Genomic DNA, 72,089 nt, shown 5'->3' on the forward strand with positions numbered 1-72,089 from the left:
TGAGAGGTGTCATACAATAACAAATATGTGCTTTAAAATCACATTCCTAAGTTAAAAATATACATAAAAATAGATATATGGATCATTACACAAATCACTACTCAAAGGAAATATGTTAAATAACTGCTTCAATATTAATTAACAATAACGTTTGGCCAAGGCAGTCCTTGTAAATAGACATATAAATAGACAAATAAAATCATGACATATATGCCATAGAGCCTGAGATAGAGAAAAATAATAAGGAATTCTGCTTTTACTACCATCTCAGAAATATTGCCAGAATTGGAGGTTTTGTCTCAAGACAGGACTTAGAGAAACTTGTTCATGCTTTCATCACCAGCAGGGCCGATTATTGCAATGGACAATGGATTAAAAAAGTACTGTTACTTGTTTAAAAACCACTTCATGGCTACAGGCCGAAATACATGACAGATATGCTAATCGAATATGAAACCGATTACTCGGAGCAATAGGATCAGGTCATTTAGAAAAAACAGGGGTTCACTCAAAACAAGGTGCATCAGCATTTAGTTATTATCAGCTTTCAGAAGAGATCAGATGTGCTTCAACAGTAGACACTTTTAAATCTAGATTAAAAACACATCAGTTTAACTTTGCATTTACTGAATGATTTAAAACAGTACGAATAAAACAGTACAAAAGAATAAAACAGTATGAACCTTACCTGTTATAAAGGGAATGAAGCTTACGGTATGGTGCTTACCTGCAGAAATAAATAAAGTACAATAAGAACACACAGAACTTCAATTTTCAAAATTATTTTAACAATAAATGATGATTATTTTACTGGTTTACCTGTTTGCGATTACCACAGAATCCCGTCACCTGGCTGCGGTCTTCATTTGGTGAACGGTTCTTCACTCATAATTGACCTATACAAGAAATAGAGAAGAATAATAAGCAATTCTGCTTTTACATGTAGATGTGTGCCCCAAGAACACAGACACACCGGCTCCAAAAAGTTTAAAAAGTACACATTTCTGTTATTTTAATGTGGCAAATGTGTCAGCTTTAAAAGAAGCATACATTACCTTTTAAAGAGGATGCGCACTGCGTGAAATACCTTTACTCCCAGCATAAGCAAGCAATTTTCAAAATGCTTTTAAAAGTAATGGTGATTATCTTACTTGTTTAACTGTTTGTGATTACCATGGAATCATGTCACCATCATTTTTAAGCTTGTAAAGCAAATAATGAAACATTGACTTAGTAGGAAAAAATATTTTGGAAGTATCGTGATAAATGATGAAGAAAATATTTTGCAAAGTGATGGTTAGCACACGGTTGATGGTACCTAATAAATTCCATCATATTTTTTTTATTCCTACTATGGAAGTCAATGGTGACTATCTGCTGTGGGTTTACCATCATTCCTCAAAATACCTTCTTTTGTGTTACTCAGAAAAAAAACTAATCCTCGTGTTGTTGTAAGCCTGTATGCATGAGTAAATGATGACAGAATTATCATCATAAATTGAAATATCCCTTTAAACTCTATTCCCCCCCCCTTAAACCTAAACTTATTTTCTTACGGCAAGTCATTTAGGTAATCAAGAAAATACTTTACCCGTTGTCTTTGTGAGTTAAACAAATACAGCTACGCTTCCAGGTCTGTCGACGTTGCTGTGGTTTTTCGACAGCTGTATTATGAAGGGTAGCGAATGAATGAATACATTGCAAAAAATCATTTCTTACTTGTTATTTCGAACTGTTTTCACTGTACAAATATCTAGAAAGTCTTAAAATAAGATGCATTTTTTGATGAGCAAAATGCCCTAAGAAAATAAGCCTAGCCTTTAGGGAGAAAAAAACTCAAAATTTAAGCGAATTTGGGCTTAAAACAAGCAAATAAATCTGCCAAAGGGGTAAGAAACAAATCTAGATATAAACACTTAATTCAAGAAAAATTGTCGTAGCCCATTGGCAGATTTGTTGGCTTGTTTAATGTACATGCATGTACAATATTTCAATTTGTCTTGTATTTATTAGCATTTTGTATTGCCCAACGCTGTCTATGTTGTTTAACTGTTGTCATTTTCTTATAAAAGCCTTTATAATTTATTAGTTTGGATGATTGCCATTCCCGAGAACCTCTTATATTGGAAATAAAAGAATCATCTAAGCATTATTTTGTTGACTGTCTCTTAGACATGTAGCCGTTTGATTGTGGTTCTATTTAATGGCTAGTCTATTCTTTTGGAATGGTCAAACGTCTATTAGATTTTCACTGACAGCCCAAATTAAGCCTTGTTTTAGCCTAGACACATATTCGCTGTCTATTAGAAATTATGTAGTCGTTGAATAGCCGCTTTTTTGATGACTAATGTATTCTTGGGCCGTGGTTAGACGTCTCTTGGATTTTACGTAAAACGACAAAAGAATCTATTTTTAACACATAGGTCAGGGGAGAGCGCGAACGCAGTCCCCCACTATCAGAAATTTTGCAGTCGAGATTCCCACATTTGGGGAATTCGCAAAGGGTCAGCACAACCGGAGTGCAATGGCTGAGCCTCGCCCTGGGTGAACCACCTTCATGATCATGGTGTCTCCCCTGCCAGGTAAGTATGAGCGACACCCTTTGAGGCCAGACGGCCGCATCTTCCTGTGACCGATCACATCAACGGCGCCCCCGAAGGCCGTCCGACTAACATTTCATTACTGTGTGTGACCAGGTGGAAAGCGCACGAAGCCACGTCTGAGACCAAACATTCTTCGAGATCTACCCTATTTTTATTCCGTTTCCAGCCCGGTTGAACCGTGTAGAGTGAACTATGTGAAACAATTTAAATCAAATGGATTTAAATTGCGCATTCAAATATATGGTTTCGTTATTACAAAGTAACTTTACGTGGAATAGAAACAAAGAAATGTACAGAGCAATCAAGAAACAACGAAAGCATAGCAATTTTAGAACGTGGATAAATAAAAACACAGGGCTCAATGACTTACCCGTTGTCGTTGTGAGTTAAACAAGTACAGCTATGCTTCCAGGTCTGTCGACGTTGCTGTGGATTTTCGACAGCTGTAGTATGAAGGGTAGTGAAAAAAGTTTTCAGGTGTTTTTAACATTCCAATCGGCCTCTTTCGCTTTTGTTGCACCTTCAGCTGTGTCGAGGATGTTTAATTCGTCCTCGGATCACCACCACAAACTTGTAAAGAAAATAATTAAATACATTACAAAAACATTTCTTTATCAGCGTGTTCATTTCCACGCAAGCTTTTCGTTAAACCAATAAAGCCAACGAAAACACAGCAATTTAAAGAAACACACGTATTAGAAAAAACACCGTCATTCACGCACAAAAGAAGCAAATTCTTTTTTTGTATTTGACTTATTTGTCCCCGAGAAGGGGAGCGCACCATTCATGGAAACACTGCAATACCATGTTGATGCATGGAGTGGAAGGAGCAAGCTCCGCTTCCATTTCCGAAGGTCAAAAATCCATTTAACATATAGTCTCCGGATAGGAGACGTATCAGACATTAAACTGATAAGAACAGATACTACACTTGATCTTAGCCAAAAGGCCGAGAAGCGATACCGGAATAGACGCAGCCAAAGGGGGAGCCGGCGAAGGCGCTGGCTTTTGGGGTGGAGGCTAGCGGGCATTTAACTCTATACGTTACAGAGGTAGAACGTTGAGCTAGCAGATCAGAAGTTCATGTTTTCTAAACCCATGCAGAAAACACACACAAACTGTTGGGAACCCGTTCTCACCAAGATGCGTACAAATGACACGCAGTGTGATTATCGTGCAATAGATACGCCAAATTCCGATTTTGCGTGCATATGATACGCCAGTCCTTCCCATTCACTTATATGGCGAATCGTTTCGTGACGTTTTATTTATTGTTTTCTCATTTGTTTTCTGTTTCTTAAACCATTTTCGCTTGGGTTTAGGGTTAGATTTCACATTTGTTTAAGCAGGTTATTTAATATACAGGTTTCTCTAAGTTTTTATCTATATTTAAGCCATGGTCGCTTGGAGTTGGGGTTAGAGTTGGGGTTTGGGGAAGGATGTCATTTTTATATAACAAAAAGTTGTTCTAACCCTAAACCCAAGCGAAAATGGTAAAAAAAACAGAAAACAAATGAGAAAACAATAAATAAAACGTCACGAAACGATTCGCCATATAAGTGAATGGGAAGGACTGGCGTATCATATGCACGCAAAATCGGAATTTGGAGTATCTATTGCACGATAATCACACTGCGTGTCATTTGTACGCTTTTGGTGAGAATGGGTTGCCAGTCATCGCTTAACCAAACAGAAACATGAAGTAAAGCTTCAGTTAATTTGCTTGCAGCTTGCAGATCCAATACGTCGATCGTAAAGGTAATGCCGGTAGATCGCACATACCTTAACTGTGTATGCTGCTCCACGCCTCCACGAGCTTCGGGAAACAGAGCGCAAAATTGTCATTATGGTCTTGGATTAACTGTGAAACATGCTTTGCCTTTCTTCTCAAATGTGTTTTCATAAATCTTACGCTGTCCGCTGCAGCTCAGTCGTCTAACTTCTGAAATTTACCAGGATGCGCATTTTTTCCTTGATGCAGGAACTGATCCACGCTCATGAGAGAGAGAGAGAGAATTTAGAATTTTCAAAAAACCTTTATTACAAATTAAAACATTTTCATAACCTCAAATCAGAAAAAACAAAGGGGAAAAAAAAATATATATATATATAGTAACGGAAATAACAAAAAATAAGCCAACATAGGAGCAAAGACGAAATCATCTTCAATAACCAGACACAGAGCTCCTCCATAATACCAAATCAATTCAAAAGAAAGAAGATCATTCATTGCTTTTAAGTATCTAAAACCAATAAGGATTCTAGATTTAACTTATTTTAAAAACTGCTAATATATCATGGCTTCCAGGTCTGTCAACGTTGCTGTGGTTTTTCGACAGCTGTAATATGAAGGGTAGAGTGAAAAAAAATGTTTAAGTGTTTTGAACATCCCAATCTGTTCGTTTACTTAGTATTTTATTCATGTTTTCGAGTTAAAAAATAATTCTTAAATCAAGATACATTTACTTAATAAGCAAAGTGGCTTAGAATTTAAGTCTTGTTTACTGAAATAAATTCTAAAATGTAATAGGTTAAGGCTTAAAACAAGTAAAAATATCTGCCAGTGGGGTAAGAAAAATAAACCTAAATTGAGTTTATTATTGAATTAAGTTGAAACTAGAATTACGTTTATTTTTCTTACCCCGCTGGCAGATATTTTTTACTTGTTTTAAATATAAACCTGTTGATTTTTATAATTTATTTCAATTATTACAAAGTATACGATCTGATTTTTTAATCGCGGTGTTTGTTTTATTCCTCGTTTCTTTTCCGTGCATTTGCTTTATTTATTTATTTTTGCTTGTTGCATTTAAATGCACGTTTGATTTGTTGCCACATTATTCTGTGTTAATGTATTTTTTAACATGTTTATAAACAAAAAGTGCGTTATTATAATTAATTATATGGCTGTGAATTCCCAGCAAACACAAAACGCTTTTATAACAATTTTCTATTACAATACATAATATCTTAAGCCACTTTGCTCACCAAGTAAATGTATCTCCATTTAAGAATTGTCAGATATTCACAAGAAAACAAGACAAAAACAGTAAGTAAGATATTCATTTACTTTTTTCTTTCAAACATGAATTTACAGACGGCTGGAAATTTTAAATAAAATAACTAGACATACCTATTCGGGTCTGCTCCCGTTTGCTGTGATGACGGGGACCTAGTCCAAAGCACATTTTGAGGAATACTTACACATTTTACTTCTTATTTCTTTGGAATTAATTATTATTTATTTTCAATTACAAAGTATGCGATCTGATTTTTTTAATCGCGGTGTTTGTTTTATTCCTCGTTTCTTTTCCATGCATTTGCTTTATTTATTTATTTTCTGCTTGTTGCATTTAAATGCACATTTGATTTGTTGCCACATTATTCTGTGTTAATGTATTTTTTAACATGTTTATCAACAAAAAGTGCGTTATTATAATTAATTATATAGCTGTGAAATATATACAAGAATTCCCAGCAAAAACAAAACGTTTTTATAACAATTTTCTATTACAATACATAATATCTTAAGCCACTTTGCTTACCAAGTAAATGTATCTCCATTTAAGAATTGTCAGATATTCACTAGAAAACAAGACAAAAACAGTAAGTAAGATATTCATTTACTTTTTTCTTTCAAACATGAATTTACAGACGGCTGGGAATTTTTAATAAAATAACTAGACATACCTATTCGGGTCTGCTCCCGTTTGCTGTGATGACGGGAGACTTAGTCCAAAGCACATTTTGAGGAATACTTACACATTTTACTTCTTATTTCTTTGAAATTAATTATTATTTATTTTCAATTACAAAGTATGAGATCTGATTTTTTTAATCGCGGTGTGTGTTTTATTCCTCGTTTCTTTAGCTCACACAACATTCTACCAAAAAACAGCAGATCATTTTCTACTAGATAACTCCATACACTATGGATTAAAAATGTCCCGACTGCGAACCTGATAAAACCCAGGTAAAAAGCAAATACAAATAAACCATTTTGATTTAGCAAAAGTTTACAAATAAATGCACTCCCTGCACACAACAAGCACGTCTAGTTACCATTCATTTTTTGCGTGATTTAAGTTTCGTCGCATACATTTTGGAAGGCACACGATAAAAACAAAATAAGGCTTTTAATGTATGCAGACTTCATTCTCCGTTGAGGGCTTATCAATCATAATAAACGCTGTTAACTCTTCTCATTGAATGGTCTAAATCCAATGCTGGTAAAGAAATCAAATGTGCATTTCAACGCAACAAGCAAGCCGTAAAGCAATGGATGCAGGCAAACAAACGAGGAATAGCACATACACCACGATTAGATCATCGGGTCTCATACTTTGGAATTAATAAGAAATAATTATTCAGTCTAAAGAAATAAGAAGTAAAATGTCTAAGTATTTCTCCAATTGTGCAGACTCATTACAATAAACGGGAGCAGACACGAATAGTTATGTATGTCTCGTTATTTTATTTAAAATTGACAGCTGTCTAACATATGATATATTTTGATAATACGAAATGCTAAAAAAATAATATAACACCAATCGACAATATATGTTATTGTTATTTTTACAAGTAAATTCATGTGTAGGAGAAAACAAAGCAGCTGTCAGTCCATACTATATTGAGTGGCCATCGTAGTGGTGCAACCTGAACGATGTTTTCCCTACTTCCGGTCAAAGGCGCCATTTTGTGAAATAGGCATATAGGTGACGCTGGAGCACGCGGCCATTGTCTCTGTTCAACAAAACAAGTGTATATATACACATACGCATATTTTTCCTCAATCAATCACCGAATACAAGGTGCAATTCGATGCCAACTGGCCCTTCTCTCTGGTTTCATGTTTGTAAGGAAAATTAAGGGGGAAATTACGATAGCATTTCAGCCAAACATTCATTCGTGCCACGCTGCTTTTCTTTGAACGAAAAAAAAAACCCTCTGCTCCCCCTACACAATTTCTTCTCCTGTTATTTTATGCTTAAAACAAGCAAATAAATCTGCCTACAGGGTAAGAAAAAATTCGTTAACTTTTCCCATAAACACTTAATTCAAGAAAAATTGTCCCACCCCACTGGCCATTTTTTATCCACAATACACATTCGATGTCTGCACGCACCATTGTCTTTGTTCAACGCAAACAATTCTGTTGCGTTTTTCTTTGAACGAAGTGCTCCGCCTAGATAATTTGACCCATATTCACATGGGTTTGTTTCTCGTTTTTTCTTTGAGAACAATCTATATAGCGCTTTCCACAATCGTTTTGGTGTTAGCTTTACGTAAAATAGAAACACAGAAAAGTACTGAGCGATGGAGAAACCACGAAGCGGAACATATTATGACCACGGATTGGCAAACAAACTGGCAACCACGCACAAAAGAAGCAAACTCTGGTTTTAAACTCACCTTATTTGTCCCCGGAAAGCGCCAGAGTCGATGCACGGAGTGGACGGAGCAAGCCTCGCTTCCATAGCCGAAGGTCAAAAATCCATTCAAACGTGTAGTCCCCGGTGTCCACTCGATTTTACCCAAAAAGCCGAGGAGCGATACCGCAATGGCATCCGGAGAAGGCGCTGGCTGTCGGGATGGAGGTTAGCGGGTCAGAGATCCGGCACTGAAGGTCTGCGTTCATTACTCACCGTGTGCATTTCACTCTATACTTGTAAAAAAACCATACAAATACATACAGAAACAGTTATCACTCATACAAAAAGAAACACGAAGGTAAAGCTTCAGTTAATTTGCTCGCTGAATGCTTTTTGCATGCACATACAAAACTGAACAAAACTGATATACTGAACAAAATAGGCCCCAAAATTGAGGAACACCAGTTGTTTAGTTAAACTGATTGAATAGCACTTTGCTTTCTATTTGTTAAATATGAAATGAGACAATAAATTACAAATTACATTTCAATGCCTGCAGCGTGTTCATGTCCACACCACAAATAAAACCGTGTGACCCTTTTTTTTGGTTTAAAGATTGAAAGTTTCGAACCTACGCAACACTCTAAAGACAAATGCTCCTAAATAGTACCAAATAAGGGTTCTTCAGCTTGTAACCATAGCAGAACCCGTTTTTTGGTACTATATAGAACCTTTTTATACGGTTCTATAAAGAATCTTGCCTTGAAAAATGCTCACCTCAGTGGTGCTATAAAGAACGATTAATTCATCAGCTGTCAGGAGTGACATTTTTGTTATTTATCCACTTTCTAATGTATAGCACTTGATAAGGATTAACAGTTTAAAAACAGAAATGCAAGACATCAGAAAATACATTTATTTTTTACTTTCATAACATGAGAGGTGTCATACAATAACAAATATGTGCTTTAAAATCACATTCCTAAGTTAAAAATATACATAAAAATAGATATATGGATCATTACACAAATCACTACTCAAAGGAAATATGTTAAATAACTGCTTCAATATTAATTAACAATAACGTTTGGCCAAGGCAGTCCTTGTAAATAGACATATAAATAGACAAATAAAATCATGACATATATGCCATAGAGCCTGAGATAGAGAAAAATAATAAGGAATTCTGCTTTTACTACCATCTCAGAAATATTGCCAGAATTGGAGGTTTTGTCTCAAGACAGGACTTAGAGAAACTTGTTCATGCTTTCATCACCAGCAGGGCCGATTATTGCAATGGACAATGGATTAAAAAAGTACTGTTACTTGTTTAAAAACCACTTCATGGCTACAGGCCGAAATACATGACAGATATGCTAATCGAATATGAAACCGATTACTCGGAGCAATAGGATCAGGTCATTTAGAAAAAACAGGGGTTCACTCAAAACAAGGTGCATCAGCATTTAGTTATTATCAGCTTTCAGAAGAGATCAGATGTGCTTCAACAGTAGACACTTTTAAATCTAGATTAAAAACACATCAGTTTAACTTTGCATTTACTGAATGATTTAAAACAGTACGAATAAAACAGTACAAAAGAATAAAACAGTATGAACCTTACCTGTTATAAAGGGAATGAAGCTTACGGTATGGTGCTTACCTGCAGAAATAAATAAAGTACAATAAGAACACACAGAACTTCAATTTTCAAAATTATTTTAACAATAAATGATGATTATTTTACTGGTTTACCTGTTTGCGATTACCACAGAATCCCGTCACCTGGCTGCGGTCTTCATTTGGTGAACGGTTCTTCACTCATAATTGACCTATACAAGAAATAGAGAAGAATAATAAGCAATTCTGCTTTTACATGTAGATGTGTGCCCCAAGAACACAGACACACCGGCTCCAAAAAGTTTAAAAAGTACACATTTCTGTTATTTTAATGTGGCAAATGTGTCAGCTTTAAAAGAAGCATACATTACCTTTTAAAGAGGATGCGCACTGCGTGAAATACCTTTACTCCCAGCATAAGCAAGCAATTTTCAAAATGCTTTTAAAAGTAATGGTGATTATCTTACTTGTTTAACTGTTTGTGATTACCATGGAATCATGTCACCATCATTTTTAAGCTTGTAAAGCAAATAATGAAACATTGACTTAGTAGGAAAAAATATTTTGGAAGTATCGTGATAAATGATGAAGAAAATATTTTGCAAAGTGATGGTTAGCACACGGTTGATGGTACCTAATAAATTCCATCATATTTTTTTTATTCCTACTATGGAAGTCAATGGTGACTATCTGCTGTGGGTTTACCATCATTCCTCAAAATACCTTCTTTTGTGTTACTCAGAAAAAAAACTAATCCTCGTGTTGTTGTAAGCCTGTATGCATGAGTAAATGATGACAGAATTATCATCATAAATTGAAATATCCCTTTAAACTCTATTCCCCCCCCTTAAACCTAAACTTATTTTCTTACGGCAAGTCATTTAGGTAATCAAGAAAATACTTTACCCGTTGTCTTTGTGAGTTAAACAAATACAGCTACGCTTCCAGGTCTGTCGACGTTGCTGTGGTTTTTCGACAGCTGTATTATGAAGGGTAGCGAATGAATGAATACATTGCAAAAAATCATTTCTTACTTGTTATTTCGAACTGTTTTCACTGTACAAATATCTAGAAAGTCTTAAAATAAGATGCATTTTTTGATGAGCAAAATGCCCTAAGAAAATAAGCCTAGCCTTTAGGGAGAAAAAAACTCAAAATTTAAGCGAATTTGGGCTTAAAACAAGCAAATAAATCTGCCAAAGGGGTAAGAAACAAATCTAGATATAAACACTTAATTCAAGAAAAATTGTCGTAGCCCATTGGCAGATTTGTTGGCTTGTTTAATGTACATGCATGTACAATATTTCAATTTGTCTTGTATTTATTAGCATTTTGTATTGCCCAACGCTGTCTATGTTGTTTAACTGTTGTCATTTTCTTATAAAAGCCTTTATAATTTATTAGTTTGGATGATTGCCATTCCCGAGAACCTCTTATATTGGAAATAAAAGAATCATCTAAGCATTATTTTGTTGACTGTCTCTTAGACATGTAGCCGTTTGATTGTGGTTCTATTTAATGGCTAGTCTATTCTTTTGGAATGGTCAAACGTCTATTAGATTTTCACTGACAGCCCAAATTAAGCCTTGTTTTAGCCTAGACACATATTCGCTGTCTATTAGAAATTATGTAGTCGTTGAATAGCCGCTTTTTTGATGACTAATGTATTCTTGGGCCGTGGTTAGACGTCTCTTGGATTTTACGTAAAACGACAAAAGAATCTATTTTTAACACATAGGTCAGGGGAGAGCGCGAACGCAGTCCCCCACTATCAGAAATTTTGCAGTCGAGATTCCCACATTTGGGGAATTCGCAAAGGGTCAGCACAACCGGAGTGCAATGGCTGAGCCTCGCCCTGGGTGAACCACCTTCATGATCATGGTGTCTCCCCTGCCAGGTAAGTATGAGCGACACCCTTTGAGGCCAGACGGCCGCATCTTCCTGTGACCGATCACATCAACGGCGCCCCCGAAGGCCGTCCGACTAACATTTCATTACTGTGTGTGACCAGGTGGAAAGCGCACGAAGCCACGTCTGAGACCAAACATTCTTCGAGATCTACCCTATTTTTATTCCGTTTCCAGCCCGGTTGAACCGTGTAGAGTGAAATATGTGAAACAATTTAAATCAAATGGATTTAAATTGCGCATTCAAATATATGGTTTCGTTATTACAAAGTAACTTTACGTGGAATAGAAACAAAGAAATGTACAGAGCAATCAAGAAACAACGAAAGCATAGCAATTTTAGAACGTGGATAAATAAAAACACAGGGCTCAATGACTTACCCGTTGTCGTTGTGAGTTAAACAAGTACAGCTATGCTTCCAGGTCTGTCGACGTTGCTGTGGATTTTCGACAGCTGTAGTATGAAGGGTAGTGAAAAAAGTTTTCAGGTGTTTTTAACATTCCAATCGGCCTCTTTCGCTTTTGTTGCACCTTCAGCTGTGTCGAGGATGTTTAATTCGTCCTCGGATCACCACCACAAACTTGTAAAGAAAATAATTAAATACATTACAAAAACATTTCTTTATCAGCGTGTTCATTTCCACGCAAGCTTTTCGTTAAACCAATAAAGCCAACGAAAACACAGCAATTTAAAGAAACACACGTATTAGAAAAAACACCGTCATTCACGCACAAAAGAAGCAAATTCTTTTTTTGTATTTGACTTATTTGTCCCCGAGAAGGGGAGCGCACCATTCATGGAAACACTGCAATACCATGTTGATGCATGGAGTGGAAGGAGCAAGCTCCGCTTCCATTTCCGAAGGTCAAAAATCCATTTAACATATAGTCTCCGGATAGGAGACGTATCAGAGATTAAACTGATAAGAACAGATACTACACTTGATCTTAGCCAAAAGGCCGAGAAGCGATACCGGAATAGACGCAGCCAAAGGGGGAGCCGGCGAAGGCGCTGGCTTTTGGGGTGGAGGCTAGCGGGCATTTAACTCTATACGTTACAGAGGTAGAACGTTGAGCTAGCAGATCAGAAGTTCATGTTTTCTAAACCCATGCAGAAAACACACACAAACTGTTGGGAAAAAGCAGTCATCGCTTAACCAAACAGAAACATGAAGTAAAGCTTCAGTTAATTTGCTTGCAGCTTGCAGATCCAATACGTCGATCGTAAAGGTAATGCCGGTAGATCGCACATACCTTAACTGTGTATGCTGCTCCACGCCTCCACGAGCTTCGGGAAACAGAGCGCAAAATTGTCATTATGGTCTTGGATTAACTGTGAAACATGCTTTGCCTTTCTTCTCAAATGTGTTTTCATAAATCTTACGCTGTCCGCTGCAGCTCAGTCGTCTAACTTCTGAAATTTACCAGGATGCGCATTTTTTCCTTGATGCAGGAACTGATCCACGCTCATGAGAGAGAGAGAGAGAATTTAGAATTTTCAAAAAAACTTTATTACAAATTAAAACATTTTCATAACCTCAAATCAGAAAAAACAAAGGGGAAAAAAAAAATATATATATATATAGTAACGGAAATAACAAAAAATAAGCCAACATAGGAGCAAAGACGAAATCATCTTCAATAACCAGACACAGAGCTCCTCCATAATACCAAATCAATTCAAAAGAAAGAAGATCATTCATTGCTTTTAAGTATCTAAAACCAATAAGGATTCTAGATTTAACTTATTTTAAAAACTGCTAATATATCATGGCTTCCAGGTCTGTCAACGTTGCTGTGGTTTTTCGACAGCTGTAATATGAAGGGTAGAGTGAAAAAAAATGTTTAAGTGTTTTGAACATCCCAATCTGTTCGTTTACTTAGTATTTTATTCATGTTTTCGAGTTAAAAAATAATTCTTAAATCAAGATACATTTACTTAATAAGCAAAGTGGCTTAGAATTTAAGTCTTGTTTACTGAAATAAATTCTAAAATGTAATAGGTTAAGGCTTAAAACAAGTAAAAATATCTGCCAGTGGGGTAAGAAAAATAAACCTAAATTGAGTTTATTATTGAATTAAGTTGAAACTAGAATTACGTTTATTTTTCTTACCCCGCTGGCAGATATTTTTTACTTGTTTTAAATATAAACCTGTTGATTTTTATAATTTATTTCAATTATTACAAAGTATACGATCTGATTTTTTAATCGCGGTGTTTGTTTTATTCCTCGTTTCTTTTCCGTGCATTTGCTTTATTTATTTATTTTTGCTTGTTGCATTTAAATGCACGTTTGATTTGTTGCCACATTATTCTGTGTTAATGTATTTTTTAACATGTTTATAAACAAAAAGTGCGTTATTATAATTAATTATATGGCTGTGAATTCCCAGCAAACACAAAACGCTTTTATAACAATTTTCTATTACAATACATAATATCTTAAGCCACTTTGCTCACCAAGTAAATGTATCTCCATTTAAGAATTGTCAGATATTCACAAGAAAACAAGACAAAAACAGTAAGTAAGATATTCATTTACTTTTTTCTTTCAAACATGAATTTACAGACGGCTGGAAATTTTAAATAAAATAACTAGACATACCTATTCGGGTCTGCTCCCGTTTGCTGTGATGACGGGGACCTAGTCCAAAGCACATTTTGAGGAATACTTACACATTTTACTTCTTATTTCTTTGGAATTAATTATTATTTATTTTCAATTACAAAGTATGCGATCTGATTTTTTTAATCGCGGTGTTTGTTTTATTCCTCGTTTCTTTTCCATGCATTTGCTTTATTTATTTATTTTCTGCTTGTTGCATTTAAATGCACATTTGATTTGTTGCCACATTATTCTGTGTTAATGTATTTTTTAACATGTTTATCAACAAAAAGTGCGTTATTATAATTAATTATATAGCTGTGAAATATATACAAGAATTCCCAGCAAAAACAAAACGTTTTTATAACAATTTTCTATTACAATACATAATATCTTAAGCCACTTTGCTTACCAAGTAAATGTATCTCCATTTAAGAATTGTCAGATATTCACTAGAAAACAAGACAAAAACAGTAAGTAAGATATTCATTTACTTTTTTCTTTCAAACATGAATTTACAGACGGCTGGGAATTTTTAATAAAATAACTAGACATACCTATTCGGGTCTGCTCCCGTTTGCTGTGATGACGGGAGACTTAGTCCAAAGCACATTTTGAGGAATACTTACACATTTTACTTCTTATTTCTTTGAAATTAATTATTATTTATTTTCAATTACAAAGTATGAGATCTGATTTTTTTAATCGCGGTGTGTGTTTTATTCCTCGTTTCTTTAGCTCACACAACATTCTACCAAAAAACAGCAGATCATTTTCTACTAGATAACTCCATACACTATGGATTAAAAATGTCCCGACTGCGAACCTGATAAAACCCAGGTAAAAAGCAAATACAAATAAACCATTTTGATTTAGCAAAAGTTTACAAATAAATGCACTCCCTGCACACAACAAGCACGTCTAGTTACCATTCATATTTTGCGTGATTTAAGTTTCGTCGCATACATTTTGGAAGGCACACGATAAAAACAAAATAAGGCTTTTAATGTATGCAGACTTCATTCTCCGTTGAGGGCTTATCAATCATAATAAACGCTGTTAACTCTTCTCATTGAATGGTCTAAATCCAATGCTGGTAAAGAAATCAAATGTGCATTTCAACGCAACAAGCAAGCCGTAAAGCAATGGATGCAGGCAAACAAACGAGGAATAGCACATACACCACGATTAGATCATCGGGTCTCATACTTTGGAATTAATAAGAAATAATTATTCAGTCTAAAGAAATAAGAAGTAAAATGTCTAAGTATTTCTCCAAATGTGCAGACTCATTACAATAAACGGGAGCAGACACGAATAGTTATGTATGTCTCGTTATTTTATTTAAAATTGACAGCTGTCTAACATATGATATATTTTGATAATACGAAATGCTAAAAAAATAATATAACACCAATCGACAATATCTGTTATTGTTATTTTTACAAGTAAATTCATGTGTAGGAGAAAACAAAGCAGCTGTCAGTCCATACTATATTGAGTGGCCATCGTAGTGGTGCAACCTGAACGATGTTTTCCTTACTTCCGGTCAAAGGCGCCATTTTGTGAAATAGGCATATAGGTGACGCTGGAGCACGCGGCCATTGTCTCTGTTCAACAAAACAAGTGTATATATACACATACGCATATTTTTCCTCAATCAATCACCGAATACAAGGTGCAATTCGATGCCAACTGGCCCTTCTCTCTGGTTTCATGTTTGTAAGGAAAATTAAGGGGGAAATTACGATAGCATTTCAGCCAAACATTCATTCGTGCCACGCTGCTTTTCTTTGAACGAAAAAAAAAACCCTCTGCTCCCCCTACACAATTTCTTCTCCTGTTATTTTATGCTTAAAACAAGCAAATAAATCTGCCTACAGGGTAAGAAAAAATTCGTTAACTTTTCCCATAAACACTTAATTCAAGAAAAATTGTCCCACCCCACTGGCCATTTTTTATCCACAATACACATTCGATGTCTGCACGCACCATTGTCTTTGTTCAACGCAAACAATTCTGTTGCGTTTTTCTTTGAACGAAGTGCTCCGCCTAGATAATTTGACCCATATTCACATGGGTTTGTTTCTCGTTTTTTCTTTGAGAACAATCTATATAGCGCTTTCCACAATCGTTTTGGTGTTAGCTTTACGTAAAATAGAAACACAGAAAAGTACTGAGCGATGGAGAAACCACGAAGCGGAACATATTATGACCACGGATTGGCAAACAAACTGGCAACCACGCACAAAAGAAGCAAACTCTGGTTTTAAACTCACCTTATTTGTCCCCGGAAAGCGCCAGAGTCGATGCACGGAGTGGACGGAGCAAGCCTCGCTTCCATAGCCGAAGGTCAAAAATCCATTCAAACGTGTAGTCCCCGGTGTCCACTCGATTTTACCCAAAAAGCCGAGGAGCGATACCGCAATGGCATCCGGAGAAGGCGCTGGCTGTCGGGATGGAGGTTAGCGGGTCAGAGATCCGGCACTGAAGGTCTGCGTTCATTACTCACCGTGTGCATTTCACTCTATACTTGTAAAAAAACCATACAAATACATACAGAAACAGTTATCACTCATACAAAAAGAAACACGAAGGTAAAGCTTCAGTTAATTTGCTCGCTGAATGCTTTTTGCATGCACATACAAAACTGAACAAAACTGATATACTGAACAAAATAGGCCCCAAAATTGAGGAACACCAGTTGTTTAGTTAAACTGATTGAATAGCACTTTGCTTTCTATTTGTTAAATATGAAATGAGACAATAAATTACAAATTACATTTCAATGCCTGCAGCGTGTTCATGTCCACACCACAAATAAAACCGTGTGACCCTTTTTTTTGGTTTAAAGATTGAAAGTTTCGAACCTACGCAACACTCTAAAGACAAATGCTCCTAAATAGTACCAAATAAGGGTTCTTCAGCTTGTAACCATAGCAGAACCCGTTTTTTTTGGTACTATATAGAACCTTTTTATACGGTTCTATAAAGAATCTTGCCTTGAAAAATGCTCACCTCAGTGGTGCTATAAAGAACGATTAATTTATCAGCTGTCAGGAGTGACATTTTTGTTATTTATCCACTTTCTAATGTATAGCACTTGATAAGGATTAACAGTTTAAAAACAGAAATGCAAGACATCAGAAAATACATTTATTTTTTACTTTCATAACATGAGAGGTGTCATACAATAACAAATATGTGCTTTAAAATCACATTCCTAAGTTAAAAATATACATAAAAATAGATATATGGATCATTACACAAATCACTACTCAAAGGAAATATGTTAAATAACTGCTTCAATATTAATTAACAATAACGTTTGGCCAAGGCAGTCCTTGTAAATAGACATATAAATAGACAAATAAAATCATGACATATATGCCATAGAGCCTGAGATAGAGAAAAATAATAAGGAATTCTGCTTTTACTACCATCTCAGAAATATTGCCAGAATTGGAGGTTTTGTCTCAAGACAGGACTTAGAGAAACTTGTTCATGCTTTCATCACCAGCAGGGCCGATTATTGCAATGGACAATGGATTAAAAAAGTACTGTTACTTGTTTAAAAACCACTTCATGGCTACAGGCCGAAATACATGACAGATATGCTAATCGAATATGAAACCGATTACTCGGAGCAATAGGATCAGGTCATTTAGAAAAAACAGGGGTTCACTCAAAACAAGGTGCATCAGCATTTAGTTATTATCAGCTTTCAGAAGAGATCAGATGTGCTTCAACAGTAGACACTTTTAAATCTAGATTAAAAACACATCAGTTTAACTTTGCATTTACTGAATGATTTAAAACAGTACGAATAAAACAGTACAAAAGAATAAAACAGTATGAACCTTACCTGTTATAAAGGGAATGAAGCTTACGGTATGGTGCTTACCTGCAGAAATAAATAAAGTACAATAAGAACACACAGAACTTCAATTTTCAAAATTATTTTAACAATAAATGATGATTATTTTACTGGTTTACCTGTTTGCGATTACCACAGAATCCCGTCACCTGGCTGCGGTCTTCATTTGGTGAACGGTTCTTCACTCATAATTGACCTATACAAGAAATAGAGAAGAATAATAAGCAATTCTGCTTTTACATGTAGATGTGTGCCCCAAGAACACAGACACACCGGCTCCAAAAAGTTTAAAAAGTACACATTTCTGTTATTTTAATGTGGCAAATGTGTCAGCTTTAAAAGAAGCATACATTACCTTTTAAAGAGGATGCGCACTGCGTGAAATACCTTTACTCCCAGCATAAGCAAGCAATTTTCAAAATGCTTTTAAAAGTAATGGTGATTATCTTACTTGTTTAACTGTTTGTGATTACCATGGAATCATGTCACCATCATTTTTAAGCTTGTAAAGCAAATAATGAAACATTGACTTAGTAGGAAAAAATATTTTGGAAGTATCGTGATAAATGATGAAGAAAATATTTTGCAAAGTGATGGTTAGCACACGGTTGATGGTACCTAATAAATTCCATCATATTTTTTTTATTCCTACTATGGAAGTCAATGGTGACTATCTGCTGTGGGTTTACCATCATTCCTCAAAATACCTTCTTTTGTGTTACTCAGAAAAAAAACTAATCCTCGTGTTGTTGTAAGCCTGTATGCATGAGTAAATGATGACAGAATTATCATCATAAATTGAAATATCCCTTTAAACTCTATTCCCCCCCCTTAAACCTAAACTTATTTTCTTACGGCAAGTCATTTAGGTAATCAAGAAAATACTTTACCCGTTGTCTTTGTGAGTTAAACAAATACAGCTACGCTTCCAGGTCTGTCGACGTTGCTGTGGTTTTTCGACAGCTGTATTATGAAGGGTAGCGAATGAATGAATACATTGCAAAAAATCATTTCTTACTTGTTATTTCGAACTGTTTTCACTGTACAAATATCTAGAAAGTCTTAAAATAAGATGCATTTTTTGATGAGCAAAATGCCCTAAGAAAATAAGCCTAGCCTTTAGGGAGAAAAAAACTCAAAATTTAAGCGAATTTGGGCTTAAAACAAGCAAATAAATCTGCCAAAGGGGTAAGAAACAAATCTAGATATAAACACTTAATTCAAGAAAAATTGTCGTAGCCCATTGGCAGATTTGTTGGCTTGTTTAATGTACATGCATGTACAATATTTCAATTTGTCTTGTATTTATTAGCATTTTGTATTGCCCAACGCTGTCTATGTTGTTTAACTGTTGTCATTTTCTTATAAAAGCCTTTATAATTTATTAGTTTGGATGATTGCCATTCCCGAGAACCTCTTATATTGGAAATAAAAGAATCATCTAAGCATTATTTTGTTGACTGTCTCTTAGACATGTAGCCGTTTGATTGTGGTTCTATTTAATGGCTAGTCTATTCTTTTGGAATGGTCAAACGTCTATTAGATTTTCACTGACAGCCCAAATTAAGCCTTGTTTTAGCCTAGACACATATTCGCTGTCTATTAGAAATTATGTAGTCGTTGAATAGCCGCTTTTTTGATGACTAATGTATTCTTGGGCCGTGGTTAGACGTCTCTTGGATTTTACGTAAAACGACAAAAGAATCTATTTTTAACACATAGGTCAGGGGAGAGCGCGAACGCAGTCCCCCACTATCAGAAATTTTGCAGTCGAGATTCCCACATTTGGGGAATTCGCAAAGGGTCAGCACAACCGGAGTGCAATGGCTGAGCCTCGCCCTGGGTGAACCACCTTCATGATCATGGTGTCTCCCCTGCCAGGTAAGTATGAGCGACACCCTTTGAGGCCAGACGGCCGCATCTTCCTGTGACCGATCACATCAACGGCGCCCCCGAAGGCCGTCCGACTAACATTTCATTACTGTGTGTGACCAGGTGGAAAGCGCACGAAGCCACGTCTGAGACCAAACATTCTTCGAGATCTACCCTATTTTTATTCCGTTTCCAGCCCGGTTGAACCGTGTAGAGTGAACTATGTGAAACAATTTAAATCAAATGGATTTAAATTGCGCATTCAAATATATGGTTTCGTTATTACAAAGTAACTTTACGTGGAATAGAAACAAAGAAATGTACAGAGCAATCAAGAAACAACGAAAGCATAGCAATTTTAGAACGTGGATAAATAAAAACACAGGGCTCAATGACTTACCCGTTGTCGTTGTGAGTTAAACAAGTACAGCTATGCTTCCAGGTCTGTCGACGTTGCTGTGGATTTTCGACAGCTGTAGTATGAAGGGTAGTGAAAAAAGTTTTCAGGTGTTTTTAACATTCCAATCGGCCTCTTTCGCTTTTGTTGCACCTTCAGCTGTGTCGAGGATGTTTAATTCGTCCTCGGATCACCACCACAAACTTGTAAAGAAAATAATTAAATACATTACAAAAACATTTCTTTATCAGCGTGTTCATTTCCACGCAAGCTTTTCGTTAAACCAATAAAGCCAACGAAAACACAGCAATTTAAAGAAACACACGTATTAGAAAAAACACCGTCATTCACGCACAAAAGAAGCAAATTCTTTTTTTGTATTTGACTTATTTGTCCCCGAGAAGGGGAGCGCACCATTCATGGAAACACTGCAATACCATGTTGATGCATGGAGTGGAAGGAGCAAGCTCCGCTTCCATTTCCGAAGGTCAAAAATCCATTTAACATATAGTCTCCGGATAGGAGACGTATCAGACATTAAACTGATAAGAACAGATACTACACTTGATCTTAGCCAAAAGGCCGAGAAGCGATACCGGAATAGACGCAGCCAAAGGGGGAGCCGGCGAAGGCGCTGGCTTTTGGGGTGGAGGCTAGCGGGCATTTAACTCTATACGTTACAGAGGTAGAACGTTGAGCTAGCAGATCAGAAGTTCATGTTTTCTAAACCCATGCAGAAAACACACACAAACTGTTTGGAACCCGTTCTCACCAAGATGCGTACAAATGACACGCAGTGTGATTATCGTGCAATAGATACGCCAAATTCCGATTTTGCGTGCATATGATACGCCAGTCCTTCCCATTCACTTATATGGCGAATCGTTTCGTGACGTTTTATTTATTGTTTTCTCATTTGTTTTCTGTTTCTTAAACCATTTTCGCTTGGGTTTAGGGTTAGATTTCACATTTGTTTAAGCAGGTTATTTAATATACAGGTTTCTCTAAGTTTTTATCTATATTTAAGCCATGGTCGCTTGGAGTTGGGGTTAGAGTTGGGGTTTGGGGAAGGATGTCATTTTTATATAACAAAAAGTTGTTCTAACCCTAAACCCAAGCGAAAATGGTAAAAAAAACAGAAAACAAATGAGAAAACAATAAATAAAACGTCACGAAACGATTCGCCATATAAGTGAATGGGAAGGACTGGCGTATCATATGCACGCAAAATCGGAATTTGGAGTATCTATTGCACGATAATCACACTGCGTGTCATTTGTACGCTTTTGGTGAGAATGGGTTGCCAGTCATCGCTTAACCAAACAGAAACATGAAGTAAAGCTTCAGTTAATTTGCTTGCAGCTTGCAGATCCAATACGTCGATCGTAAAGGTAATGCCGGTAGATCGCACATACCTTAACTGTGTATGCTGCTCCACGCCTCCACGAGCTTCGGGAAACAGAGCGCAAAATTGTCATTATGGTCTTGGATTAACTGTGAAACATGCTTTGCCTTTCTTCTCAAATGTGTTTTCATAAATCTTACGCTGTCCGCTGCAGCTCAGTCGTCTAACTTCTGAAATTTACCAGGATGCGCATTTTTTCCTTGATGCAGGAACTGATCCACGCTCATGAGAGAGAGAGAGAGAATTTAGAATTTTCAAAAAACCTTTATTACAAATTAAAACATTTTCATAACCTCAAATCAGAAAAAACAAAGGGGAAAAAAATATATATATATATATATAGTAACGGAAATAACAAAAAATAAGCCAACATAGGAGCAAAGACGAAATCATCTTCAATAACCAGACACAGAGCTCCTCCATAATACCAAATCAATTCAAAAGAAAGAAGATCATTCATTGCTTTTAAGTATCTAAAACCAATAAGGATTCTAGATTTAACTTATTTTAAAAACTGCTAATATATCATGGCTTCCAGGTCTGTCAACGTTGCTGTGGTTTTTCGACAGCTGTAATATGAAGGGTAGAGTGAAAAAAAATGTTTAAGTGTTTTGAACATCCCAATCTGTTCGTTTACTTAGTATTTTATTCATGTTTTCGAGTTAAAAAATAATTCTTAAATCAAGATACATTTACTTAATAAGCAAAGTGGCTTAGAATTTAAGTCTTGTTTACTGAAATAAATTCTAAAATGTAATAGGTTAAGGCTTAAAACAAGTAAAAATATCTGCCAGTGGGGTAAGAAAAATAAACCTAAATTGAGTTTATTATTGAATTAAGTTGAAACTAGAATTACGTTTATTTTTCTTACCCCGCTGGCAGATATTTTTTTACTTGTTTTAAATATAAACCTGTTGATTTTTATAATTTATTTCAATTATTACAAAGTATACGATCTGATTTTTTAATCGCGGTGTTTGTTTGTTTTATTCCTCGTTTCTTTTCCGTGCATTTGCTTTATTTATTTATTTTTGCTTGTTGCATTTAAATGCACGTTTGATTTGTTGCCACATTATTCTGTGTTAATGTATTTTTTAACATGTTTATAAACAAAAAGTGCGTTATTATAATTAATTATATGGCTGTGAATTCCCAGCAAACACAAAACGCTTTTATAACAATTTTCTATTACAATACATAATATCTTAAGCCACTTTGCTTACCAAGTAAATGTATCTCCATTTAAGAATTGTCAGATATTCACAAGAAAACAAGACAAAAACAGTAAGTAAGATATTCATTTACTTTTTTCTTTCAAACATGAATTTACAGACGGCTGGAAATTTTAAATAAAATAACTAGACATACCTATTCGGGTCTGCTCCCGTTTGCTGTGATGACGGGGACCTAGTCCAAAGCACATTTTGAGGAATACTTACACATTTTACTTCTTATTTCTTTGGAATTAATTATTATTTATTTTCAATTACAAAGTATGCGATCTGATTTTTTTAATCGCGGTGTTTGTTTTATTCCTCGTTTCTTTTCCATGCATTTGCTTTATTTATTTATTTTCTGCTTGTTGCATTTAAATGCACATTTGATTTGTTGCCACATTATTCTGTGTTAATGTATTTTTTAACATGTTTATCAACAAAAAGTGCGTTATTATAATTAATTATATAGCTGTGAAATATATACAAGAATTCCCAGCAAAAACAAAACGTTTTTATAACAATTTTCTATTACAATACATAATATCTTAAGCCACTTTGCTTACCAAGTAAATGTATCTCCATTTAAGAATTGTCAGATATTCACTAGAAAACAAGACAAAAACAGTAAGTAAGATATTCATTTACTTTTTTCTTTCAAACATGAATTTACAGACGGCTGGGAATTTTTAATAAAATAACTAGACATACCTATTCGGGTCTGCTCCCGTTTGCTGTGATGACGGGAGACTTAGTCCAAAGCACATTTTGAGGAATACTTACACATTTTACTTCTTATTTCTTTGAAATTAATTATTATTTATTTTCAATTACAAAGTATGAGATCTGATTTTTTTAATCGCGGTGTGTGTTTTATTCCTCGTTTCTTTAGCTCACACAACATTCTACCAAAAAACAGCAGATCATTTTCTACTAGATAACTCCATACACTATGGATTAAAAATGTCCCGACTGCGAACCTGATAAAACCCAGGTAAAAAGCAAATACAAATAAACCATTTTGATTTAGCAAAAGTTTACAAATAAATGCACTCCCTGCACACAACAAGCACGTCTAGTTACCATTCATATTTTGCGTGATTTAAGTTTCGTCGCATACATTTTGGAAGGCACACGATAAAAACAAAATAAGGCTTTTAATGTATGCAGACTTCATTCTCCGTTGAGGGCTTATCAATCATAATAAACGCTGTTAACTCTTCTCATTGAATGGTCTAAATCCAATGCTGGTAAAGAAATCAAATGTGCATTTCAACGCAACAAGCAAGCCGTAAAGCAATGGATGCAGGCAAACAAACGAGGAATAGCACATACACCACGATTAGATCATCGGGTCTCATACTTTGGAATTAATAAGAAATAATTATTCAGTCTAAAGAAATAAGAAGTAAAATGTCTAAGTATTTCTCCAAATGTGCAGACTCATTACAATAAACGGGAGCAGACACGAATAGTTATGTATGTCTCGTTATTTTATTTAAAATTGACAGCTGTCTAACATATGATATATTTTGATAATACGAAATGCTAAAAAAATAATATAACACCAATCGACAATATCTGTTATTGTTATTTTTACAAGTAAATTCATGTGTAGGAGAAAACAAAGCAGCTGTCAGTCCATACTATATTGAGTGGCCATCGTAGTGGTGCAACCTGAACGATGTTTTCCTTACTTCCGGTCAAAGGCGCCATTTTGTGAAATAGGCATATAGGTGACGCTGGAGCACGCGGCCATTGTCTCTGTTCAACAAAACAAGTGTATATATACACATACGCATATTTTTCCTCAATCAATCACCGAATACAAGGTGCAATTCGATGCCAACTGGCCCTTCTCTCTGGTTTCATGTTTGTAAGGAAAATTAAGGGGGAAATTACGATAGCATTTCAGCCAAACATTCATTCGTGCCACGCTGCTTTTCTTTGAACGAAAAAAAAAACCCTCTGCTCCCCCTACACAATTTCTTCTCCTGTTATTTTATGCTTAAAACAAGCAAATAAATCTGCCTACAGGGTAAGAAAAAATTCGTTAACTTTTCCCATAAACACTTAATTCAAGAAAAATTGTCCCACCCCACTGGCCATTTTTTATCCACAATACACATTCGATGTCTGCACGCACCATTGTCTTTGTTCAACGCAAACAATTCTGTTGCGTTTTTCTTTGAACGAAGTGCTCCGCCTAGATAATTTGACCCATATTCACATGGGTTTGTTTCTCGTTTTTTCTTTGAGAACAATCTATATAGCGCTTTCCACAATCGTTTTGGTGTTAGCTTTACGTAAAATAGAAACACAGAAAAGTACTGAGCGATGGAGAAACCACGAAGCGGAACATATTATGACCACGGATTGGCAAACAAACTGGCAACCACGCACAAAAGAAGCAAACTCTGGTTTTAAACTCACCTTATTTGTCCCCGGAAAGCGCCAGAGTCGATGCACGGAGTGGACGGAGCAAGCCTCGCTTCCATAGCCGAAGGTCAAAAATCCATTCAAACGTGTAGTCCCCGGTGTCCACTCGATTTTACCCAAAAAGCCGAGGAGCGATACCGCAATGGCATCCGGAGAAGGCGCTGGCTGTCGGGATGGAGGTTAGCGGGTCAGAGATCCGGCACTGAAGGTCTGCGTTCATTACTCACCGTGTGCATTTCACTCTATACTTGTAAAAAAACCATACAAATACATACAGAAACAGTTATCACTCATACAAAAAGAAACACGAAGGTAAAGCTTCAGTTAATTTGCTCGCTGAATGCTTTTTGCATGCACATACAAAACTGAACAAAACTGATATACTGAACAAAATAGGCCCCAAAATTGAGGAACACCAGTTGTTTAGTTAAACTGATTGAATAGCACTTTGCTTTCTATTTGTTAAATATGAAATGAGACAATAAATTACAAATTACATTTCAATGCCTGCAGCGTGTTCATGTCCACACCACAAATAAAACCGTGTGACCCTTTTTTTTGGTTTAAAGATTGAAAGTTTCGAACCTACGCAACACTCTAAAGACAAATGCTCCTAAATAGTACCAAATAAGGGTTCTTCAGCTTGTAACCATAGCAGAACCCGTTTTTTTTGGTACTATATAGAACCTTTTTATACGGTTCTATAAAGAATCTTGCCTTGAAAAATGCTCACCTCAGTGGTGCTATAAAGAACGATTAATTTATCAGCTGTCAGGAGTGACATTTTTGTTATTTATCCACTTTCTAATGTATAGCACTTGATAAGGATTAACAGTTTAAAAACAGAAATGCAAGACATCAGAAAATACATTTATTTTTTACTTTCATAACATGAGAGGTGTCATACAATAACAAATATGTGCTTTAAAATCACATTCCTAAGTTAAAAATATACATAAAAATAGATATATGGATCATTACACAAATCACTACTCAAAGGAAATATGTTAAATAACTGCTTCAATATTAATTAACAATAACGTTTGGCCAAGGCAGTCCTTGTAAATAGACATATAAATAGACAAATAAAATCATGACATATATGCCATAGAGCCTGAGATAGAGAAAAATAATAAGGAATTCTGCTTTTACTACCATCTCAGAAATATTGCCAGAATTGGAGGTTTTGTCTCAAGACAGGACTTAGAGAAACTTGTTCATGCTTTCATCACCAGCAGGGCCGATTATTGCAATGGACAATGGATTAAAAAAGTACTGTTACTTGTTTAAAAACCACTTCATGGCTACAGGCCGAAATACATGACAGATATGCTAATCGAATATGAAACCGATTACTCGGAGCAATAGGATCAGGTCATTTAGAAAAAACAGGGGTTCACTCAAAACAAGGTGCATCAGCATTTAGTTATTATCAGCTTTCAGAAGAGATCAGATGTGCTTCAACAGTAGACACTTTTAAATCTAGATTAAAAACACATCAGTTTAACTTTGCATTTACTGAATGATTTAAAACAGTACGAATAAAACAGTACAAAAGAATAAAACAGTATGAACCTTACCTGTTATAAAGGGAATGAAGCTTACGGTATGGTGCTTACCTGCAGAAATAAATAAAGTACAATAAGAACACACAGAACTTCAATTTTCAAAATTATTTTAACAATAAATGATGATTATTTTACTGGTTTACCTGTTTGCGATTACCACAGAATCCCGTCACCTGGCTGCGGTCTTCATTTGGTGAACGGTTCTTCACTCATAATTGACCTATACAAGAAATAGAGAAGAATAATAAGCAATTCTGCTTTTACATGTAGATGTGTGCCCCAAGAACACAGACACACCGGCTCCAAAAAGTTTAAAAAGTACACATTTCTGTTATTTTAATGTGGCAAATGTGTCAGCTTTAAAAGAAGCATACATTACCTTTTAAAGAGGATGCGCACTGCGTGAAATACCTTTACTCCCAGCATAAGCAAGCAATTTTCAAAATGCTTTTAAAAGTAATGGTGATTATCTTACTTGTTTAACTGTTTGTGATTACCATGGAATCATGTCACCATCATTTTTAAGCTTGTAAAGCAAATAATGAAACATTGACTTAGTAGGAAAAAATATTTTGGAAGTAGCGTGATAAATGATGAAGAAAATATTTTGCAAAGTGATGGTTAGCACACGGTTGATGGTACCTAATAAATTCCATCATATTTTTTTTATTCCTACTATGGAAGTCAATGGTGACTATCTGCTGTGGGTTTACCATCATTCCTCAAAATACCTTCTTTTGTGTTACTCAGAAAAAAAACTAATCCTCGTGTTGTTGTAAGCCTGTATGCATGAGTAAATGATGACAGAATTATCATCATAAATTGAAATATCCCTTTAAACTGTATCCCCCCCCCCTTAAACCTAAACTTATTTTCTTACGGCAAGTCATTTAGGTAATCAAGAAAATACTTTACCCGTTGTCTTTGTGAGTTAAACAAATACAGCTACGCTTCCAGGTCTGTCGACGTTGCTGTGGTTTTTCGACAGCTGTATTATGAAGGGTAGCGAATGAATGAATACATTGCAAAAAATCATTTATTACTTGTTATTTCGAACTGTTTTCACTGTACAAATATCTAGAAAGTCTTAAAATAAGATGCATTTTTTGATGAGCAAAATGCCCTAAGAAAATAAGCCTAGCCTTTAGGGAGAAAAAAACTCAAAATTTAAGCGAATTTGGGCTTAAAACAAGCAAATAAATCTGCCAAAGGGGTAAGAAACAAATCTAGATATAAACACTTAATTCAAGAAAAATTGTCGTAGCCCATTGGCAGATTTGTTGGCTTGTTTAATGTACATGCATGTACAATATTTCAATTTGTCTTGTATTTATTAGCATTTTGTATTGCCCAACGCTGTCTATGTTGTTTAACTGTTGTCATTTTCTTATAAAAGCCTTTATAATTTATTAGTTTGGATGATTGCCATTCCCGAGAACCTCTTATATTGGAAATAAAAGAATCATCTAAGCATTATTTTGTTGACTGTCTCTTAGACATGTAGCCGTTTGATTGTGGTTCTATTTAATGGCTAGTCTATTCTTTTGGAATGGTCAAACGTCTATTAGATTTTCACTGACAGCCCAAATTAAGCCTTGTTTTAGCCTAGACACATATTCGCTGTCTATTAGAAATTATGTAGTCGTTGAATAGCCGCTTTTTTGATGACTAATGTATTCTTGGGCCGTGGTTAGACGTCTCTTGGATTTTACGTAAAACGACAAAAGAATCTATTTTTAACACATAGGTCAGGGGAGAGCGCGAACGCAGTCCCCCACTATCAGAAATTTTGCAGTCGAGATTCCCACATTTGGGGAATTCGCAAAGGGTCAGCACAACCGGAGTGCAATGGCTGAGCCTCGCCCTGGGTGAACCACCTTCATGATCATGGTGTCTCCCCTGCCAGGTAAGTATGAGCGACACCCTTTGAGGCCAGACGGCCGCATCTTCCTGTGACCGATCACATCAACGGCGCCCCCGAAGGCCGTCCGACTAACATTTCATTACTGTGTGTGACCAGGTGGAAAGCGCACGAAGCCACGTCTGAGACCAAACATTCTTCGAGATCTACCCTATTTTTATTCCGTTTCCAGCCCGGTTGAACCGTGTAGAGTGAAATATGTGAAACAATTTAAATCAAATGGATTTAAATTGCGCATTCAAATATATGGTTTCGTTATTACAAAGTAACTTTACGTGGAATAGAAACAAAGAAATGTACAGAGCAATCAAGAAACAACGAAAGCATAGCAATTTTAGAACGTGGATAAATAAAAACACAGGGCTCAATGACTTACCCGTTGTCGTTGTGAGTTAAACAAGTACAGCTATGCTTCCAGGTCTGTCGACGTTGCTGTGGATTTTCGACAGCTGTAGTATGAAGGGTAGTGAAAAAAGTTTTCAGGTGTTTTTAACATTCCAATCGGCCTCTTTCGCTTTTGTTGCACCTTCAGCTGTGTCGAGGATGTTTAATTCGTCCTCGGATCACCACCACAAACTTGTAAAGAAAATAATTAAATACATTACAAAAACATTTCTTTATCAGCGTGTTCATTTCCACGCAAGCTTTTCGTTAAACCAATAAAGCCAACGAAAACACAGCAATTTAAAGAAACACACGTATTAGAAAAAACACCGTCATTCACGCACAAAAGAAGCAAATTCTTTTTTTGTATTTGACTTATTTGTCCCCGAGAAGGGGAGCGCACCATTCATGGAAACACTGCAATACCATGTTGATGCATGGAGTGGAAGGAGCAAGCTCCGCTTCCATTTCCGAAGGTCAAAAATCCATTTAACATATAGTCTCCGGATAGGAGACGTATCAGACATTAAACTGATAAGAACAGATTTTTTTTTTTTTTTTTTCTTTCGAAAAATTTTATTGTCACACAATCATATAAAAACATCTTGCCATCACTTCAAGTAAAATAAAATGCATGTTGTCACACAATCATAAAAAACATCTTGCCATCACTTCAAGTAAAATAAAATGCATGTATTCGTCGTAGTTAAAACAAGTAAAATAATAAATTGTAAATCATCAAATAGTCAATTTATTTAAAAAGACACATATAATTTACACATGAATATTAAAAGCTCACTCTTCTGCTGTGCATAAACTACAAGTGGGTACTTAAACAATCTTAAAACATCATTTCAGCTCCCCAGAACATTTCTACACCTGGCATGTCAGGACCCAGAGGAGATCCTCTTAAACCGAGGCTCCGCTGCCCCAGCCTGATTGTTTGTGGGGGGCATCTACGGGCAGTCAGGACTCGTGGCTGAGGGGACCTCCCTGTGAAGCTCCGACCCCCACGTCCGAATGGCGACATATGGCGTACTCCTGCAGCCTTTCTTTGGCCAGCTGTAACATGGCCTGCAGAGACACCTGTACGCGCTTCCCCACCAGCAGGTTTCTGGAGGTCCATATGGCATCTTTGATGCAATTAATGGTAAGCCAGAGCCTGGTATAAGTGTCCGCTGGCATTTGGCTCTGGCCTGTTCCACCCATGACCATCCTGTAATCTGTGACCCCCCCTGCTGGCAGGTACGGGAATTGCTGGGGGCCGGCCGTTGCCCACAGGTCCCTCACAGCACTGCATTCCCAAAGTGCATGTCTCACGGTCTCAGGCATGCCGCAACTGAGTCGTGGACATATTGGATTTCTTGACATTCCCCGGGAATGCATCACGGCCCTGACCGGGAGGATCTCATGGGCTGCCATCCACGCCAGGTCCTTGTGCCTGTTCTGAAGAGCTGAATGGGACACATCGCGCCACACTTTCTTGGCCTCATCTACCATGAGCCCGGGCACTTGACTCACTTTTTCCCGTTCCTGCACAGCAGAGAGAATAGAGCGGTGATTAGTTAAAACGTCTATACTTTCTTTTTCCAGGTTGTATTGTCTTAAAAAGGTTTTAATAAAAGCATAGGCTGGTGGTAAATCAAATGCAATGGGTGTTTTTAAATTAATTGTTAAAAGCTTTAAGGACCGCAAATACGACCCCATCCAGAATCTGGCCATGGCTATTGTTTTGTGGTCTTTAGATGGGGTTGTAGCATATTTTATATGTAGTGCAGTGTAGTGTGCTCCTAAAACCAGGTGGGGGTCCGGCACCCCTTTGCCTCCATGCTTAGGTGCTTGCTTCATGATCTCTCTCTTAAGCCTCTCCCATTTGGACCCCCACAGAAAATAAAAGACAGCTCGATTCAGGGCTAAAATGAAGGACCTAGGAGGATAAAAGACTGAACACAACAATAAAATTAGTGGCACAATCACTGCTTTTATTATTAAAACTTTCCCTTCCAATGTAAGTTGGCGAAGTCCCCAAAGCCCCAGTCTCTGTCTTACTTTTGCTAAAACCTCTGACCAATTCCCACTACCTCCTCCTTTACTGTCAAACTTAATGCCCAATATTTTCAAGTCTGTCTTTTTTACAGTCAAATCCAGTCCATTTGTGTCTATAGGTTGCCAGGGGCCAAAGAATTGTGCTTGTGTTTTGTCTCTGTTTAGTTTGGCCCCTGAAGCTCTCCCAAACCAGTCAGTCACATCCATTGTCCTCTTAATAGATAAAATGTCTGTGCATAAAATATTTATGTCGTCCATATATAGTACCGTCTTAGCCATCTGTCCTCCTGTCCCTGGTAAGTCCAGTCCTTTGATCCAATGATCCCCTCGCAATACCTGCGCTAAAGGCTCAATACAGGCCACGTATAGGAGAGGAGATAACGGACATCCCTGACGGACACCGCAGCGAATATTTACTGCTTTGGACAAGTTCCCATTTACTACAATTCTGCTAGTTATGTCCCGATACAGCATTCCCACCCAAGCTATGAATTTCCCCGGAAAAACCATTTTTTCCAGTACTTGAAACAAGTACTGGTGCGAGACTCGGTCGAATGCCTTTTCAAAATCTAAATTTAGGACTACTAAACGAATGTTTCTGTCTCTCGCGTAACAGATGGTGTCTCTAATCAGTACTAGGCTGTCCGTGATCTTTCTCCCAGGGACTGCGCAGGCTTGGTCGGGGTGGATCAGTTCTGTTAAAACCATAGACATTCGTTTCATTAATATTTTGCTAAAAAGTTTCAAATCAAAATTTAAAAGAGTTATTGGGCGCCAGTTCTTTAGGTCTGATTTGTCATTCTTTTTGTGTAGCAGTGTTACTATCCCTGTCCTAAAACTGTCCGGTAGTCTGTCACATTTGTCAAAGTCATTAAAAACAGCTAAAAGGTCTTGTGCTAAAATGTCCCAAAAAGTCTGATAAAATTCTAAAGGGAGTCCATCAACTCCTGGAGACTTTTGCCTCTTAAAATTTCTTAAAGCTTTTTCAATTTCAAAATGGGTAAAATGTTTAGTTAAAAAGGAACTGTCTTGCACTGTTTTTGTTATATGGGATAAAACTTCTCTTGCTATGTCTCCATCAATTGTTTTCTCTCCGTACAGGTCTTCATAAAAACTTTCTACTACATTCATTATATCTTTTGTTCCTGTTAAAATTTCTCCATGGTTGTTTTTTAATTTCACTATTGCTTTGTCCCTACTAATAATTTTCTTAAAAAAATATCTGGTGCATTTCTCACCTTCTTCCAGTTCCTTTTCTTTGCATCTTAACATAATACCTCTACTCTGGGCCTCCATCAGATCAGACATTTCCTTTTTTACTTCTTCTATTTCTTCCTTAAAATCAAACCCCATGTTAAAAAGGTTAAAATAACGCTGTAGCCTTTTTTGCAATCCCACCATACGTCGTCTTTCTTTTTCCTTTTTTCTTTTCCCTGCCTGCCTAAAAAAAGTCTGTGTCTTTCCCTTTACCATTTCCCACCACTGTGCCCGTGATTCATAAAAGTCTTGAAGGGTCTGCCATTGACTATACTGCTCTCTGTATTTACTGACTATATCTTTTTCTAATAACAGAGAGCAGTTTAACTTCCACAGACCTCTTCCTATAGTCACACCAGAGGGAAGTGAGAGGGTGCAGGATAGCATTACGTGGTCAGAAAAAAACAGGGGAGTTAATGTAGCATCTGTGGGCGGACAATCTCTGGTAAAAATGTAATCAATCCGAGAGGCTCTGGTGCCATCACCACTAAACCAGGTGAAGCCCTCCTCTCTAGGATGCATTATTTTAAAACAGTCTTTTAGGTTAAAATCTTTAATTATATTCTGTAATAAAACTGATGTTTTATCTACCCTAAAATCATCCCCTACCCCTTTCCTGTCTTTTTTACTTAAAACACAATTAAAATCACCTGCAAAAATTAAAGGCACTCTTCCTAAAAGGTGGGATTGCAAGTCTTTTAAAAGCTCATACCTTTCATTCTTTTCTGCAAAACCATAGACATTAAGAATGTTAAAATCCCTATCTAAAAAAGTCAGGTTTGCTAAAAGGGCCCGCCCTTCTTTCACCACGGTACTGCCCTTCACCAAGATGTTTGGGTTATTTATCAAAATAGCCACACCATCATTTTTGTTTAGGTTTGAACCCGTCCATATGGATGCTCCGACGGTCCAAAGTTCCTCCCATTTCTTGTATGTGTTACTAAAAGGCAAAGCACACTCTTGCAATATAAAAACATCTGACTTAAAACTTTTTAAAAGAGATAAGACATTCTGTGCTCTCAGGGTGGCTCTCACACTCCTTACATTTATGGTTGAAATGATGAGAGCCATGAGCAGGAAAATAAAAAGGCATGATGCTTTAAAAGACATAAATGCAAAAATCTATTTAAAAAGGGGTTAAAATAAACTTAAACATTAAAAATAATCTCATGTGAAACAGGTTCTTCCTTTATTCCTATTAACAAGGAATCAGGGGGTTCATCCTGTTTCTCACTCGAGCTGCCATGGGCTGCTCTAGGAGTGGATGCTTTCAACTCAATTGATAAAAAGGAAATTTCATTTGCAGAGTTTGTGGGGAAGATCCTGTTCAGGTCTCCTGATGAAGAAGACTCTAAAACAGGATGAACCTCATCTCTCTTTTCCATTTCCTCTACCAAGGGGGATTGGGTGCCCCTCTTTCTTTTCAATTGAGCACAAGGCAATCTATCCAATGATTGCTCCATTTCGTGTTCATTTACAATACCTTGTATTTCACATTCATTCTCATTTTCCTCATTTTCTGAAACCATACCTTGTTGCTGTAACTGGCCATCATGTGCAGGATTAGTTTGTGTAATTGGTGGGCGGAGCTCACTTTCCTCCTCACCTTCTCCACCAATAGCAGCTTTTGGCGGGAAATTCGAATTTTGTAGCTCCGCCCCCTCAATAACCGTCACCTTTTCCGCCATTTTATTTGCTTTTAGCTTGTTGGCAAATGACTTAGGGCAATCTCTGTAAAGGTGATTGCAGTCCCCACAGAGGTTGCACTTTCTGCCATTGGGACACTCCTCAAAGGAGTGCCCAATTTCTCTGCATTTTTTACAAAAAGTTTTCTGGCAAGCTTCTACCAAGTGTCCAAACTCACCACACCTGCGGCAGAGCTTGGGCATTCCTTGGTAGTAGATGTAGCCTCTGTTTTCTCCAAGAACTATCATCGATGGCAGATGTTTCAGGCCCTGGAAGCCTTGGGGGTCTTCCCATTGTTTGATGGGAACCCGCCAAGAGCAATTCCAAATGCCATCCTCATCCACCACCTTCATAGCCTGGCCCTTAACAGTGCAATATCTCCCCAACCACACACAAATATCTTCTCCACTAACAGTTTCATTAAACATCTTGACAATAACAACTTTCTGTGTATTGTCAGTCAGTTTTTCCACCTTAAACATGGAGAAGTGGGTCTTAGCATTTTCGAAGCGTTGCCAGAAAACATTTAACAAAGCCACTGTCTTAAAACTCACATCAAAGCCTCTGTTAAAAGGCAGGGTCAGAATACAATTCAACTCCTCAGGTTTAAAACCAAGCACTTTTTGCATTAACTTCCTAGAAAAATCAAGTCTGGACATTTCTATGACTTTTCCATTTTGCTCTAAAAGATTAAAACGAGTGCTGTGGTGCCTCCTCATGCCAGCACGAGCAGCCGACATTTTGGAGGCACCACAAGCCAAAAATACAACAAACACTTAAACAACAATGACACTAAAACAATAATAAACACTATAAAAACCAATAAATACTAAATAAATAAATATTCTAAAATTACACAACAACAAATAAATAAAATAATTTACTTACCCTCTGAAGAAAAACAAACTCCAAGAAACGCAAGTAAATATTCTCTTTGAAAGGGGAAACTTCCAGTCACAAAACAGACTGAAAGCAGAGTCCACCAAAGAGTTGGATCACCGCTCCACCTGCTGGTAAGACACTTGATCTTAGCCAAAAGGCCGAGAAGCGATACCGGAATAGACGCAGCCAAAGGGGGAGCCGGCGAAGGCGCTGGCTTTTGGGGTGGAGGCTAGCGGGCATTTAACTCTATACGTTACAGAGGTAGAACGTTGAGCTAGCAGATCAGAAGTTCATGTTTTCTAAACCCATGCAGAAAACACACACAAACTGTTGGGAAAAAGCAGTCATCGCTTAACCAAACAGAAACATGAAGTAAAGCTTCAGTTAATTTGCTTGCAGCTTGCAGATCCAATACGTCGATCGTAAAGGTAATGCCGGTAGATCGCACATACCTTAACTGTGTATGCTGCTCCACGCCTCCACGAGCTTCGGGAAACAGAGCGCAAAATTGTCATTATGGTCTTGGATTAACTGTGAAACATGCTTTGCCTTTCTTCTCAAATGTGTTTTCATAAATCTTACGCTGTCCGCTGCAGCTCAGTCGTCTAACTTCTGAAATTTACCAGGATGCGCATTTTTTCCTTGATGCAGGAACTGATCCACGCTCATGAGAGAGAGAGAGAGAATTTAGAATTTTCAAAAAACCTTTATTACAAATTAAAACATTTTCATAACCTCAAATCAGAAAAAACAAAGGGGAAAAAAAATATATATATATATATAGTAACGGAAATAACAAAAAATAAGCCAACATAGGAGCAAAGACGAAATCATCTTCAATAACCAGACACAGAGCTCCTCCATAATACCAAATCAATTCAAAAGAAAGAAGATCATTCATTGCTTTTAAGTATCTAAAACCAATAAGGATTCTAGATTTAACTTATTTTAAAAACTGCTAATATATCATGGCTTCCAGGTCTGTCAACGTTGCTGTGGTTTTTCGACAGCTGTAATATGAAGGGTAGAGTGAAAAAAAATGTTTAAGTGTTTTGAACATCCCAATCTGTTCGTTTACTTAGTATTTTATTCATGTTTTCGAGTTAAAAAATAATTCTTAAATCAAGATACATTTACTTAATAAGCAAAGTGGCTTAGAATTTAAGTCTTGTTTACTGAAATAAATTCTAAAATGTAATAGGTTAAGGCTTAAAACAAGTAAAAATATCTGCCAGTGGGGTAAGAAAAATAAACCTAAATTGAGTTTATTATTGAATTAAGTTGAAACTAGAATTACGTTTATTTTTCTTACCCCGCTGGCAGATATTTTTTACTTGTTTTAAATATAAACCTGTTGATTTTTATAATTTATTTCAATTATTACAAAGTATACGATCTGATTTTTTAATCGCGGTGTTTGTTTTATTCCTCGTTTCTTTTCCGTGCATTTGCTTTATTTATTTATTTTTGCTTGTTGCATTTAAATGCACGTTTGATTTGTTGCCACATTATTCTGTGTTAATGTATTTTTTAACATGTTTATATACAAAAAGTGCGTTATTATAATTAATTATATGGCTGTGAATTCCCAGCAAACACAAAACGCTTTTATAACAATTTTCTATTACAATACATAATATCTTAAGCCACTTTGCTTACCAAGTAAATGTATCTCCATTTAAGAATTGTCAGATATTCACAAGAAAACAAGACAAAAACAGTAAGTAAGATATTCATTTACTTTTTTCTTTCAAACATGAATTTACAGACGGCTGGAAATTTTAAATAAAATAACTAGACATACCTATTCGGGTCTGCTCCCGTTTGCTGTGATGACGGGGACTTAGTCCAAAGCACATTTTGAGGAATACTTACACATTTTACTTCTTATTTCTTTGGAATTAATTATTATTTATTTTCAATTACAAAGTATGCGATCTGATTTTTTTAATCGCGGTGTTTGTTTTATTCCTCGTTTCTTTTCCATGCATTTGCTTTATTTATTTATTTTCTGCTTGTTGCATTTAAATGCACATTTGATTTGTTGCCACATTATTCTGTGTTAATGTATTTTTTAACATGTTTATCAACAAAAAGTGCGTTATTATAATTAATTATATAGCTGTGAAATATATACAAGAATTCCCAGCAAAAACAAAACGTTTTTATAACAATTTTCTATTACAATACATAATATCTTAAGCCACTTTGCTTACCAAGTAAATGTATCTCCATTTAAGAATTGTCAGATATTCACTAGAAAACAAGACAAAAACAGTAAGTAAGATATTCATTTACTTTTTTCTTTCAAACATGAATTTACAGACGGCTGGGAATTTTTAATAAAATAACTAGACATACCTATTCGGGTCTGCTCCCGTTTGCTGTGATGACGGGAGACTTAGTCCAAAGCACATTTTGAGGAATACTTACACATTTTACTTCTTATTTCTTTGAAATTAATTATTATTTATTTTCAATTACAAAGTATGAGATCTGATTTTTTTAATCGCGGTGTGTGTTTTATTCCTCGTTTCTTTAGCTCACACAACATTCTACCAAAAAACAGCAGATCATTTTCTACTAGATAACTCCATACACTATGGATTAAAAATGTCCCGACTGCGAACCTGATAAAACCCAGGTAAAAAGCAAATACAAATAAACCATTTTGATTTAGCAAAAGTTTACAAATAAATGCACTCCCTGCACACAACAAGCACGTCTAGTTACCATTCATATTTTGCGTGATTTAAGTTTCGTCGCATACATTTTGGAAGGCACACGATAAAAACAAAATAAGGCTTTTAATGTATGCAGACTTCATTCTCCGTTGAGGGCTTATCAATCATAATAAACGCTGTTAACTCTTCTCATTGAATGGTCTAAATCCAATGCTGGTAAAGAAATCAAATGTGCATTTCAACGCAACAAGCAAGCCGTAAAGCAATGGATGCAGGCAAACAAACGAGGAATAGCACATACACCACGATTAGATCATCGGGTCTCATACTTTGGAATTAATAAGAAATAATTATTCAGTCTAAAGAAATAAGAAGTAAAATGTCTAAGTATTTCTCCAAATGTGCAGACTCATTACAATAAACGGGAGCAGACACGAATAGTTATGTATGTCTCGTTATTTTATTTAAAATTGACAGCTGTCTAACATATGATATATTTTGATAATACGAAATGCTAAAAAAATAATATAACACCAATCGACAATATCTGTTATTGTTATTTTTACAAGTAAATTCATGTGTAGGAGAAAACAAAGCAGCTGTCAGTCCATACTATATTGAGTGGCCATCGTAGTGGTGCAACCTGAACGATGTTTTCCTTACTTCCGGTCAAAGGCGCCATTTTGTGAAATAGGCATATAGGTGACGCTGGAGCACGCGGCCATTGTCTCTGTTCAACAAAACAAGTGTATATATACACATACGCATATTTTTCCTCAATCAATCACCGAATACAAGGTGCAATTCGATGCCAACTGGCCCTTCTCTCTGGTTTCATGTTTGTAAGGAAAATTAAGGGGGAAATTACGATAGCATTTCAGCCAAACATTCATTCGTGCCACGCTGCTTTTCTTTGAACGAAAAAAAAAACCCTCTGCTCCCCCTACACAATTTCTTCTCCTGTTATTTTATGCTTAAAACAAGCAAATAAATCTGCCTACAGGGTAAGAAAAAATTCGTTAACTTTTCCCATAAACACTTAATTCAAGAAAAATTGTCCCACCCCACTGGCCATTTTTTATCCACAATACACATTCGATGTCTGCACGCACCATTGTCTTTGTTCAACGCAAACAATTCTGTTGCGTTTTTCTTTGAACGAAGTGCTCCGCCTAGATAATTTGACCCATATTCACATGGGTTTGTTTCTCGTTTTTTCTTTGAGAACAATCTATATAGCGCTTTCCACAATCGTTTTGGTGTTAGCTTTACGTAAAATAGAAACACAGAAAAGTACTGAGCGATGGAGAAACCACGAAGCGGAACATATTATGACCACGGATTGGCAAACAAACTGGCAACCACGCACAAAAGAAGCAAACTCTGGTTTTAAACTCACCTTATTTGTCCCCGGAAAGCGCCAGAGTCGATGCACGGAGTGGACGGAGCAAGCCTCGCTTCCATAGCCGAAGGTCAAAAATCCATTCAAACGTGTAGTCCCCGGTGTCCACTCGATTTTACCCAAAAAGCCGAGGAGCGATACCGCAATGGCATCCGGAGAAGGCGCTGGCTGTCGGGATGGAGGTTAGCGGGTCAGAGATCCGGCACTGAAGGTCTGCGTTCATTACTCACCGTGTGCATTTCACTCTATACTTGTAAAAAAACCATACAAATACATACAGAAACAGTTATCACTCATACAAAAAGAAACACGAAGGTAAAGCTTCAGTTAATTTGCTCGCTGAATGCTTTTTGCATGCACATACAAAACTGAACAAAACTGATATACTGAACAAAATAGGCCCCAAAATTGAGGAACACCAGTTGTTTAGTTAAACTGATTGAATAGCACTTTGCTTTCTATTTGTTAAATATGAAATGAGACAATAAATTACAAATTACATTTCAATGCCTGCAGCGTGTTCATGTCCACACCACAAATAAAACCGTGTGACCCTTTTTTTTTGGTTTAAAGATTGAAAGTTTCGAACCTACGCAACACTCTAAAGACAAATGCTCCTAAATAGTACCAAATAAGGGTTCTTCAGCTTGTAACCATAGCAGAACCCGTTTTTTTGGTACTATATAGAACCTTTTTATACGGTTCTATAAAGAATCTTGCCTTGAAAAATGCTCACCTCAGTGGTGCTATAAAGAACGATTAATTTATCAGCTGTCAGGAGTGACATTTTTGTTATTTATCCACTTTCTAATGTATAGCACTTGATAAGGATTAACAGTTTAAAAACAGAAATGCAAGACATCAGAAAATACATTTATTTTTTACTTTCATAACATGAGAGGTGTCATACAATAACAAATATGTGCTTTAAAATCACATTCCTAAGTTAAAAATATACATAAAAATAGATATATGGATCATTACACAAATCACTACTCAAAGGAAATATGTTAAATAACTGCTTCAATATTAATTAACAATAACGTTTGGCCAAGGCAGTCCTTGTAAATAGACATATAAATAGACAAATAAAATCATGACATATATGCCATAGAGCCTGAGATAGAGAAAAATAATAAGGAATTCTGCTTTTACTACCATCTCAGAAATATTGCCAGAATTGGAGGTTTTGTCTCAAGACAGGACTTAGAGAAACTTGTTCATGCTTTCATCACCAGCAGGGCCGATTATTGCAATGGACAATGGATTAAAAAAGTACTGTTACTTGTTTAAAAACCACTTCATGGCTACAGGCCGAAATACATGACAGATATGCTAATCGAATATGAAACCGATTACTCGGAGCAATAGGATCAGGTCATTTAGAAAAAACAGGGGTTCACTCAAAACAAGGTGCATCAGCATTTAGTTATTATCAGCTTTCAGAAGAGATCAGATGTGCTTCAACAGTAGACACTTTTAAATCTAGATTAAAAACACATCAGTTTAACTTTGCATTTACTGAATGATTTAAAACAGTACGAATAAAACAGTACAAAAGAATAAAACAGTATGAACCTTACCTGTTATAAAGGGAATGAAGCTTACGGTATGGTGCTTACCTGCAGAAATAAATAAAGTACAATAAGAACACACAGAACTTCAATTTTCAAAATTATTTTAACAATAAATGATGATTATTTTACTGGTTTACCTGTTTGCGATTACCACAGAATCCCGTCACCTGGCTGCGGTCTTCATTTGGTGAACGGTTCTTCACTCATAATTGACCTATACAAGAAATAGAGAAGAATAATAAGCAATTCTGCTTTTACATGTAGATGTGTGCCCCAAGAACACAGACACACCGGCTCCAAAAAGTTTAAAAAGTACACATTTCTGTTATTTTAATGTGGCAAATGTGTCAGCTTTAAAAGAAGCATACATTACCTTTTAAAGAGGATGCGCACTGCGTGAAATACCTTTACTCCCAGCATAAGCAAGCAATTTTCAAAATGCTTTTAAAAGTAATGGTGATTATCTTACTTGTTTAACTGTTTGTGATTACCATGGAATCATGTCACCATCATTTTTAAGCTTGTAAAGCAAATAATGAAACATTGACTTAGTAGGAAAAAATATTTTGGAAGTAGCGTGATAAATGATGAAGAAAATATTTTGCAAAGTGATGGTTAGCACACGGTTGATGGTACCTAATAAATTCCATCATATTTTTTTTATTCCTACTATGGAAGTCAATGGTGACTATCTGCTGTGGGTTTACCATCATTCCTCAAAATACCTTCTTTTGTGTTACTCAGAAAAAAAACTAATCCTCGTGTTGTTGTAAGCCTGTATGCATGAGTAAATGATGACAGAATTATCATCATAAATTGAAATATCCCTTTAAACTGTATCCCCCCCCCCTTAAACCTAAACTTATTTTCTTACGGCAAGTCATTTAGGTAATCAAGAAAATACTTTACCCGTTGTCTTTGTGAGTTAAACAAATACAGCTACGCTTCCAGGTCTGTCGACGTTGCTGTGGTTTTTCGACAGCTGTATTATGAAGGGTAGCGAATGAATGAATACATTGCAAAAAATCATTTCTTACTTGTTATTTCGAACTGTTTTCACTGTACAAATATCTAGAAAGTCTTAAAATAAGATGCATTTTTTGATGAGCAAAATGCCCTAAGAAAATAAGCCTAGCCTTTAGGGAGAAAAAAACTCAAAATTTAAGCGAATTTGGGCTTAAAACAAGCAAATAAATCTGCCAAAGGGGTAAGAAACAAATCTAGATATAAACACTTAATTCAAGAAAAATTGTCGTAGCCCATTGGCAGATTTGTTGGCTTGTTTAATGTACATGCATGTACAATATTTCAATTTGTCTTGTATTTATTAGCATTTTGTATTGCCCAACGCTGTCTATGTTGTTTAACTGTTGTCATTTTCTTATAAAAGCCTTTATAATTTATTAGTTTGGATGATTGCCATTCCCGAGAACCTCTTATATTGGAAATAAAAGAATCATCTAAGCATTATTTTGTTGACTGTCTCTTAGACATGTAGCCGTTTGATTGTGGTTCTATTTAATGGCTAGTCTATTCTTTTGGAATGGTCAAACGTCTATTAGATTTTCACTGACAGCCCAAATTAAGCCTTGTTTTAGCCTAGACACATATTCGCTGTCTATTAGAAATTATGTAGTCGTTGAATAGCCGCTTTTTTGATGACTAATGTATTCTTGGGCCGTGGTTAGACGTCTCTTGGATTTTACGTAAAACGACAAAAGAATCTATTTTTAACACATAGGTCAGGGGAGAGCGCGAACGCAGTCCCCCACTATCAGAAATTTTGCAGTCGAGATTCCCACATTTGGGGAATTCGCAAAGGGTCAGCACAACCGGAGTGCAATGGCTGAGCCTCGCCCTGGGTGAACCACCTTCATGATCATGGTGTCTCCCCTGCCAGGTAAGTATGAGCGACACCCTTTGAGGCCAGACGGCCGCATCTTCCTGTGACCGATCACATCAACGGCGCCCCCGAAGGCCGTCCGACTAACATTTCATTACTGTGTGTGACCAGGTGGAAAGCGCACGAAGCCACGTCTGAGACCAAACATTCTTCGAGATCTACCCTATTTTTATTCCGTTTCCAGCCCGGTTGAACCGTGTAGAGTGAAATATGTGAAACAATTTAAATCAAATGGATTTAAATTGCGCATTCAAATATATGGTTTCGTTATTACAAAGTAACTTTACGTGGAATAGAAACAAAGAAATGTACAGAGCAATCAAGAAACAACGAAAGCATAGCAATTTTAGAACGTGGATAAATAAAAACACAGGGCTCAATGACTTACCCGTTGTCGTTGTGAGTTAAACAAGTACAGCTATGCTTCCAGGTCTGTCGACGTTGCTGTGGATTTTCGACAGCTGTAGTATGAAGGGTAGTGAAAAAAGTTTTCAGGTGTTTTTAACATTCCAATCGGCCTCTTTCGCTTTTGTTGCACCTTCAGCTGTGTCGAGGATGTTTAATTCGTCCTCGGATCACCACCACAAACTTGTAAAGAAAATAATTAAATACATTACAAAAACATTTCTTTATCAGCGTGTTCATTTCCACGCAAGCTTTTCGTTAAACCAATAAAGCCAACGAAAACACAGCAATTTAAAGAAACACACGTATTAGAAAAAACACCGTCATTCACGCACAAAAGAAGCAAATTCTTTTTTTGTATTTGACTTATTTGTCCCCGAGAAGGGGAGCGCACCATTCATGGAAACACTGCAATACCATGTTGATGCATGGAGTGGAAGGAGCAAGCTCCGCTTCCATTTCCGAAGGTCAAAAATCCATTTAACATATAGTCTCCGGATAGGAGACGTATCAGACATTAAACTGATAAGAACAGATACTACACTTGATCTTAGCCAAAAGGCCGAGAAGCGATACCGGAATAGACGCAGCCAAAGGGGGAGCCGGCGAAGGCGCTGGCTTTTGGGGTGGAGGCTAGCGGGCATTTAACTCTATACGTTACAGAGGTAGAACGTTGAGCTAGCAGATCAGAAGTTCATGTTTTCTAAACCCATGCAGAAAACACACACAAACTGTTGGGAAAAAGCAGTCATCGCTTAACCAAACAGAAACATGAAGTAAAGCTTCAGTTAATTTGCTTGCAGCTTGCAGATCCAATACGTCGATCGTAAAGGTAATGCCGGTAGATCGCACATACCTTAACTGTGTATGCTGCTCCACGCCTCCACGAGCTTCGGGAAACAGAGCGCAAAATTGTCATTATGGTCTTGGATTAACTGTGAAACATGCTTTGCCTTTCTTCTCAAATGTGTTTTCATAAATCTTACGCTGTCCGCTGCAGCTCAGTCGTCTAACTTCTGAAATTTACCAGGATGCGCATTTTTTCCTTGATGCAGGAACTGATCCACGCTCATGAGAGAGAGAGAGAGAATTTAGAATTTTCAAAAAACCTTTATTACAAATTAAAACATTTTCATAACCTCAAATCAGAAAAAACAAAGGGGAAAAAATATATATATATATATATAGTAACGGAAATAACAAAAAATAAGCCAACATAGGAGCAAAGACGAAATCATCTTCAATAACCAGACACAGAGCTCCTCCATAATACCAAATCAATTCAAAAGAAAGAAGATCATTCATTGCTTTTAAGTATCTAAAACCAATAAGGATTCTAGATTTAACTTATTTTAAAAACTGCTAATATATCATGGCTTCCAGGTCTGTCAACGTTGCTGTGGTTTTTCGACAGCTGTAATATGAAGGGTAGAGTGAAAAAAAATGTTTAAGTGTTTTGAACATCCCAATCTGTTCGTTTACTTAGTATTTTATTCATGTTTTCGAGTTAAAAAATAATTCTTAAATCAAGATACATTTACTTAATAAGCAAAGTGGCTTAGAATTTAAGTCTTGTTTACTGAAATAAATTCTAAAATGTAATAGGTTAAGGCTTAAAACAAGTAAAAATATCTGCCAGTGGGGTAAGAAAAATAAACCTAAATTGAGTTTATTATTGAATTAAGTTGAAACTAGAATTACGTTTATTTTTCTTACCCCGCTGGCAGATATTTTTTACTTGTTTTAAATATAAACCTGTTGATTTTTATAATTTATTTCAATTATTACAAAGTATACGATCTGATTTTTTAATCGCGGTGTTTGTTTTATTCCTCGTTTCTTTTCCGTGCATTTGCTTTATTTATTTATTTTTGCTTGTTGCATTTAAATGCACGTTTGATTTGTTGCCACATTATTCTGTGTTAATGTATTTTTTAACATGTTTATATACAAAAAGTGCGTTATTATAATTAATTATATGGCTGTGAATTCCCAGCAAACACAAAACGCTTTTATAACAATTTTCTATTACAATACATAATATCTTAAGCCACTTTGCTTACCAAGTAAATGTATCTCCATTTAAGAATTGTCAGATATTCACAAGAAAACAAGACAAAAACAGTAAGTAAGATATTCATTTACTTTTTTCTTTCAAACATGAATTTACAGACGGCTGGAAATTTTAAATAAAATAACTAGACATACCTATTCGGGTCTGCTCCCGTTTGCTGTGATGACGGGGACTTAGTCCAAAGCACATTTTGAGGAATACTTACACATTTTACTTCTTATTTCTTTGGAATTAATTATTATTTATTTTCAATTACAAAGTATGCGATCTGATTTTTTTAATCGCGGTGTTTGTTTTATTCCTCGTTTCTTTTCCATGCATTTGCTTTATTTATTTATTTTCTGCTTGTTGCATTTAAATGCACATTTGATTTGTTGCCACATTATTCTGTGTTAATGTATTTTTTAACATGTTTATCAACAAAAAGTGCGTTATTATAATTAATTATATAGCTGTGAAATATATACAAGAATTCCCAGCAAAAACAAAACGTTTTTATAACAATTTTCTATTACAATACATAATATCTTAAGCCACTTTGCTTACCAAGTAAATGTATCTCCATTTAAGAATTGTCAGATATTCACTAGAAAACAAGACAAAAACAGTAAGTAAGATATTCATTTACTTTTTTCTTTCAAACATGAATTTACAGACGGCTGGGAATTTTTAATAAAATAACTAGACATACCTATTCGGGTCTGCTCCCGTTTGCTGTGATGACGGGAGACTTAGTCCAAAGCACATTTTGAGGAATACTTACACATTTTACTTCTTATTTCTTTGAAATTAATTATTATTTATTTTCAATTACAAAGTATGAGATCTGATTTTTTTAATCGCGGTGTGTGTTTTATTCCTCGTTTCTTTAGCTCACACAACATTCTACCAAAAAACAGCAGATCATTTTCTACTAGATAACTCCATACACTATGGATTAAAAATGTCCCGACTGCGAACCTGATAAAACCCAGGTAAAAAGCAAATACAAATAAACCATTTTGATTTAGCAAAAGTTTACAAATAAATGCACTCCCTGCACACAACAAGCACGTCTAGTTACCATTCATATTTTGCGTGATTTAAGTTTCGTCGCATACATTTTGGAAGGCACACGATAAAAACAAAATAAGGCTTTTAATGTATGCAGACTTCATTCTCCGTTGAGGGCTTATCAATCATAATAAACGCTGTTAACTCTTCTCATTGAATGGTCTAAATCCAATGCTGGTAAAGAAATCAAATGTGCATTTCAACGCAACAAGCAAGCCGTAAAGCAATGGATGCAGGCAAACAAACGAGGAATAGCACATACACCACGATTAGATCATCGGGTCTCATACTTTGGAATTAATAAGAAATAATTATTCAGTCTAAAGAAATAAGAAGTAAAATGTCTAAGTATTTCTCCAAATGTGCAGACTCATTACAATAAACGGGAGCAGACACGAATAGTTATGTATGTCTCGTTATTTTATTTAAAATTGACAGCTGTCTAACATATGATATATTTTGATAATACGAAATGCTAAAAAAATAATATAACACCAATCGACAATATCTGTTATTGTTATTTTTACAAGTAAATTCATGTGTAGGAGAAAACAAAGCAGCTGTCAGTCCATACTATATTGAGTGGCCATCGTAGTGGTGCAACCTGAACGATGTTTTCCTTACTTCCGGTCAAAGGCGCCATTTTGTGAAATAGGCATATAGGTGACGCTGGAGCACGCGGCCATTGTCTCTGTTCAACAAAACAAGTGTATATATACACATACGCATATTTTTCCTCAATCAATCACCGAATACAAGGTGCAATTCGATGCCAACTGGCCCTTCTCTCTGGTTTCATGTTTGTAAGGAAAATTAAGGGGGAAATTACGATAGCATTTCAGCCAAACATTCATTCGTGCCACGCTGCTTTTCTTTGAACGAAAAAAAAAACCCTCTGCTCCCCCTACACAATTTCTTCTCCTGTTATTTTATGCTTAAAACAAGCAAATAAATCTGCCTACAGGGTAAGAAAAAATTCGTTAACTTTTCCCATAAACACTTAATTCAAGAAAAATTGTCCCACCCCACTGGCCATTTTTTATCCACAATACACATTCGATGTCTGCACGCACCATTGTCTTTGTTCAACGCAAACAATTCTGTTGCGTTTTTCTTTGAACGAAGTGCTCCGCCTAGATAATTTGACCCATATTCACATGGGTTTGTTTCTCGTTTTTTCTTTGAGAACAATCTATATAGCGCTTTCCACAATCGTTTTGGTGTTAGCTTTACGTAAAATAGAAACACAGAAAAGTACTGAGCGATGGAGAAACCACGAAGCGGAACATATTATGACCACGGATTGGCAAACAAACTGGCAACCACGCACAAAAGAAGCAAACTCTGGTTTTAAACTCACCTTATTTGTCCCCGGAAAGCGCCAGAGTCGATGCACGGAGTGGACGGAGCAAGCCTCGCTTCCATAGCCGAAGGTCAAAAATCCATTCAAACGTGTAGTCCCCGGTGTCCACTCGATTTTACCCAAAAAGCCGAGGAGCGATACCGCAATGGCATCCGGAGAAGGCGCTGGCTGTCGGGATGGAGGTTAGCGGGTCAGAGATCCGGCACTGAAGGTCTGCGTTCATTACTCACCGTGTGCATTTCACTCTATACTTGTAAAAAAACCATACAAATACATACAGAAACAGTTATCACTCATACAAAAAGAAACACGAAGGTAAAGCTTCAGTTAATTTGCTCGCTGAATGCTTTTTGCATGCACATACAAAACTGAACAAAACTGATATACTGAACAAAATAGGCCCCAAAATTGAGGAACACCAGTTGTTTAGTTAAACTGATTGAATAGCACTTTGCTTTCTATTTGTTAAATATGAAATGAGACAATAAATTACAAATTACATTTCAATGCCTGCAGCGTGTTCATGTCCACACCACAAATAAAACCGTGTGACCCTTTTTTTTGGTTTAAAGATTGAAAGTTTCGAACCTACGCAACACTCTAAAGACAAATGCTCCTAAATAGTACCAAATAAGGGTTCTTCAGCTTGTAACCATAGCAGAACCCGTTTTTTTTGGTACTATATAGAACCTTTTTATACGGTTCTATAAAGAATCTTGCCTTGAAAAATGCTCACCTCAGTGGTGCTATAAAGAACGATTAATTTATCAGCTGTCAGGAGTGACATTTTTGTTATTTATCCACTTTCTAATGTATAGCACTTGATAAGGATTAACAGTTTAAAAACAGAAATGCAAGACATCAGAAAATACATTTATTTTTTACTTTCATAACATGAGAGGTGTCATACAATAACAAATATGTGCTTTAAAATCACATTCCTAAGTTAAAAATATACATAAAAATAGATATATGGATCATTACACAAATCACTACTCAAAGGAAATATGTTAAATAACTGCTTCAATATTAATTAACAATAACGTTTGGCCAAGGCAGTCCTTGTAAATAGACATATAAATAGACAAATAAAATCATGACATATATGCCATAGAGCCTGAGATAGAGAAAAATAATAAGGAATTCTGCTTTTACTACCATCTCAGAAATATTGCCAGAATTGGAGGTTTTGTCTCAAGACAGGACTTAGAGAAACTTGTTCATGCTTTCATCACCAGCAGGGCCGATTATTGCAATGGACAATGGATTAAAAAAGTACTGTTACTTGTTTAAAAACCACTTCATGGCTACAGGCCGAAATACATGACAGATATGCTAATCGAATATGAAACCGATTACTCGGAGCAATAGGATCAGGTCATTTAGAAAAAACAGGGGTTCACTCAAAACAAGGTGCATCAGCATTTAGTTATTATCAGCTTTCAGAAGAGATCAGATGTGCTTCAACAGTAGACACTTTTAAATCTAGATTAAAAACACATCAGTTTAACTTTGCATTTACTGAATGATTTAAAACAGTACGAATAAAACAGTACAAAAGAATAAAACAGTATGAACCTTACCTGTTATAAAGGGAATGAAGCTTACGGTATGGTGCTTACCTGCAGAAATAAATAAAGTACAATAAGAACACACAGAACTTCAATTTTCAAAATTATTTTAACAATAAATGATGATTATTTTACTGGTTTACCTGTTTGCGATTACCACAGAATCCCGTCACCTGGCTGCGGTCTTCATTTGGTGAACGGTTCTTCACTCATAATTGACCTATACAAGAAATAGAGAAGAATAATAAGCAATTCTGCTTTTACATGTAGATGTGTGCCCCAAGAACACAGACACACCGGCTCCAAAAAGTTTAAAAAGTACACATTTCTGTTATTTTAATGTGGCAAATGTGTCAGCTTTAAAAGAAGCATACATTACCTTTTAAAGAGGATGCGCACTGCGTGAAATACCTTTACTCCCAGCATAAGCAAGCAATTTTCAAAATGCTTTTAAAAGTAATGGTGATTATCTTACTTGTTTAACTGTTTGTGATTACCATGGAATCATGTCACCATCATTTTTAAGCTTGTAAAGCAAATAATGAAACATTGACTTAGTAGGAAAAAATATTTTGGAAGTAGCGTGATAAATGATGAAGAAAATATTTTGCAAAGTGATGGTTAGCACACGGTTGATGGTACCTAATAAATTCCATCATATTTTTTTTATTCCTACTATGGAAGTCAATGGTGACTATCTGCTGTGGGTTTACCATCATTCCTCAAAATACCTTCTTTTGTGTTACTCAGAAAAAAAACTAATCCTCGTGTTGTTGTAAGCCTGTATGCATGAGTAAATGATGACAGAATTATCATCATAAATTGAAATATCCCTTTAAACTGTATCCCCCCCCCCTTAAACCTAAACTTATTTTCTTACGGCAAGTCATTTAGGTAATCAAGAAAATACTTTACCCGTTGTCTTTGTGAGTTAAACAAATACAGCTACGCTTCCAGGTCTGTCGACGTTGCTGTGGTTTTTCGACAGCTGTATTATGAAGGGTAGCGAATGAATGAATACATTGCAAAAAATCATTTCTTACTTGTTATTTCGAACTGTTTTCACTGTACAAATATCTAGAAAGTCTTAAAATAAGATGCATTTTTTGATGAGCAAAATGCCCTAAGAAAATAAGCCTAGCCTTTAGGGAGAAAAAAACTCAAAATTTAAGCGAATTTGGGCTTAAAACAAGCAAATAAATCTGCCAAAGGGGTAAGAAACAAATCTAGATATAAACACTTAATTCAAGAAAAATTGTCGTAGCCCATTGGCAGATTTGTTGGCTTGTTTAATGTACATGCATGTACAATATTTCAATTTGTCTTGTATTTATTAGCATTTTGTATTGCCCAACGCTGTCTATGTTGTTTAACTGTTGTCATTTTCTTATAAAAGCCTTTATAATTTATTAGTTTGGATGATTGCCATTCCCGAGAACCTCTTATATTGGAAATAAAAGAATCATCTAAGCATTATTTTGTTGACTGTCTCTTAGACATGTAGCCGTTTGATTGTGGTTCTATTTAATGGCTAGTCTATTCTTTTGGAATGGTCAAACGTCTATTAGATTTTCACTGACAGCCCAAATTAAGCCTTGTTTTAGCCTAGACACATATTCGCTGTCTATTAGAAATTATGTAGTCGTTGAATAGCCGCTTTTTTGATGACTAATGTATTCTTGGGCCGTGGTTAGACGTCTCTTGGATTTTACGTAAAACGACAAAAGAATCTATTTTTAACACATAGGTCAGGGGAGAGCGCGAACGCAGTCCCCCACTATCAGAAATTTTGCAGTCGAGATTCCCACATTTGGGGAATTCGCAAAGGGTCAGCACAACCGGAGTGCAATGGCTGAGCCTCGCCCTGGGTGAACCACCTTCATGATCATGGTGTCTCCCCTGCCAGGTAAGTATGAGCGACACCCTTTGAGGCCAGACGGCCGCATCTTCCTGTGACCGATCACATCAACGGCGCCCCCGAAGGCCGTCCGACTAACATTTCATTACTGTGTGTGACCAGGTGGAAAGCGCACGAAGCCACGTCTGAGACCAAACATTCTTCGAGATCTACCCTATTTTTATTCCGTTTCCAGCCCGGTTGAACCGTGTAGAGTGAAATATGTGAAACAATTTAAATCAAATGGATTTAAATTGCGCATTCAAATATATGGTTTCGTTATTACAAAGTAACTTTACGTGGAATAGAAACAAAGAAATGTACAGAGCAATCAAGAAACAACGAAAGCATAGCAATTTTAGAACGTGGATAAATAAAAACACAGGGCTCAATGACTTACCCGTTGTCGTTGTGAGTTAAACAAGTACAGCTATGCTTCCAGGTCTGTCGACGTTGCTGTGGATTTTCGACAGCTGTAGTATGAAGGGTAGTGAAAAAAGTTTTCAGGTGTTTTTAACATTCCAATCGGCCTCTTTCGCTTTTGTTGCACCTTCAGCTGTGTCGAGGATGTTTAATTCGTCCTCGGATCACCACCACAAACTTGTAAAGAAAATAATTAAATACATTACAAAAACATTTCTTTATCAGCGTGTTCATTTCCACGCAAGCTTTTCGTTAAACCAATAAAGCCAACGAAAACACAGCAATTTAAAGAAACACACGTATTAGAAAAAACACCGTCATTCACGCACAAAAGAAGCAAATTCTTTTTTTGTATTTGACTTATTTGTCCCCGAGAAGGGGAGCGCACCATTCATGGAAACACTGCAATACCATGTTGATGCATGGAGTGGAAGGAGCAAGCTCCGCTTCCATTTCCGAAGGTCAAAAATCCATTTAACATATAGTCTCCGGATAGGAGACGTATCAGACATTAAACTGATAAGAACAGATTTTTTTTTTTTTTTTTTCTTTCGAAAAATTTTATTGTCACACAATCATATAAAAACATCTTGCCATCACTTCAAGTAAAATAAAATGCATGTTGTCACACAATCATAAAAAACATCTTGCCATCACTTCAAGTAAAATAAAATGCATGTATTCGTCGTAGTTAAAACAAGTAAAATAATAAATTGTAAATCATCAAATAGTCAATTTATTTAAAAAGACACATATAATTTACACATGAATATTAAAAGCTCACTCTTCTGCTGTGCATAAACTACAAGTGGGTACTTAAACAATCTTAAAACATCATTTCAGCTCCCCAGAACATTTCTACACCTGGCATGTCAGGACCCAGAGGAGATCCTCTTAAACCGAGGCTCCGCTGCCCCAGCCTGATTGTTTGTGGGGGGCATCTACGGGCAGTCAGGACTCGTGGCTGAGGGGACCTCCCTGTGAAGCTCCGACCCCCACGTCCGAATGGCGACATATGGCGTACTCCTGCAGCCTTTCTTTGGCCAGCTGTAACATGGCCTGCAGAGACACCTGTACGCGCTTCCCCACCAGCAGGTTTCTGGAGGTCCATATGGCATCTTTGATGCAATTAATGGTAAGCCAGAGCCTGGTATAAGTGTCCGCTGGCATTTGGCTCTGGCCTGTTCCACCCATGACCATCCTGTAATCTGTGACCCCCCCTGCTGGCAGGTACGGGAATTGCTGGGGGCCGGCCGTTGCCCACAGGTCCCTCACAGCACTGCATTCCCAAAGTGCATGTCTCACGGTCTCAGGCATGCCGCAACTGAGTCGTGGACATATTGGATTTCTTGACATTCCCCGGGAATGCATCACGGCCCTGACCGGGAGGATCTCATGGGCTGCCATCCACGCCAGGTCCTTGTGCCTGTTCTGAAGAGCTGAATGGGACACATCGCGCCACACTTTCTTGGCCTCATCTACCATGAGCCCGGGCACTTGACTCACTTTTTCCCGTTCCTGCACAGCAGAGAGAATAGAGCGGTGATTAGTTAAAACGTCTATACTTTCTTTTTCCAGGTTGTATTGTCTTAAAAAGGTTTTAATAAAAGCATAGGCTGGTGGTAAATCAAATGCAATGGGTGTTTTTAAATTAATTGTTAAAAGCTTTAAGGACCGCAAATACGACCCCATCCAGAATCTGGCCATGGCTATTGTTTTGTGGTCTTTAGATGGGGTTGTAGCATATTTTATATGTAGTGCAGTGTAGTGTGCTCCTAAAACCAGGTGGGGGTCCGGCACCCCTTTGCCTCCATGCTTAGGTGCTTGCTTCATGATCTCTCTCTTAAGCCTCTCCCATTTGGACCCCCACAGAAAATAAAAGACAGCTCGATTCAGGGCTAAAATGAAGGACCTAGGAGGATAAAAGACTGAACACAACAATAAAATTAGTGGCACAATCACTGCTTTTATTATTAAAACTTTCCCTTCCAATGTAAGTTGGCGAAGTCCCCAAAGCCCCAGTCTCTGTCTTACTTTTGCTAAAACCTCTGACCAATTCCCACTACCTCCTCCTTTACTGTCAAACTTAATGCCCAATATTTTCAAGTCTGTCTTTTTTACAGTCAAATCCAGTCCATTTGTGTCTATAGGTTGCCAGGGGCCAAAGAATTGTGCTTGTGTTTTGTCTCTGTTTAGTTTGGCCCCTGAAGCTCTCCCAAACCAGTCAGTCACATCCATTGTCCTCTTAATAGATAAAATGTCTGTGCATAAAATATTTATGTCGTCCATATATAGTACCGTCTTAGCCATCTGTCCTCCTGTCCCTGGTAAGTCCAGTCCTTTGATCCAATGATCCCCTCGCAATACCTGCGCTAAAGGCTCAATACAGGCCACGTATAGGAGAGGAGATAACGGACATCCCTGACGGACACCGCAGCGAATATTTACTGCTTTGGACAAGTTCCCATTTACTACAATTCTGCTAGTTATGTCCCGATACAGCATTCCCACCCAAGCTATGAATTTCCCCGGAAAAACCATTTTTTCCAGTACTTGAAACAAGTACTGGTGCGAGACTCGGTCGAATGCCTTTTCAAAATCTAAATTTAGGACTACTAAACGAATGTTTCTGTCTCTCGCGTAACAGATGGTGTCTCTAATCAGTACTAGGCTGTCCGTGATCTTTCTCCCAGGGACTGCGCAGGCTTGGTCGGGGTGGATCAGTTCTGTTAAAACCATAGACATTCGTTTCATTAATATTTTGCTAAAAAGTTTCAAATCAAAATTTAAAAGAGTTATTGGGCGCCAGTTCTTTAGGTCTGATTTGTCATTCTTTTTGTGTAGCAGTGTTACTATCCCTGTCCTAAAACTGTCCGGTAGTCTGTCACATTTGTCAAAGTCATTAAAAACAGCTAAAAGGTCTTGTGCTAAAATGTCCCAAAAAGTCTGATAAAATTCTAAAGGGAGTCCATCAACTCCTGGAGACTTTTGCCTCTTAAAATTTCTTAAAGCTTTTTCAATTTCAAAATGGGTAAAATGTTTAGTTAAAAAGGAACTGTCTTGCACTGTTTTTGTTATATGGGATAAAACTTCTCTTGCTATGTCTCCATCAATTGTTTTCTCTCCGTACAGGTCTTCATAAAAACTTTCTACTACATTCATTATATCTTTTGTTCCTGTTAAAATTTCTCCATGGTTGTTTTTTAATTTCACTATTGCTTTGTCCCTACTAATAATTTTCTTAAAAAAATATCTGGTGCATTTCTCACCTTCTTCCAGTTCCTTTTCTTTGCATCTTAACATAATACCTCTACTCTGGGCCTCCATCAGATCAGACATTTCCTTTTTTACTTCTTCTATTTCTTCCTTAAAATCAAACCCCATGTTAAAAAGGTTAAAATAACGCTGTAGCCTTTTTTGCAATCCCACCATACGTCGTCTTTCTTTTTCCTTTTTTCTTTTCCCTGCCTGCCTAAAAAAAGTCTGTGTCTTTCCCTTTACCATTTCCCACCACTGTGCCCGTGATTCATAAAAGTCTTGAAGGGTCTGCCATTGACTATACTGCTCTCTGTATTTACTGACTATATCTTTTTCTAATAACAGAGAGCAGTTTAACTTCCACAGACCTCTTCCTATAGTCACACCAGAGGGAAGTGAGAGGGTGCAGGATAGCATTACGTGGTCAGAAAAAAACAGGGGAGTTAATGTAGCATCTGTGGGCGGACAATCTCTGGTAAAAATGTAATCAATCCGAGAGGCTCTGGTGCCATCACCACTAAACCAGGTGAAGCCCTCCTCTCTAGGATGCATTATTTTAAAACAGTCTTTTAGGTTAAAATCTTTAATTATATTCTGTAATAAAACTGATGTTTTATCTACCCTAAAATCATCCCCTACCCCTTTCCTGTCTTTTTTACTTAAAACACAATTAAAATCACCTGCAAAAATTAAAGGCACTCTTCCTAAAAGGTGGGATTGCAAGTCTTTTAAAAGCTCATACCTTTCATTCTTTTCTGCAAAACCATAGACATTAAGAATGTTAAAATCCCTATCTAAAAAAGTCAGGTTTGCTAAAAGGGCCCGCCCTTCTTTCACCACGGTACTGCCCTTCACCAAGATGTTTGGGTTATTTATCAAAATAGCCACACCATCATTTTTGTTTAGGTTTGAACCCGTCCATATGGATGCTCCGACGGTCCAAAGTTCCTCCCATTTCTTGTATGTGTTACTAAAAGGCAAAGCACACTCTTGCAATATAAAAACATCTGACTTAAAACTTTTTAAAAGAGATAAGACATTCTGTGCTCTCAGGGTGGCTCTCACACTCCTTACATTTATGGTTGAAATGATGAGAGCCATGAGCAGGAAAATAAAAAGGCATGATGCTTTAAAAGACATAAATGCAAAAATCTATTTAAAAAGGGGTTAAAATAAACTTAAACATTAAAAATAATCTCATGTGAAACAGGTTCTTCCTTTATTCCTATTAACAAGGAATCAGGGGGTTCATCCTGTTTCTCACTCGAGCTGCCATGGGCTGCTCTAGGAGTGGATGCTTTCAACTCAATTGATAAAAAGGAAATTTCATTTGCAGAGTTTGTGGGGAAGATCCTGTTCAGGTCTCCTGATGAAGAAGACTCTAAAACAGGATGAACCTCATCTCTCTTTTCCATTTCCTCTACCAAGGGGGATTGGGTGCCCCTCTTTCTTTTCAATTGAGCACAAGGCAATCTATCCAATGATTGCTCCATTTCGTGTTCATTTACAATACCTTGTATTTCACATTCATTCTCATTTTCCTCATTTTCTGAAACCATACCTTGTTGCTGTAACTGGCCATCATGTGCAGGATTAGTTTGTGTAATTGGTGGGCGGAGCTCACTTTCCTCCTCACCTTCTCCACCAATAGCAGCTTTTGGCGGGAAATTCGAATTTTGTAGCTCCGCCCCCTCAATAACCGTCACCTTTTCCGCCATTTTATTTGCTTTTAGCTTGTTGGCAAATGACTTAGGGCAATCTCTGTAAAGGTGATTGCAGTCCCCACAGAGGTTGCACTTTCTGCCATTGGGACACTCCTCAAAGGAGTGCCCAATTTCTCTGCATTTTTTACAAAAAGTTTTCTGGCAAGCTTCTACCAAGTGTCCAAACTCACCACACCTGCGGCAGAGCTTGGGCATTCCTTGGTAGTAGATGTAGCCTCTGTTTTCTCCAAGAACTATCATCGATGGCAGATGTTTCAGGCCCTGGAAGCCTTGGGGGTCTTCCCATTGTTTGATGGGAACCCGCCAAGAGCAATTCCAAATGCCATCCTCATCCACCACCTTCATAGCCTGGCCCTTAACAGTGCAATATCTCCCCAACCACACACAAATATCTTCTCCACTAACAGTTTCATTAAACATCTTGACAATAACAACTTTCTGTGTATTGTCAGTCAGTTTTTCCACCTTAAACATGGAGAAGTGGGTCTTAGCATTTTCGAAGCGTTGCCAGAAAACATTTAACAAAGCCACTGTCTTAAAACTCACATCAAAGCCTCTGTTAAAAGGCAGGGTCAGAATACAATTCAACTCCTCAGGTTTAAAACCAAGCACTTTTTGCATTAACTTCCTAGAAAAATCAAGTCTGGACATTTCTATGACTTTTCCATTTTGCTCTAAAAGATTAAAACGAGTGCTGTGGTGCCTCCTCATGCCAGCACGAGCAGCCGACATTTTGGAGGCACCACAAGCCAAAAATACAACAAACACTTAAACAACAATGACACTAAAACAATAATAAACACTATAAAAACCAATAAATACTAAATAAATAAATATTCTAAAATTACACAACAACAAATAAATAAAATAATTTACTTACCCTCTGAAGAAAAACAAACTCCAAGAAACGCAAGTAAATATTCTCTTTGAAAGGGGAAACTTCCAGTCACAAAACAGACTGAAAGCAGAGTCCACCAAAGAGTTGGATCACCGCTCCACCTGCTGGTAAGACACTTGATCTTAGCCAAAAGGCCGAGAAGCGATACCGGAATAGACGCAGCCAAAGGGGGAGCCGGCGAAGGCGCTGGCTTTTGGGGTGGAGGCTAGCGGGCATTTAACTCTATACGTTACAGAGGTAGAACGTTGAGCTAGCAGATCAGAAGTTCATGTTTTCTAAACCCATGCAGAAAACACACACAAACTGTTGGGAAAAAGCAGTCATCGCTTAACCAAACAGAAACATGAAGTAAAGCTTCAGTTAATTTGCTTGCAGCTTGCAGATCCAATACGTCGATCGTAAAGGTAATGCCGGTAGATCGCACATACCTTAACTGTGTATGCTGCTCCACGCCTCCACGAGCTTCGGGAAACAGAGCGCAAAATTGTCATTATGGTCTTGGATTAACTGTGAAACATGCTTTGCCTTTCTTCTCAAATGTGTTTTCATAAATCTTACGCTGTCCGCTGCAGCTCAGTCGTCTAACTTCTGAAATTTACCAGGATGCGCATTTTTTCCTTGATGCAGGAACTGATCCACGCTCATGAGAGAGAGAGAGAGAATTTAGAATTTTCAAAAAACCTTTATTACAAATTAAAACATTTTCATAACCTCAAATCAGAAAAAACAAAGGGGAAAAAATATATATATATATATATAGTAACGGAAATAACAAAAAATAAGCCAACATAGGAGCAAAGACGAAATCATCTTCAATAACCAGACACAGAGCTCCTCCATAATACCAAATCAATTCAAAAGAAAGAAGATCATTCATTGCTTTTAAGTATCTAAAACCAATAAGGATTCTAGATTTAACTTATTTTAAAAACTGCTAATATATCATGGCTTCCAGGTCTGTCAACGTTGCTGTGGTTTTTCGACAGCTGTAATATGAAGGGTAGAGTGAAAAAAAATGTTTAAGTGTTTTGAACATCCCAATCTGTTCGTTTACTTAGTATTTTATTCATGTTTTCGAGTTAAAAAATAATTCTTAAATCAAGATACATTTACTTAATAAGCAAAGTGGCTTAGAATTTAAGTCTTGTTTACTGAAATAAATTCTAAAATGTAATAGGTTAAGGCTTAAAACAAGTAAAAATATCTGCCAGTGGGGTAAGAAAAATAAACCTAAATTGAGTTTATTATTGAATTAAGTTGAAACTAGAATTACGTTTATTTTTCTTACCCCGCTGGCAGATATTTTTTACTTGTTTTAAATATAAACCTGTTGATTTTTATAATTTATTTCAATTATTACAAAGTATACGATCTGATTTTTTAATCGCGGTGTTTGTTTTATTCCTCGTTTCTTTTCCGTGCATTTGCTTTATTTATTTATTTTTGCTTGTTGCATTTAAATGCACGTTTGATTTGTTGCCACATTATTCTGTGTTAATGTATTTTTTAACATGTTTATATACAAAAAGTGCGTTATTATAATTAATTATATGGCTGTGAATTCCCAGCAAACACAAAACGCTTTTATAACAATTTTCTATTACAATACATAATATCTTAAGCCACTTTGCTTACCAAGTAAATGTATCTCCATTTAAGAATTGTCAGATATTCACAAGAAAACAAGACAAAAACAGTAAGTAAGATATTCATTTACTTTTTTCTTTCAAACATGAATTTACAGACGGCTGGAAATTTTAAATAAAATAACTAGACATACCTATTCGGGTCTGCTCCCGTTTGCTGTGATGACGGGGACTTAGTCCAAAGCACATTTTGAGGAATACTTACACATTTTACTTCTTATTTCTTTGGAATTAATTATTATTTATTTTCAATTACAAAGTATGCGATCTGATTTTTTTAATCGCGGTGTTTGTTTTATTCCTCGTTTCTTTTCCATGCATTTGCTTTATTTATTTATTTTCTGCTTGTTGCATTTAAATGCACATTTGATTTGTTGCCACATTATTCTGTGTTAATGTATTTTTTAACATGTTTATCAACAAAAAGTGCGTTATTATAATTAATTATATAGCTGTGAAATATATACAAGAATTCCCAGCAAAAACAAAACGTTTTTATAACAATTTTCTATTACAATACATAATATCTTAAGCCACTTTGCTTACCAAGTAAATGTATCTCCATTTAAGAATTGTCAGATATTCACTAGAAAACAAGACAAAAACAGTAAGTAAGATATTCATTTACTTTTTTCTTTCAAACATGAATTTACAGACGGCTGGGAATTTTTAATAAAATAACTAGACATACCTATTCGGGTCTGCTCCCGTTTGCTGTGATGACGGGAGACTTAGTCCAAAGCACATTTTGAGGAATACTTACACATTTTACTTCTTATTTCTTTGAAATTAATTATTATTTATTTTCAATTACAAAGTATGAGATCTGATTTTTTTAATCGCGGTGTGTGTTTTATTCCTCGTTTCTTTAGCTCACACAACATTCTACCAAAAAACAGCAGATCATTTTCTACTAGATAACTCCATACACTATGGATTAAAAATGTCCCGACTGCGAACCTGATAAAACCCAGGTAAAAAGCAAATACAAATAAACCATTTTGATTTAGCAAAAGTTTACAAATAAATGCACTCCCTGCACACAACAAGCACGTCTAGTTACCATTCATATTTTGCGTGATTTAAGTTTCGTCGCATACATTTTGGAAGGCACACGATAAAAACAAAATAAGGCTTTTAATGTATGCAGACTTCATTCTCCGTTGAGGGCTTATCAATCATAATAAACGCTGTTAACTCTTCTCATTGAATGGTCTAAATCCAATGCTGGTAAAGAAATCAAATGTGCATTTCAACGCAACAAGCAAGCCGTAAAGCAATGGATGCAGGCAAACAAACGAGGAATAGCACATACACCACGATTAGATCATCGGGTCTCATACTTTGGAATTAATAAGAAATAATTATTCAGTCTAAAGAAATAAGAAGTAAAATGTCTAAGTATTTCTCCAAATGTGCAGACTCATTACAATAAACGGGAGCAGACACGAATAGTTATGTATGTCTCGTTATTTTATTTAAAATTGACAGCTGTCTAACATATGATATATTTTGATAATACGAAATGCTAAAAAAATAATATAACACCAATCGACAATATCTGTTATTGTTATTTTTACAAGTAAATTCATGTGTAGGAGAAAACAAAGCAGCTGTCAGTCCATACTATATTGAGTGGCCATCGTAGTGGTGCAACCTGAACGATGTTTTCCTTACTTCCGGTCAAAGGCGCCATTTTGTGAAATAGGCATATAGGTGACGCTGGAGCACGCGGCCATTGTCTCTGTTCAACAAAACAAGTGTATATATACACATACGCATATTTTTCCTCAATCAATCACCGAATACAAGGTGCAATTCGATGCCAACTGGCCCTTCTCTCTGGTTTCATGTTTGTAAGGAAAATTAAGGGGGAAATTACGATAGCATTTCAGCCAAACATTCATTCGTGCCACGCTGCTTTTCTTTGAACGAAAAAAAAAACCCTCTGCTCCCCCTACACAATTTCTTCTCCTGTTATTTTATGCTTAAAACAAGCAAATAAATCTGCCTACAGGGTAAGAAAAAATTCGTTAACTTTTCCCATAAACACTTAATTCAAGAAAAATTGTCCCACCCCACTGGCCATTTTTTATCCACAATACACATTCGATGTCTGCACGCACCATTGTCTTTGTTCAACGCAAACAATTCTGTTGCGTTTTTCTTTGAACGAAGTGCTCCGCCTAGATAATTTGACCCATATTCACATGGGTTTGTTTCTCGTTTTTTCTTTGAGAACAATCTATATAGCGCTTTCCACAATCGTTTTGGTGTTAGCTTTACGTAAAATAGAAACACAGAAAAGTACTGAGCGATGGAGAAACCACGAAGCGGAACATATTATGACCACGGATTGGCAAACAAACTGGCAACCACGCACAAAAGAAGCAAACTCTGGTTTTAAACTCACCTTATTTGTCCCCGGAAAGCGCCAGAGTCGATGCACGGAGTGGACGGAGCAAGCCTCGCTTCCATAGCCGAAGGTCAAAAATCCATTCAAACGTGTAGTCCCCGGTGTCCACTCGATTTTACCCAAAAAGCCGAGGAGCGATACCGCAATGGCATCCGGAGAAGGCGCTGGCTGTCGGGATGGAGGTTAGCGGGTCAGAGATCCGGCACTGAAGGTCTGCGTTCATTACTCACCGTGTGCATTTCACTCTATACTTGTAAAAAAACCATACAAATACATACAGAAACAGTTATCACTCATACAAAAAGAAACACGAAGGTAAAGCTTCAGTTAATTTGCTCGCTGAATGCTTTTTGCATGCACATACAAAACTGAACAAAACTGATATACTGAACAAAATAGGCCCCAAAATTGAGGAACACCAGTTGTTTAGTTAAACTGATTGAATAGCACTTTGCTTTCTATTTGTTAAATATGAAATGAGACAATAAATTACAAATTACATTTCAATGCCTGCAGCGTGTTCATGTCCACACCACAAATAAAACCGTGTGACCCTTTTTTTTTGGTTTAAAGATTGAAAGTTTCGAACCTACGCAACACTCTAAAGACAAATGCTCCTAAATAGTACCAAATAAGGGTTCTTCAGCTTGTAACCATAGCAGAACCCGTTTTTTTGGTACTATATAGAACCTTTTTATACGGTTCTATAAAGAATCTTGCCTTGAAAAATGCTCACCTCAGTGGTGCTATAAAGAACGATTAATTTATCAGCTGTCAGGAGTGACATTTTTGTTATTTATCCACTTTCTAATGTATAGCACTTGATAAGGATTAACAGTTTAAAAACAGAAATGCAAGACATCAGAAAATACATTTATTTTTTACTTTCATAACATGAGAGGTGTCATACAATAACAAATATGTGCTTTAAAATCACATTCCTAAGTTAAAAATATACATAAAAATAGATATATGGATCATTACACAAATCACTACTCAAAGGAAATATGTTAAATAACTGCTTCAATATTAATTAACAATAACGTTTGGCCAAGGCAGTCCTTGTAAATAGACATATAAATAGACAAATAAAATCATGACATATATGCCATAGAGCCTGAGATAGAGAAAAATAATAAGGAATTCTGCTTTTACTACCATCTCAGAAATATTGCCAGAATTGGAGGTTTTGTCTCAAGACAGGACTTAGAGAAACTTGTTCATGCTTTCATCACCAGCAGGGCCGATTATTGCAATGGACAATGGATTAAAAAAGTACTGTTACTTGTTTAAAAACCACTTCATGGCTACAGGCCGAAATACATGACAGATATGCTAATCGAATATGAAACCGATTACTCGGAGCAATAGGATCAGGTCATTTAGAAAAAACAGGGGTTCACTCAAAACAAGGTGCATCAGCATTTAGTTATTATCAGCTTTCAGAAGAGATCAGATGTGCTTCAACAGTAGACACTTTTAAATCTAGATTAAAAACACATCAGTTTAACTTTGCATTTACTGAATGATTTAAAACAGTACGAATAAAACAGTACAAAAGAATAAAACAGTATGAACCTTACCTGTTATAAAGGGAATGAAGCTTACGGTATGGTGCTTACCTGCAGAAATAAATAAAGTACAATAAGAACACACAGAACTTCAATTTTCAAAATTATTTTAACAATAAATGATGATTATTTTACTGGTTTACCTGTTTGCGATTACCACAGAATCCCGTCACCTGGCTGCGGTCTTCATTTGGTGAACGGTTCTTCACTCATAATTGACCTATACAAGAAATAGAGAAGAATAATAAGCAATTCTGCTTTTACATGTAGATGTGTGCCCCAAGAACACAGACACACCGGCTCCAAAAAGTTTAAAAAGTACACATTTCTGTTATTTTAATGTGGCAAATGTGTCAGCTTTAAAAGAAGCATACATTACCTTTTAAAGAGGATGCGCACTGCGTGAAATACCTTTACTCCCAGCATAAGCAAGCAATTTTCAAAATGCTTTTAAAAGTAATGGTGATTATCTTACTTGTTTAACTGTTTGTGATTACCATGGAATCATGTCACCATCATTTTTAAGCTTGTAAAGCAAATAATGAAACATTGACTTAGTAGGAAAAAATATTTTGGAAGTAGCGTGATAAATGATGAAGAAAATATTTTGCAAAGTGATGGTTAGCACACGGTTGATGGTACCTAATAAATTCCATCATATTTTTTTTATTCCTACTATGGAAGTCAATGGTGACTATCTGCTGTGGGTTTACCATCATTCCTCAAAATACCTTCTTTTGTGTTACTCAGAAAAAAAACTAATCCTCGTGTTGTTGTAAGCCTGTATGCATGAGTAAATGATGACAGAATTATCATCATAAATTGAAATATCCCTTTAAACTGTATCCCCCCCCCCTTAAACCTAAACTTATTTTCTTACGGCAAGTCATTTAGGTAATCAAGAAAATACTTTACCCGTTGTCTTTGTGAGTTAAACAAATACAGCTACGCTTCCAGGTCTGTCGACGTTGCTGTGGTTTTTCGACAGCTGTATTATGAAGGGTAGCGAATGAATGAATACATTGCAAAAAATCATTTCTTACTTGTTATTTCGAACTGTTTTCACTGTACAAATATCTAGAAAGTCTTAAAATAAGATGCATTTTTTGATGAGCAAAATGCCCTAAGAAAATAAGCCTAGCCTTTAGGGAGAAAAAAACTCAAAATTTAAGCGAATTTGGGCTTAAAACAAGCAAATAAATCTGCCAAAGGGGTAAGAAACAAATCTAGATATAAACACTTAATTCAAGAAAAATTGTCGTAGCCCATTGGCAGATTTGTTGGCTTGTTTAATGTACATGCATGTACAATATTTCAATTTGTCTTGTATTTATTAGCATTTTGTATTGCCCAACGCTGTCTATGTTGTTTAACTGTTGTCATTTTCTTATAAAAGCCTTTATAATTTATTAGTTTGGATGATTGCCATTCCCGAGAACCTCTTATATTGGAAATAAAAGAATCATCTAAGCATTATTTTGTTGACTGTCTCTTAGACATGTAGCCGTTTGATTGTGGTTCTATTTAATGGCTAGTCTATTCTTTTGGAATGGTCAAACGTCTATTAGATTTTCACTGACAGCCCAAATTAAGCCTTGTTTTAGCCTAGACACATATTCGCTGTCTATTAGAAATTATGTAGTCGTTGAATAGCCGCTTTTTTGATGACTAATGTATTCTTGGGCCGTGGTTAGACGTCTCTTGGATTTTACGTAAAACGACAAAAGAATCTATTTTTAACACATAGGTCAGGGGAGAGCGCGAACGCAGTCCCCCACTATCAGAAATTTTGCAGTCGAGATTCCCACATTTGGGGAATTCGCAAAGGGTCAGCACAACCGGAGTGCAATGGCTGAGCCTCGCCCTGGGTGAACCACCTTCATGATCATGGTGTCTCCCCTGCCAGGTAAGTATGAGCGACACCCTTTGAGGCCAGACGGCCGCATCTTCCTGTGACCGATCACATCAACGGCGCCCCCGAAGGCCGTCCGACTAACATTTCATTACTGTGTGTGACCAGGTGGAAAGCGCACGAAGCCACGTCTGAGACCAAACATTCTTCGAGATCTACCCTATTTTTATTCCGTTTCCAGCCCGGTTGAACCGTGTAGAGTGAAATATGTGAAACAATTTAAATCAAATGGATTTAAATTGCGCATTCAAATATATGGTTTCGTTATTACAAAGTAACTTTACGTGGAATAGAAACAAAGAAATGTACAGAGCAATCAAGAAACAACGAAAGCATAGCAATTTTAGAACGTGGATAAATAAAAACACAGGGCTCAATGACTTACCCGTTGTCGTTGTGAGTTAAACAAGTACAGCTATGCTTCCAGGTCTGTCGACGTTGCTGTGGATTTTCGACAGCTGTAGTATGAAGGGTAGTGAAAAAAGTTTTCAGGTGTTTTTAACATTCCAATCGGCCTCTTTCGCTTTTGTTGCACCTTCAGCTGTGTCGAGGATGTTTAATTCGTCCTCGGATCACCACCACAAACTTGTAAAGAAAATAATTAAATACATTACAAAAACATTTCTTTATCAGCGTGTTCATTTCCACGCAAGCTTTTCGTTAAACCAATAAAGCCAACGAAAACACAGCAATTTAAAGAAACACACGTATTAGAAAAAACACCGTCATTCACGCACAAAAGAAGCAAATTCTTTTTTTGTATTTGACTTATTTGTCCCCGAGAAGGGGAGCGCACCATTCATGGAAACACTGCAATACCATGTTGATGCATGGAGTGGAAGGAGCAAGCTCCGCTTCCATTTCCGAAGGTCAAAAATCCATTTAACATATAGTCTCCGGATAGGAGACGTATCAGACATTAAACTGATAAGAACAGATACTACACTTGATCTTAGCCAAAAGGCCGAGAAGCGATACCGGAATAGACGCAGCCAAAGGGGGAGCCGGCGAAGGCGCTGGCTTTTGGGGTGGAGGCTAGCGGGCATTTAACTCTATACGTTACAGAGGTAGAACGTTGAGCTAGCAGATCAGAAGTTCATGTTTTCTAAACCCATGCAGAAAACACACACAAACTGTTGGGAAAAAGCAGTCATCGCTTAACCAAACAGAAACATGAAGTAAAGCTTCAGTTAATTTGCTTGCAGCTTGCAGATCCAATACGTCGATCGTAAAGGTAATGCCGGTAGATCGCACATACCTTAACTGTGTATGCTGCTCCACGCCTCCACGAGCTTCGGGAAACAGAGCGCAAAATTGTCATTATGGTCTTGGATTAACTGTGAAACATGCTTTGCCTTTCTTCTCAAATGTGTTTTCATAAATCTTACGCTGTCCGCTGCAGCTCAGTCGTCTAACTTCTGAAATTTACCAGGATGCGCATTTTTTCCTTGATGCAGGAACTGATCCACGCTCATGAGAGAGAGAGAGAGAATTTAGAATTTTCAAAAAACCTTTATTACAAATTAAAACATTTTCATAACCTCAAATCAGAAAAAACAAAGGGGAAAAAATATATATATATATATATAGTAACGGAAATAACAAAAAATAAGCCAACATAGGAGCAAAGACGAAATCATCTTCAATAACCAGACACAGAGCTCCTCCATAATACCAAATCAATTCAAAAGAAAGAAGATCATTCATTGCTTTTAAGTATCTAAAACCAATAAGGATTCTAGATTTAACTTATTTTAAAAACTGCTAATATATCATGGCTTCCAGGTCTGTCAACGTTGCTGTGGTTTTTCGACAGCTGTAATATGAAGGGTAGAGTGAAAAAAAATGTTTAAGTGTTTTGAACATCCCAATCTGTTCGTTTACTTAGTATTTTATTCATGTTTTCGAGTTAAAAAATAATTCTTAAATCAAGATACATTTACTTAATAAGCAAAGTGGCTTAGAATTTAAGTCTTGTTTACTGAAATAAATTCTAAAATGTAATAGGTTAAGGCTTAAAACAAGTAAAAATATCTGCCAGTGGGGTAAGAAAAATAAACCTAAATTGAGTTTATTATTGAATTAAGTTGAAACTAGAATTACGTTTATTTTTCTTACCCCGCTGGCAGATATTTTTTACTTGTTTTAAATATAAACCTGTTGATTTTTATAATTTATTTCAATTATTACAAAGTATACGATCTGATTTTTTAATCGCGGTGTTTGTTTTATTCCTCGTTTCTTTTCCGTGCATTTGCTTTATTTATTTATTTTTGCTTGTTGCATTTAAATGCACGTTTGATTTGTTGCCACATTATTCTGTGTTAATGTATTTTTTAACATGTTTATATACAAAAAGTGCGTTATTATAATTAATTATATGGCTGTGAATTCCCAGCAAACACAAAACGCTTTTATAACAATTTTCTATTACAATACATAATATCTTAAGCCACTTTGCTTACCAAGTAAATGTATCTCCATTTAAGAATTGTCAGATATTCACAAGAAAACAAGACAAAAACAGTAAGTAAGATATTCATTTACTTTTTTCTTTCAAACATGAATTTACAGACGGCTGGAAATTTTAAATAAAATAACTAGACATACCTATTCGGGTCTGCTCCCGTTTGCTGTGATGACGGGGACTTAGTCCAAAGCACATTTTGAGGAATACTTACACATTTTACTTCTTATTTCTTTGGAATTAATTATTATTTATTTTCAATTACAAAGTATGCGATCTGATTTTTTTAATCGCGGTGTTTGTTTTATTCCTCGTTTCTTTTCCATGCATTTGCTTTATTTATTTATTTTCTGCTTGTTGCATTTAAATGCACATTTGATTTGTTGCCACATTATTCTGTGTTAATGTATTTTTTAACATGTTTATCAACAAAAAGTGCGTTATTATAATTAATTATATAGCTGTGAAATATATACAAGAATTCCCAGCAAAAACAAAACGTTTTTATAACAATTTTCTATTACAATACATAATATCTTAAGCCACTTTGCTTACCAAGTAAATGTATCTCCATTTAAGAATTGTCAGATATTCACTAGAAAACAAGACAAAAACAGTAAGTAAGATATTCATTTACTTTTTTCTTTCAAACATGAATTTACAGACGGCTGGGAATTTTTAATAAAATAACTAGACATACCTATTCGGGTCTGCTCCCGTTTGCTGTGATGACGGGAGACTTAGTCCAAAGCACATTTTGAGGAATACTTACACATTTTACTTCTTATTTCTTTGAAATTAATTATTATTTATTTTCAATTACAAAGTATGAGATCTGATTTTTTTAATCGCGGTGTGTGTTTTATTCCTCGTTTCTTTAGCTCACACAACATTCTACCAAAAAACAGCAGATCATTTTCTACTAGATAACTCCATACACTATGGATTAAAAATGTCCCGACTGCGAACCTGATAAAACCCAGGTAAAAAGCAAATACAAATAAACCATTTTGATTTAGCAAAAGTTTACAAATAAATGCACTCCCTGCACACAACAAGCACGTCTAGTTACCATTCATATTTTGCGTGATTTAAGTTTCGTCGCATACATTTTGGAAGGCACACGATAAAAACAAAATAAGGCTTTTAATGTATGCAGACTTCATTCTCCGTTGAGGGCTTATCAATCATAATAAACGCTGTTAACTCTTCTCATTGAATGGTCTAAATCCAATGCTGGTAAAGAAATCAAATGTGCATTTCAACGCAACAAGCAAGCCGTAAAGCAATGGATGCAGGCAAACAAACGAGGAATAGCACATACACCACGATTAGATCATCGGGTCTCATACTTTGGAATTAATAAGAAATAATTATTCAGTCTAAAGAAATAAGAAGTAAAATGTCTAAGTATTTCTCCAAATGTGCAGACTCATTACAATAAACGGGAGCAGACACGAATAGTTATGTATGTCTCGTTATTTTATTTAAAATTGACAGCTGTCTAACATATGATATATTTTGATAATACGAAATGCTAAAAAAATAATATAACACCAATCGACAATATCTGTTATTGTTATTTTTACAAGTAAATTCATGTGTAGGAGAAAACAAAGCAGCTGTCAGTCCATACTATATTGAGTGGCCATCGTAGTGGTGCAACCTGAACGATGTTTTCCTTACTTCCGGTCAAAGGCGCCATTTTGTGAAATAGGCATATAGGTGACGCTGGAGCACGCGGCCATTGTCTCTGTTCAACAAAACAAGTGTATATATACACATACGCATATTTTTCCTCAATCAATCACCGAATACAAGGTGCAATTCGATGCCAACTGGCCCTTCTCTCTGGTTTCATGTTTGTAAGGAAAATTAAGGGGGAAATTACGATAGCATTTCAGCCAAACATTCATTCGTGCCACGCTGCTTTTCTTTGAACGAAAAAAAAAACCCTCTGCTCCCCCTACACAATTTCTTCTCCTGTTATTTTATGCTTAAAACAAGCAAATAAATCTGCCTACAGGGTAAGAAAAAATTCGTTAACTTTTCCCATAAACACTTAATTCAAGAAAAATTGTCCCACCCCACTGGCCATTTTTTATCCACAATACACATTCGATGTCTGCACGCACCATTGTCTTTGTTCAACGCAAACAATTCTGTTGCGTTTTTCTTTGAACGAAGTGCTCCGCCTAGATAATTTGACCCATATTCACATGGGTTTGTTTCTCGTTTTTTCTTTGAGAACAATCTATATAGCGCTTTCCACAATCGTTTTGGTGTTAGCTTTACGTAAAATAGAAACACAGAAAAGTACTGAGCGATGGAGAAACCACGAAGCGGAACATATTATGACCACGGATTGGCAAACAAACTGGCAACCACGCACAAAAGAAGCAAACTCTGGTTTTAAACTCACCTTATTTGTCCCCGGAAAGCGCCAGAGTCGATGCACGGAGTGGACGGAGCAAGCCTCGCTTCCATAGCCGAAGGTCAAAAATCCATTCAAACGTGTAGTCCCCGGTGTCCACTCGATTTTACCCAAAAAGCCGAGGAGCGATACCGCAATGGCATCCGGAGAAGGCGCTGGCTGTCGGGATGGAGGTTAGCGGGTCAGAGATCCGGCACTGAAGGTCTGCGTTCATTACTCACCGTGTGCATTTCACTCTATACTTGTAAAAAAACCATACAAATACATACAGAAACAGTTATCACTCATACAAAAAGAAACACGAAGGTAAAGCTTCAGTTAATTTGCTCGCTGAATGCTTTTTGCATGCACATACAAAACTGAACAAAACTGATATACTGAACAAAATAGGCCCCAAAATTGAGGAACACCAGTTGTTTAGTTAAACTGATTGAATAGCACTTTGCTTTCTATTTGTTAAATATGAAATGAGACAATAAATTACAAATTACATTTCAATGCCTGCAGCGTGTTCATGTCCACACCACAAATAAAACCGTGTGACCCTTTTTTTTTGGTTTAAAGATTGAAAGTTTCGAACCTACGCAACACTCTAAAGACAAATGCTCCTAAATAGTACCAAATAAGGGTTCTTCAGCTTGTAACCATAGCAGAACCCGTTTTTTTGGTACTATATAGAACCTTTTTATACGGTTCTATAAAGAATCTTGCCTTGAAAAATGCTCACCTCAGTGGTGCTATAAAGAACGATTAATTTATCAGCTGTCAGGAGTGACATTTTTGTTATTTATCCACTTTCTAATGTATAGCACTTGATAAGGATTAACAGTTTAAAAACAGAAATGCAAGACATCAGAAAATACATTTATTTTTTACTTTCATAACATGAGAGGTGTCATACAATAACAAATATGTGCTTTAAAATCACATTCCTAAGTTAAAAATATACATAAAAATAGATATATGGATCATTACACAAATCACTACTCAAAGGAAATATGTTAAATAACTGCTTCAATATTAATTAACAATAACGTTTGGCCAAGGCAGTCCTTGTAAATAGACATATAAATAGACAAATAAAATCATGACATATATGCCATAGAGCCTGAGATAGAGAAAAATAATAAGGAATTCTGCTTTTACTACCATCTCAGAAATATTGCCAGAATTGGAGGTTTTGTCTCAAGACAGGACTTAGAGAAACTTGTTCATGCTTTCATCACCAGCAGGGCCGATTATTGCAATGGACAATGGATTAAAAAAGTACTGTTACTTGTTTAAAAACCACTTCATGGCTACAGGCCGAAATACATGACAGATATGCTAATCGAATATGAAACCGATTACTCGGAGCAATAGGATCAGGTCATTTAGAAAAAACAGGGGTTCACTCAAAACAAGGTGCATCAGCATTTAGTTATTATCAGCTTTCAGAAGAGATCAGATGTGCTTCAACAGTAGACACTTTTAAATCTAGATTAAAAACACATCAGTTTAACTTTGCATTTACTGAATGATTTAAAACAGTACGAATAAAACAGTACAAAAGAATAAAACAGTATGAACCTTACCTGTTATAAAGGGAATGAAGCTTACGGTATGGTGCTTACCTGCAGAAATAAATAAAGTACAATAAGAACACACAGAACTTCAATTTTCAAAATTATTTTAACAATAAATGATGATTATTTTACTGGTTTACCTGTTTGCGATTACCACAGAATCCCGTCACCTGGCTGCGGTCTTCATTTGGTGAACGGTTCTTCACTCATAATTGACCTATACAAGAAATAGAGAAGAATAATAAGCAATTCTGCTTTTACATGTAGATGTGTGCCCCAAGAACACAGACACACCGGCTCCAAAAAGTTTAAAAAGTACACATTTCTGTTATTTTAATGTGGCAAATGTGTCAGCTTTAAAAGAAGCATACATTACCTTTTAAAGAGGATGCGCACTGCGTGAAATACCTTTACTCCCAGCATAAGCAAGCAATTTTCAAAATGCTTTTAAAAGTAATGGTGATTATCTTACTTGTTTAACTGTTTGTGATTACCATGGAATCATGTCACCATCATTTTTAAGCTTGTAAAGCAAATAATGAAACATTGACTTAGTAGGAAAAAATATTTTGGAAGTAGCGTGATAAATGATGAAGAAAATATTTTGCAAAGTGATGGTTAGCACACGGTTGATGGTACCTAATAAATTCCATCATATTTTTTTTATTCCTACTATGGAAGTCAATGGTGACTATCTGCTGTGGGTTTACCATCATTCCTCAAAATACCTTCTTTTGTGTTACTCAGAAAAAAAACTAATCCTCGTGTTGTTGTAAGCCTGTATGCATGA

General features: G+C 36.3%; 14 non-coding genes across 14 annotated transcripts; all 14 read right to left on the bottom strand.

Annotated features, from left to right (window-relative positions):
• Positions 1–2,425: 2,425 nt before the first annotated feature.
• Positions 2,426–2,590, bottom strand: LOC141282583 (U1 spliceosomal RNA). The gene has a single exon (XR_012337380.1). It is a non-coding gene; the product is annotated as a U1 spliceosomal RNA (small nuclear RNA).
• A 783-nt stretch (positions 2,591–3,373) lies between these two features.
• On the bottom strand, positions 3,374–3,564 carry LOC141282625 (U2 spliceosomal RNA). The gene has a single exon (XR_012337424.1). It is a non-coding gene; the product is annotated as a U2 spliceosomal RNA (small nuclear RNA).
• Positions 3,565–11,335: 7,771 nt separating this feature from the next.
• On the bottom strand, positions 11,336–11,500 carry LOC141282584 (U1 spliceosomal RNA). Its single transcript, XR_012337381.1, has one exon. It is a non-coding gene; the product is annotated as a U1 spliceosomal RNA (small nuclear RNA).
• A 783-nt stretch (positions 11,501–12,283) lies between these two features.
• On the bottom strand, positions 12,284–12,474 carry LOC141282602 (U2 spliceosomal RNA). Its single transcript, XR_012337401.1, has one exon. It is a non-coding gene; the product is annotated as a U2 spliceosomal RNA (small nuclear RNA).
• A 7,235-nt stretch (positions 12,475–19,709) lies between these two features.
• On the bottom strand, positions 19,710–19,874 carry LOC141282585 (U1 spliceosomal RNA). The gene has a single exon (XR_012337382.1). It is a non-coding gene; the product is annotated as a U1 spliceosomal RNA (small nuclear RNA).
• Positions 19,875–20,657: 783 nt separating this feature from the next.
• Positions 20,658–20,848, bottom strand: LOC141282626 (U2 spliceosomal RNA). Its single transcript, XR_012337425.1, has one exon. It is a non-coding gene; the product is annotated as a U2 spliceosomal RNA (small nuclear RNA).
• Positions 20,849–28,629: 7,781 nt separating this feature from the next.
• On the bottom strand, positions 28,630–28,794 carry LOC141282586 (U1 spliceosomal RNA). The gene has a single exon (XR_012337383.1). It is a non-coding gene; the product is annotated as a U1 spliceosomal RNA (small nuclear RNA).
• Positions 28,795–29,577: 783 nt separating this feature from the next.
• On the bottom strand, positions 29,578–29,763 carry LOC141282638 (U2 spliceosomal RNA). The gene has a single exon (XR_012337438.1). It is a non-coding gene; the product is annotated as a U2 spliceosomal RNA (small nuclear RNA).
• Positions 29,764–42,462: 12,699 nt separating this feature from the next.
• On the bottom strand, positions 42,463–42,627 carry LOC141282587 (U1 spliceosomal RNA). The gene has a single exon (XR_012337384.1). It is a non-coding gene; the product is annotated as a U1 spliceosomal RNA (small nuclear RNA).
• Positions 42,628–43,410: 783 nt separating this feature from the next.
• Positions 43,411–43,601, bottom strand: LOC141282627 (U2 spliceosomal RNA). The gene has a single exon (XR_012337426.1). It is a non-coding gene; the product is annotated as a U2 spliceosomal RNA (small nuclear RNA).
• Positions 43,602–50,837: 7,236 nt separating this feature from the next.
• LOC141282588 (U1 spliceosomal RNA) lies at positions 50,838–51,002 on the bottom strand. Its single transcript, XR_012337385.1, has one exon. It is a non-coding gene; the product is annotated as a U1 spliceosomal RNA (small nuclear RNA).
• A 783-nt stretch (positions 51,003–51,785) lies between these two features.
• On the bottom strand, positions 51,786–51,971 carry LOC141282639 (U2 spliceosomal RNA). Its single transcript, XR_012337439.1, has one exon. It is a non-coding gene; the product is annotated as a U2 spliceosomal RNA (small nuclear RNA).
• A 12,699-nt stretch (positions 51,972–64,670) lies between these two features.
• Positions 64,671–64,835, bottom strand: LOC141282589 (U1 spliceosomal RNA). The gene has a single exon (XR_012337386.1). It is a non-coding gene; the product is annotated as a U1 spliceosomal RNA (small nuclear RNA).
• Positions 64,836–65,618: 783 nt separating this feature from the next.
• Positions 65,619–65,809, bottom strand: LOC141282628 (U2 spliceosomal RNA). Its single transcript, XR_012337427.1, has one exon. It is a non-coding gene; the product is annotated as a U2 spliceosomal RNA (small nuclear RNA).
• Between the last annotated feature and the right edge of the window lie 6,280 nt (positions 65,810–72,089).

Source organism: Paramisgurnus dabryanus, chromosome 9, assembly GCF_030506205.2.
Source record: "Paramisgurnus dabryanus chromosome 9, PD_genome_1.1, whole genome shotgun sequence".
Classification (NCBI taxonomy): domain Eukaryota; kingdom Metazoa; phylum Chordata; class Actinopteri; order Cypriniformes; family Cobitidae; genus Paramisgurnus; species Paramisgurnus dabryanus.